The sequence below is a fragment of the Homo sapiens genome, chromosome 8, assembly GCF_000001405.40.
Source record: "Homo sapiens chromosome 8, GRCh38.p14 Primary Assembly".
In the NCBI taxonomy this organism is placed as follows: Eukaryota; Metazoa; Chordata; class Mammalia; order Primates; family Hominidae; genus Homo; species Homo sapiens.
This window is the reverse complement of record NC_000008.11, coordinates 77,376,484-77,439,456: the sequence shown is the minus strand read 5'-3', so window position 1 is coordinate 77,439,456 and position 62,973 is coordinate 77,376,484. Positions and strand designations below refer to the sequence as shown.

At 33.9% G+C, this 62,973-nt stretch overlaps 1 long non-coding RNA gene across 1 annotated transcript; it reads right to left on the bottom strand.

Moving 5' to 3' along the window:
- Window positions 1-18,099: 18,099 nt before the first annotated feature.
- LOC105375909 (uncharacterized) lies at window positions 18,100-40,385 on the bottom strand. Its single transcript, XR_001745963.2, has 3 exons — window positions 40,303-40,385; window positions 20,714-20,779; window positions 18,100-19,508 (listed from the first exon to the last, which is right to left on the bottom strand). It is a non-coding gene; the product is annotated as an uncharacterized LOC105375909 (long non-coding RNA).
- Between the last annotated feature and the right edge of the window lie 22,588 nt (window positions 40,386-62,973).

The window sequence follows — 62,973 nt, the reverse complement described above, 5'->3', positions numbered from 1 at the left end:
TATTTAAGTTAAATATACACCTGCCATACAACTCAGTTATTCTGTGCCTAGTTATTTACCCAAGATATAATGAAACTATCAACTATGCAAAGACTTGTGCTCAAATGTTCAGAGCATATTTATTACAACAGCCTGAAACTACACCTAAGGGGCCATTAACAGATGAATGGATAAAGAAACTGGTATTTTAATTCCACACTAATCCACAATAATACAGAATGAAATAGTGATACATGATATAATGTAAATAAATCTCAAGAGGTTATGTGGAAAAAATAAGCCATACAAAAAAGTACATACTATATGATTTTATTTATATAAAATTAAAAAAAAATCACATTAATCTCTAGTAACACAAAGCAGATCAGCGGTTGTATAGGCATAGTCAAAGGCATGGGAAGAAACATCAGGTAGGAATTATGAAATATCACAAGGAAACTCTTGGTTCAATGATGGTTTCACAGGTATATATACATATATATATATGTCAAAACTTACAAGTTTATACAACTGAACTCTATGCTGTTTATTGTATGTCACTTATACTGTCATACAACTGTTAAAAAATTGAGCAAGATAGGCCAATAGAGAAAATTAAGAGAGAAAAATGAAATGAGGAGAGTTCAGAGAGAGAAGATTTAAGAAATCAAGTCAATATATATTTGAGCACTATACAAACAAGAAGAGAATAAAGATAACTGTGAAGTTCATACTGAACTCCATCAAGTTTTAAAAGTTTAGAAACACTTACTTTTATTAAAAATGAACCAAATAAATGCATAATGGTTAAATCTCAAAGTTATTATAAGATAAAAGAGAACGAGGACAAAATGATATCCCCATAGACAACAAAATCACATCAGAAGAACACGCTTTTAAAACAGATTTTAGAACTTTTGCTCCGGAACGACTTCAGGAATACATTAGGAAAACCGAGGGAACCCACAGATCCTCTGAAGGAACTGGATTGCTCCTGCAGGACCTGGGAGACACACTGAATACTGTGCTGGTATCCATGGCTGAGAGACCGCAGATGGTTCACATCACAGGACTCTGTGCAGACTACCCCCAGTGCCAGCCTGGGGCCTGGTAGAGTTGCTGGGTGGCTACATTCAGAAGAGAGATAACAATCACTACAGCTTGACTCTCATGAATCCACATCCCTAGGAAAAGGGGGAGAGTAGTACATCAAGGGAACACCTCATGGGCCAAAAAATCTGAACAAAAGCCTTGAGCCCTTGACCTTCCCTCTGACAGAGCCTATCCAAATGAGAAGGAACCAGAAACCTAACTCTGGTAAAGTGATAAAACAAAGTTTTTTAACCTCCAGAACATCACATTAGCTCACCAGCAATGGGTAAAAACCAAAAAGAAATCCCTGATTAACCAGAGAAATAATTTAGAAGGTTAATTATTAAGCTAATCAAGGAGGCACCAGAGAAAAGTGAAGCCCAATTTAAGGAAATTTAAAAAACAAAATGATACAAGAAGTGAAGGGAGAAATCTTCAGTGAAATAGGTAGCATAAATAAAAAAACAATCAAAACTTCAGGAAACAATGGATGCACTTATATAAATGTAAAATGCTCTGGAAAATCTCACCAATAGAATTGAACAAGCAGAAGAATAAAATTCAGACCTCAAAGACAAGGTTTTTAAATTAACCCAATTAAACAAAGACAAAGAAAAAAGAATAAGAAAATATGAACAAAGCCTCCAAGAAGCCTAGTAGTATGTTAAAAGACCAAACCAAAGAATAATCAATGTTCCCGAGGAAGAAGAGAAATCTAAAAGTTTGAAAAACATATTTGGGAAATAATCAAGGAAAACTTCCCTAGCCTTGCTAGAGACCTAGATATCCAAATACAAGAAGCTCAAAAAATACCTGGGAAATTCATTGCAAAAAGATCATCACCTAGACACATTGTCATCAGGTTATCTAAAGTTAAGATGAAGGAAAGAATCCTAAGAGCTGTGAGGCAAAAGCAGCAGGTAACCTATTTAAAAAAAAACAAAACTGTCAGATTAACAGCAGATTTCTCAGAAGAAACCCTACAAGCTGAAAGGGATTGGGGCCCTATCTTCAACCTTCTCAAACAAAACAATTATCAGCCAAAAATTTTGTATCCAGAAAAATGAAGCTTTATAAATGAAGGAAAGATAGTCTTTTTCAGACAAACAAATGCTAAGAGAATTCCTCACTACCAAGCCAGCACTACAAGAACTGCTAAATGGAGCTCTAAATCTTGAAACAAATCCTAGAAACACATCTAAACAGAACCTCTTTAAAACATAAATCTCACAGGACCTATAAAACAAAAATCCAAAAAAAGAAAAGAAAAGGCCAAAGTATACAGGCAACAAATAGCAGCAGTAGCTATTCTTATATCAGAAAAAACAAACTTTAAAGTTACAATAGTTAAAAAGACAAAGCGGGACATTATATAATGATAAAAGGCTTTGTCCAACAGGAAAATATCACAATTCTAAATACATATGCACCTAACACTGGAGCTCCCAAATTTATAAAACAATTACTAATAGTCCTAAGAAATGAGATAAACACCACCACAATAATAGTGAGGGCCTCCAATACTCCACTGACAGCACTACGCAGGTCATCAAGACAGGAAGTCAACAAAGAACAATGGATTTAAACTATACCCTGGAACAAATGGACTTAACAGATATTTACAGAACATTCTACCCAACAACCACAGAATAAGCTTTCTATTTGACAGTGCATGGAAATTTCTCCAAGATAGATCCTATGACAGGCCACAAAACGAGCCTCAATAAATTTAACAAAATTGAAATTACATTGAGCACTCTCTTGGACCACAGTGGAATAAAACTGGAAACCAACTCAAAAAAATTTTTAAAAAAACTTCAAAATCATGCAAATACATGGAAATTAAATAACCTGCTCCTGAATGATCATTGGGTCAAAAATGAAATGAAGATTAAAATTTAAAAAATTTTTGAACTAAACAACAATAGTGACACAACCTATCAAAACCTCTGGGGTACAGCAAAGGTGGTGCTAAGAGGAAAGTTCGTAGCCCTAAATGCCTACATTAAAAAGACTGAAAGAGCACAAACAGACAATCTAAGGTCACACCTGAAGGAACAAGAGAAACAAGAACAAACAAAACCCAAACCCAGCAGAAGAAAGGAAATAACCAAAACCAGAGCAGAACTAATTGAAACTGAAATAAACAAACAAAACAATACAAAAGACAAATGAAACACAAAAAGCTGGTTCTTTGAAAAGATAAATAAAATTGATAGACCATTAGTAAGATTAACCAAGAAAAGAAGAGAGAAAATTTAAATAAGCTCAATTAGAAATGAAACGAGATATTACAATTGACACCACAGAAATACAAAAGATTACTCAAGGCTACTATGAACACCTTTATGTGCATAAGTTAAAAAACCAAGAGGAGATGGATAAATTCCTGGAAAGATACAACCCTCCTAGCTTAAGATAGGAAGAATTAGATACCCTGAGCAGACCAACCAATAACAAGCAGCTATATTGAAAAGGAAATTTAAAAATTACCAACAAACAAAGTCCAGGAGCAGAAGGATTCTCAGCAGAATTCTACCAGACATTTGAAAAAGAATTGGTACCAATGCTATTGACAGTATTCCACAAGATAGAGAAAGAGAGAACCCTCCCTAAATTATTCTATGAAGCTATTGCCCTAATACCCAAACCAGGAAAGGACACAACCAAATAAATAAATAAATAAATAACTACAGACCAATATCCCTGATGAACATAGATGCTAAAATCCTTAAGAAAATACTAGCTAACCGAATCCAACAACATATCAAAAAGGATAATTCACTATGATCAAGTGGGTTTCATACCAATGATGCAAGGATGGTTTGACATACATGAGTCAATAAATGTGATAGAACACATAAACAGAATTAATAACAAAAATCACACAACCATCTCAATAGATGATGAAGAAGCATTCGACAAAATCTAACATCTCTTTATGATTAAAACTCTCAGCAAAATTGGGATACAAGGGCCATACCTCAAAATAATAAAAGTCATCTATGACAAACCCATAACCAACATAATACTGAATGGGGAAAAGTTGAAAGCATTCCCTCTGAGAACTGGAACAAGGCAAGGATGCCCACTCTCACCACTCCTCTTCAACATGGTCCTGGAAGTCCTAGTCAGAGCAATCAGAAAAGAGAAACAAATAAAGGGCATCCAAATTGGTAAAGAGGAAGTTAAACTGTTGCTGTTTGCTGATGATATGATCATTTACCTAGAAAACCCTAAAGACTCCTCCAGAAAGCTCTTAGAACTGATAAAAAAAATTCAGCAAAGTTTCCAGATACAAATTTAGTGTACACAGATCAGTAGCTCTTTTATAAACCAACAGTAACCAAGCTGAGAATCAAAACAAGAACTCAACCCCTTTTACAATAGCTAAAAAAAAAAAAAAAACAAAACTTAGGAATATATCTAACCAATGAGCTGAAGGATCTCTACAAGGAAACTTACAACACACTGCTAAAAGAAATCATAGATGACACAAACAAATGGAAACACATCCCATGCTCATGGATGGGTAGAATCAATATTGTGAAAATCACCATACTGCCAAAAGCAATCTACAAATTCAATGCAAATTCCATCAAAACACCACCATAATTCTTCACAGTTAGAAAAAAAAATCCTAAAATTGATATGGAACCAAAAAACAGCCTACATAGCCAAAGCTAGACTAAGCAAAAAGAACAAATCTGGAGGCATCACATTACCCAACTTCAAACTATAATATAAAGCCATAGTCACCAAAACAGCATCGTACTGGTATAAAAATAGGCCCAGAAATCAATAGAAAACCCAGAAATAAACCCAAATACTTACTGATCTTCAATAAACCAACTGATCTTCAATAAAGCAAACAACTTTATTGCTCTTGATCTTCAATAAAGCAACTGATCTTCAATAAAGCAAACAAAAACATAAAGTGGGGAAAGAATACCCTATTCAACAACTGATGCCAGGGTAATTGGCAAGCCACATGTAGGAGATTAAAACTAGATCCTCATCTCTCATCTATACAAAAATCAACTCAAGATGGATCAAGGACTCAAATCTAAGACCTGAAATTACAAAAATTATAGAAGATAACATAGGAAAACCCTTCTAGACATTGGCTTAGGCAAGGATTTCATGACCAAGAATCCCAAAGCAAATGTTATAGAAACAAAGAGTAGGCCGGACGCAGTGGCTCATGCCTGTAATCCCAGCACTTTGGGAAGCTGAGGTGGGTGGATCACGAGGTCAGGAGATTGAGACCCTCCTGGCTAACACAGTGAAACTCCATCTCTACTAAAAATACAAAAAATTAGCTGGGCATGGTGGTGGGTGCCTGTAGTCCCAGCTACTCGGGAGGCTGAGACAGGAGAATGGCATGAACCTGGTGGGTGGAGCTTGCAGTGAGTTGAGATCGCGCCACTGCACTCCAGCCCGGGCACAGAGAAAGACTCGGTCTCAAAAATAAATAAATAAATAAAACAAAACAAACAAACAAAAAATAAAGAGTAATAGCTGGGACTTAATTAAACTAAAGAGCTTTTGCATGACTAAAGGAACAGTCCACAGAGTAAACAGACAACTCACAGAGTGGGAGAAAATCTTCACAATCTATACATCTGACAAAGGACTAATATCCAGAATCTACAATTAACTCACACAAATTACAAAGAAAGAAACAAACAATCCCATTATAAATGGGCTAAGGACATGAATAGACAATTCTCAAAAGAAGATATATAAATGGCCAAAAAACATTTTAAAAATGCTCTACATCACTAATGATCAGGGAAATGAGATTATGTCAAACGAAAAACCTTTTGCATAGAAAAGTAAACAATCAGCAGAGTGAAAAGACAGCCTATCATATGGGAGAAAATATTTACAAATCACACATCCAATAAGGGTTTAATAATCAGCAGAGTGAAAAGACAACCTATCACATGGGAGAAAATATTTACAATTCACATATCCAATAAGGGTTTAATATCCAAAATACATGAGAAACTCAAACAACTCATTATCAAGAATACACATAACACAATTTTAAAATGGGCAATGGGTCTGAATAGGCATTTCTCTAAGGAATGCATACAATGACCAACTGGTATATGACAAAGGAGCTTAATATCACTAGTCATCAGAAATATGCAAATTAAAACCACAACCTGATTTCACTATATCATCTTAATTATAATGGCTATTATAAAAATATGGAAAATAACAAATGTTGGTAAGGATGTGAAGAAAGGGAAACACTCATGCAATGCTGATGGGAATATATCTTGGTTCAGCTATTACGAAAAACAGTATAGAGATTCCTTGTAAATTAAAAGCAGAACTACCATAGGATCCAGCCATCACACTACTGGGTATATGTCCAAAGGAAATGAAATCAGCATCTTGAGGAAACATCTGCACTTCCATGTTTATTGCAGCACTATTCACAAGAGCCAAGATATGAAATCAACCTAAGTGTCCATGAATGAATGAATGAATGGATATTATACACAATAAAATATTATTCCACCTTAAAAAAGGCATTCTTGTCATTTGCAACAGCATGGATGAACCTGGAGGACATTACAGTAAGTGCAGTAATCCAGGCAGAAAAAGACAAATACCTCACGATCCCACTTATATGTGGAATCTAAAAAAGCTGTACACAGAAGTGAAGAGTAGAATGCTAGGTACTAGAGGCTGTCAGGGATTTGGGGATCCCCATATCAGGGATTTGGCAGGGGCACTGGTCAAAGGATACAAAATCTTAGTTAAATAGGAGGAATAATTTGAGATAACACTATGTTAATTAGTTCAAATGAGCAACTTCACAATGTATGTATGTCAAATCATGTTGTACATGATAAATATAACAATTTTTATATGAGAAAAAGACCACATTTATTGTACTATTGCCTCCATACTCATAAAATAATTGATTAAGTTATAATTATTCATGTCCAAAGTTAATTGGTAAAGTTAGTAAATAAATAAAAAATAAGAACAGTCATGGCCACTTAACAATGTTTCTATCAACTATGGGCCACATATACAACATGGTCCCATAAAATTATAATACTATATTTTTACTATACCTTTTCTATGTTTAAGTATGTTTAGATACACTTATAGTTAACATTGTGTTACAATTGTCGACTGTATTCAGTACAATAACATGCTGCACAAGTTTTTAGCCTAGGAGCAATAGGCTGTACCTGTAACATAGGTGTATAGGAGGCTATATCCCCTAGGTTTTTGTATGGCAATCTGTGATATCCACACAATGACAAAATCACATAACAATGCATTTCTCTCAGAATGTATAATGATTGTTAAGGGCCACGTGACTGTATCCATTAAATAAATAAATAAAACATCCTAAGAAGATACAATATTATAAATAATAAATAATTTGGTCTAAGAAATCTAATATTTAGGTGAAGGAAACAAAATTATAGCTGGACAAGAGGAATAAATTATTATGGAAAGAATTTATTTCCTCTTACAGAAGTATTTCTTAAAAAAACAAATTGATAAAAACAGAAGGGGAGGAACTACAGAGTCCTATGTGTCTAAAATTAATTCATAATAAAAATATCTTCCAAGAAAAATTCTACCCACAGGTGGAATTTATCCATATTCCACCAAATATTAAAAAACAAAACATAAAAATTATTTTAGAGAATAGGAACAAATAAAAATCTTCCCATTTACTTTTATGAAGACTTCAGATTTTGATAGCAATGCGTGGTAGGACAATTCAAGAAAATCAAATATAAATCAATATCTATTAGGCAAAACTCCTGAACAAAATATCAGTAAATTGAACCTAGTGATATATGAAAAGTTTGGCTTAACATTGATGTTATTAACTATATTATTTATTATTATTTTGAGACGGAATCTCACTCTGTCACCCAGGCTGGAATGCAGTGGTATGATCTCAGCTCACTGCAACCTCCACCTCCCAGGTTCAAGTGATTCTCCTGTCTCAGCATCCTGAGCTGGAATTACAGGCACACCGCACCCTGCCCGGCTAATTTTTGTATTTTTACTAGAGACAGGGTTTCACCATGTTGGCCATGCTGGTCTCGAACTCCTGACCTCATGTGATCCGCCTACCTTACCTCACAAAGTGATGGGATTACAGGCGTAAGCCACCACACCTGGCAGTTATTACTATATTAAAAAGAATAAAGACAGGCAACACAATCTTATCAGTAGACTATAAACAACCATTTAATAAAACTCAAAATGCATTTATGATACATTTATCAATTAAAAAGAAATAAAAAGCCATTAATATGATAAGTAGTAAAGACAGCCAGGGAAAAATTATAATCAATCAAATGCTTTGTATGTCAGTTTGAGATGAAATAGCAATGATTACAATTGCCTTAGGAGTTCTATCCAGTGCAATAAGGCAAGAAAAAGTAATAGAAATTATGAACATTGGGATGGAAAAGTAAAACTGCCATTATTTTTAAAAAGCATATGATTGTATAAAAATATCTGAATGAATTATCAGATAAATTACTGCAATTAATAAGAAAATTTCACTAGATAGCTCTATGTATACCAATGTAGAAAAATCAATTATATTCCTATGTAACTAGGAAAAAAAATGAGAATATTAAGGCAAAAACAATGCCATTTACATTCACATCAATAATCTATAATTAACAAGGAATAATTTTAACAAAAGATGCATAAAATTTCCACAGAGAAAACTAATAAATTAAGTGACTTAAGTAAACGTATAGCAATGTCTTTAGATTGGAAGTCTAAATTATTAAGATGTCAATTGTCATCAAATTCTATTTTAACTTAAATGATATTCCAATATAACTCCAGCGGATTTTAAAAACATATTGGCAAACTAGTTTCAATATGTATGTTAAAATTCAAAAGACCTAGAATCTATAACAGGAAGGCAATCTCAAAAGGTACAAACTGGACTATTTACACCTCCAGTTATGAAACTTATTTTTAAAATACAGCAGTTTATACATTGTGATATGGTACAAAGATAAAGAAATATTTCAACGGCAGGGAATACAGATTTCAGAACAGACACAAATATATACAGTAACCTGATTTATGACAAGGCCACTTCCACAATTCAGTGGGGAAAATGATTGTTTTTTCAATAAATGATGGTGGGTGAATTAAATAACCATATGGAAAAAATGGTCCTTGACCCTACATCACACCATATACAGAAATTAATTCCAGATGCATCATATCATAGAAATAAATGCAAAATCTAAAACAATTAAACTTAAAAAAGGAAAAAAAAATTTTTTGAACTTAATGTATTAAGCAGTATAACACCACTAATAACAAAAACATCTAATGACTGTTTTTGTACTTCATGAAAATTTAAAACTAAATAAGTTTATAAAATATACATTAAGAGGAGAAAATAAGCCACAGATTTAGTGAATATATTAGCAAAATATATATTCAGTGAATGATTCATTCTGGACTATATAAAAAGCCTTATAATTAAAAAGACCTAATAAAATTATGGGTAAAATACTGAAAAGCCACTTTTGAAAGAAGGATATTCAAATGCTAATAATCATATATGAAAAGATACTTTAAAATGTTAGTTATCAGTGAAATGGAAAGTGCGACCATAATGTGATATCACCATAGACTTAGCAGAATGGCAACCAGAATATCAAGTATTTCTGAGGCTGTGAAACAACTGAAACTGTCATAAATTTCTGCTAAGTATATAGATGAGTAGCTCACTTTGAAAAAGCTGGTATAGAGAGTATCTATTAAACATGTACTTATTTTATGATATAGCAATTTCACCCTTAGGTAAAATCTGAAAAGAAAGTAGTGTAAATGTTCATTTCATAAAGTTTTTATTCTTAATAGCATGAAACTGGAAGTAATAAAAATGTACCTCAAGAGTATAATGGATAAATATGTTTTGAAAATGACATAAATTATATTTCATTCTCCCTTTACTGCTCTTGAGTATCTCATTTATATAATGGGGTGGGGGAACTTATGTGCAGAACATAGATGAGTCTTATGGACACAATATTTAGGAAAAGAGGCTAGATCCAAAAGAGTGAATTGATATCTGTGCAGTTCAAGAACATAAATATATAGCGATAGAAATCAGAATTGTTATCTCAGGGGATGGGTTAATAGTGGCCTTCTGCAATATTGGAACTATTCTATACCTTGTTCTGGGTGGTGATTACAAAGTTTTATATACATATATATATATATATATAATATACACATACATACATAAAACTTTCATGTCTATAAAACTTTGTGTATCTATATAATTATACATATATATATGAAAAAATGTACTAGAATGGTCAAAGCACACAAATATTTACCAACAGAAAAAGAGAAATACCTTGTTGCATATTTTTGAAATGTGCTATGAACATAACTATTAATAAATGAGAGTTTTGTGTACATAAGAAGGTATGTACCCCAAAGATGCAAGGTTAAAAGTTGCAGAAGGATACTTGTACCACTTGTGATACACTTATATTAACTTACATACATACTTACAAAGAAAAAATATAAAGTACTAAAAGTGAACAACAGGATCAGACCTATGTTTTAGAAAGCTATTTTGTAGAAATTTAGAGAATGGATTGGATAAGAGAGATTACTAAAAGAGAACTAGGGAAGAGATACTGATCTGTTCTGGAAAAAAATTATGAGAAAATAATTGATAATTATTATTCCAAGAGACTGGAAAGAAAGAAAAGACTCATAGAATATTTCAGTCACAGATCAAAAGGATCTGTTAATCTATCTGAAATGAGAGAAAAAAAAAAACGAGTTGGTGTTTATTTATGAAGCATATATGTTTTATATGCCCAGCACTCTGCCAGGTGTTTTTCATATGCTATGGCATTTAATCCTGGTAATAGCATTGTGTGATACACATATTTATTTCTATTTTACAAATAGAAAAGAATAGAACTCTTGCAGGTTATTTAATTTGCCAAAGCTCAAATGGCAAGGAAATGGAGATGCCCTATTTGAAGCCAGGTGTGTTTGATTCCAAGGTCATACTCTTTTCATTTGAGAATGAATCCTAATACAATTCATAGTATTTGAACAGTTTGTTTTGGTGCATGGTGATACCATTAACTGAAAAGGGAAATTCAGATCAGTAGTATGTTCTATATAGTAGTATAGACTTGGTTGTTGAACATGCTTTAACTTTGCTAACATAACATCTGGTAAGAAGTTAAAAATAAGTTCTGTTCTTGTAAATTTGTTTAAGATTCTTATAGATGCTGCATAGTAGACCTGTGTCAGATGCATAGTTTCAAATATTTTCTCCCATTCTGTAGTTTGTCTTTTTACTCTGTTAATAGTTTCTTTTGCTTTGCAGAAACTCTTTAATATAATCCAATCCCAACTGTCAATTTTTGGTTTTGTTGCAATTGCTTTTGGTGTTTTTGTCAAAATCTTTGCCACTTCCTATGTCCAGAACGGTATTGCCTATGTTGTCTTGCAGGGGTTTTATAGTTTTGGGTTTTACATTTAAGTCTTTAATCTATATTGAGTTTATTTTTGTATATGGTTAAAGGAAGGGGTCCAATTTTAATCTTCTGTTACTAAAAGGTAAAAAAGTAACCAGTGCTAAAGAGGTTGCAGAGAAAAGGGAATGCTTATACACTGTTGTTGGGAGTGTAAATTAGTTCAACAGTTGTGGAAAACAGTGTGATGATTACTCAAATTGCTAAAGACAGAACTACTATTCGAGGCAGCAATCCCTTTACTGGGTATATACCCAGAGGAATGTTAATCATTATATCATAAAGACTCATGCACATGTATGTTCATCGCAACACTGCTCACAATAGCAAAACATGGAATCAATCTAAATGTCCATCAGTGGTAGACTGATGTATTAATTTGTTGTCACACTGCTATAAAGAACTATTTGAGACTAGTTAATTTATAAAGAAAAGAGGTTTAATTGATTCACAGTTCCACAGGCTTAACAGGAATTATGACTGGGAGGAGTCAAAAAACTTACAATCATGACGGAAGGCGAAGGGGAAGTAAGCATGTGTTACAGTGGTGGAACAGGAGAAAGAGAGAGAAAGAGCAAAGGCGGCTGTGCTGCACACATTTAAACAACCAGATCTTATGAGAACTAACTCACTATCACAAGAACAGATAGAGGGAAATCCACCACCATGAGCCAATCACCTCCCAACAGCTCCCTTCCCTGACAATTGGGGATTACAGTTCAACACGAGATTTGGGTGGGAACACAGAGCCAAACCATGTAATTCTGCCTTGGCCCCTCCCAAATCTCATGTCCTTCTCAAATTCCAAAAAAAAAAATCATACCTTCTCAACAGTCCCGCAAAGGCTTAACTCATTCCAGCATTAACTCAAAAGTTCAAGTCCAAAGTCTCATCTAAGACAAGGCAAATCCCTTCTGCCTATAAGCCTGTAAAATCCAAGGCAAGTGAATTACTTCCACGTTACAATGGAGGTACAGGCATTGGGTAAGTAATCCCATTCCAAAAGGGAGAAATCAGCCAAAACAAAGGGGCTACAGGCCCCATGCAAGTCCAAAACCCAGCAGAGCAGTTATTAAGTCTTCAAGCTCCAAAAATAATCTTCTTTGACTCGATGTCTCACATCACATCCAGGTCACGCTGATGCAAGGGGTGGGTTCCCAAGGCCTTGGGCAGTTCTTTTCCATGCCTCTGCATGATACGTTCCCCACAGCTGCTTTCATGGGCTGGCATTGAGTGCCTACTGCTTTTCCAGGCGCATGGGAAGCTGTTGGTCGATCTACCATTCTGGGGTCTGGAGGATGGTGGCTGTCTTTTCACAGCTCCACTAGGCAGTACATCAGTGTGGCTGCCCCACATTTCTCCTTTGTATTCCCCTAATAGAGGTTCTCCATGAGGGCTCTGCCCCTGCAGCACATTTCTGCCTGGACATTCTGGGGTTTCCATACATCCTCTGAAATGTATACGGATGATCACAAAGCTCAACTCTTCTCTTCTGTGCATTCACAGGACCAACACTGTGTGGAAGCCACCAAGGCTTAGGGCTTGCAACCTCTGAAGCAAGAGGCCCGAGATTTATCTCGGCCCCTTTTAGTACGGCTGGAGCTAGAGCGGCTGGGATGCAAGGCACCGTGTCTCAAAGCTGCACAGAGCAGCAGGGCCCTAGGCCTGGCCCATGAAACCGTATTTCCCAGCTGGTCCTCTGGGCCTGTGATGGGAGGGACTGCTGTGAAGTCTCTGAAATGCCCTGCAGGCATTTTTTCCATTGTTTTGACTGTTAACATTTGGCTCCTCTTTACACATGTACACATATGTAACTAACCTGCACATTGTGCACATGTACCCTAAAACTTAAAGTATAATTAAAAAAAAAAAAGAACAACAACAAAAAAAAACCGAAAAAAGAAAATTTCTGTAGCTGGCTTGAATTTCTCCACAGAAAATGGGTTTTTCTTCTCTACGACAAAATCAGGCTGCAAATTTCCCAAACTTTTATGCTCTGCTTAATTTGTAAATATAGGTTGCCTTTGCTAATGGTAATGAGCACAGAATTTTACGAACAGCCAGGCCACCTCTTCAACACTTTGCTACTTAGAAATTTCTTCCACCAGATATCCTAAATTATGTCTCTCAAGTTCAAAGTTCTACAGATCTTTAGGGCAGGGGCACAATGCCACCAGTCTCCCTGCTAAAGTGTAGCAAGAGTGACCTTTACTCCAGTTCCTAGTAAGTTCTTCCTCTGCATCTGAGACCACCTTAGCCTGAACTTCATTTTCCATATTACTATCAGCATTTTGGTCAAAACCATTCAAGAAGTCTCTAGAAAGTTTCAAACTTTCCTGCATCTTTCTGTCTTCTCCTGAGCCCTACCAAATTGTTCCAATCTCTACCTGTTACCCAGTTCCAAAGTTGCCTCCACATTTTCAGTTATCTTCATAGCAGAGCCCCACTTCCAGTACCAATTTTCTGTATTAGTCTGTTTTCACACCACATTTTGAATTCATAGAACTTAATGTCAGTGCATGAAATGAGAATTTAAGAAGAACTACCTGAGACCAGGTAATTTATGACATTAATTTAGTAATTAATTTCTTGGGGATCAAATGTTTACACATGATCTAATTGCAATCCTCCATTTTATAAATGAGATATAAGATTTAAATAACTGTGTGCCCTATTGAAAAATTACACAGATAGTTGTTGCTCTGTAAGTCTGAGTCCCTGTGTAACACTTGTAAGCAAAGTCCTATGCCAACATATGGAAAACTAGTGAATGACAATTATGTGCTAGGAAAAGGCATGCTCTGAACTATGTGTAAGAGGCGATTGTTGCTAACAAATACTATTTTTTTGTTGTTGTTTTCCTAATATAATCAAGAAAGTTGGAATATAAGACTAAGGCAGATGGGGATTATATTTTAAAAACTCATACTTAAAAATAATGAATTTCAGTGAAATTAAGAAAAATTTTGGAAAAAAGTGGATAATGGCTATTGTGAGCAATGTTGCAATGAACATGAGAGCACAAAGGTGCTCAACATCACTGATCATCAGGAAAATCCAAATCAAAACCACAGTGAGATATTACCGCACACCTGCTACCAAAAAATATAAAAGAACAAGTGTTGGCAAGAATGTAAAGGAATGGGGATCCTTGTGTGCTGTTGTTGAAAATGTAAAATGTTTCAGTTGCTAAGAAAAGCAGTATGAGTGGTCCTCAAACAATTAAGGGGAGAACAACCTTAAGATCCAGCAATTCCACTTCTGGGTATTTACCAAAATAATTGAAAACTGGATCTCAAAGAGATACTTGCACTCCCATGGTTCATTAAAATGAGTTTGATTGTATCTTAAAAATTAGTTTAAAAAGCAGAAGTCATACTTCCTAAAATTGATAACAAAGAATCTTGAAGACAGTGAAGAAGTTAATTGGATGAGAGTTTTAATGAATATTATTTTATGTCATGTCAATGAAATCACACGGAATAATAAGTTAATTCTAAAATTAAAAAATAAGTAATACACTTTATAAAAACCTCCATGGATTAAAGAAGGAATCACATCAGAATTTACAAAATATTTTGAACTGAATAGTAAAGATAAAACATGCAATAACTTGTACGATGTAGCAATAGTAATGATGAGAGATTGGTCTACCTGCATCTATCTGCTCTTGATCCTATGTATCAGAAAGTGGCAAACCACAGCTTATGCCGTTTCAGTCTCTGTTTTTGCATGATCCACAAGCTAAGAAGTTTTTTACAAACAAACATTTGTAATCATTTGGTAATAGAGAACACTAACTTTGAACCCCAGCTAATGAAAAGATCATCTCAAAAAACCTTCATTCTCATTAGTTGACCTGTCTTACAAAAAAAAATTGTACTCATGCATTATTGTTGTTGTTATATTTTGAGTGTCATCAATAAGAATATTGTCAAAATCTATTTCTCTTTTGTTATACAAGAACCTGCATAATATTCTTGACTTTGCTTCTTGGCCTATGAAGCCTAAAATATTTATAATTTGGCTTTTATTAAGTGTGCTGCTAACCCAAGAAAATGCAGTCTCCACCCCTCCAGAGTGTACAGTGTGATATTAATTACTAAATTTAACTTTGAAAGGTGTTCTTCTCAATATGACCCTCAAAGAAGTTCTCTAAGGTAAAGATAAGAAACTCTATACACTTTTCAATATTCTGAAAAGAATGCAAATGTATCTGACATTTTAAACTGATGTAAAATAACCATAATATCAAGGTTGTTTTTAATTGGAATTCTATAAATCAGTATACTTATGTTGGTTTATCATATCTTGACCAAAAGCTCTGGTGAATAATAGTGTTTTAACATAGGAAAAATATTTTGATTTAAACTAAATTCGTTTCAAGAAAAAGTATTGAACAAAATCTAATGAAAATGGATGAGAAACAAAGAAAAATATCATAGTGGGAAAGTGTTAAACTAAGAAATAATCTCATTGAGCTATGTTTTGGGAATTACAGATTAAAAAATAAATGTCGTAGCCAAATTGTACTGTAAATTTCCCCAAAGAAGGGTGTATTATGTGGCAAAATCTAAATTATCAAGTTTATACAGAATAGTTATACCAATTTCTCTGAGGATGAACTTTCTTATATGGACACTATCTCTCCAAGATAGGCTTAAAGCCTAGCATACAAGATTGATGTAATAAATGTAATCTGATTTTGAGATATGTTGATTAAAGAAAAATACCATTATCCCATTAGGCCACACTTTCATTTTATTCATTTTTTTCATTCATTTACCAATTATTAATTGAATACTATTATCTTTCAAGTAGGTACTATATACTAAGTGAACAAATCTGCATTTTGAAATCATAGAACTTAATGTCAGTGCACAAAATGAAAAATTTAAAAGCACATAAATTCTTACAGAATAATCTTGCAATATAAAATTTATAGATGAATTCTGCAAGTTAAAACAATAGCAAGAATCTACTAACCTTAATATATCTGAGTCTCACCACATGTCCTGGTGCTTTGCAGTTTGTTAATAATATTTGTTGTGAAATTTGAAAGTTATTAGTACATTTTGGCAAACAATTTTTCCCTGTTTATATATTGGCCATAAATATACCATAAAATTTCCCATGAAACTCCATGTACGTAAGATATAGGCAATGTGGAACTCTTCTCCAGTAGAAGTTCCACAGAGTATGTTTTCATTTAATGAAGACAGAGACAATAATCAAAAATTCATAACTCTAACTTTGTTCTAATTTGAGTTGTGGTAGAATGGATAAGTTTATGTGTTTATATGCTAATTTTATTTTGCTTTGTATAAATTTGATCAATGTATCAGAAAATAAATGTTAATCAAATACATCATTGACAAAAGACTTTAGGTTTCACGTAATCAGTACATCAAAAAGTTTTGCACTCCCTTAACACAGTCTCCAATAAGCAAGTAAAGTAATATTTCAAAGAGAATTATCAAATTATATTATTTCCGTGCTTAAGTCCAATGGCTTCTCATTGGAATTGGAATACAAAACGAACTCTTTTTCTCAAACGGTCCACAAGACTCAACCTGATTTGGCCTTTGTTTACTTCCCAAGCTACATCTCCAGCACCAGCCTCTCATTAAAGGCTGCAACCATTCAATCAAACTTTCCTAGAACATCAACTTCATCCCCATATAAAGAATTTGTACTTGCTTGTTCTGTCTAGAATATTCTTCCCCTAGAACTCTGAATGGTCAGCAAATTCTCATCACTTGGGTCCAATTGAACTATTTACTTTTCAGAGGGAAAATAAAGCACTTCCTCAACCTACTCTATTTTGTCATTTTTTGTCCTTCAAAGCAGGGGTCCCCAAACTTTTTGGCATCAGGAACCAGTTTCATGGAAGATAATTTTGGCGAGGGGGGTGGTTTGGGGATGAAACTGTTCTACCTCAGATCATCAGGCATTAGATTCTCATAAGAGGCGCACAACCTACATCCCTCGCATGCCCAGTTCACAATAGGGTTCCTGCTCTTATGAGAATCTAATGCTGCTGCTGATCTGACAGCAGGTGGAGCTCAGATGGTAATGCTCTCTTGCCCACTGCTCACCTCCTACTGTGTGGCCCGGTTCCTAACAGGATACGGGCCAGTAATGGACAGAAGGGTTTGGGGACTCCTGTTTCAAAGCCCTTTCTACCATCTCAAATAATCACATGAGCTAGCTTCTCCATTTCTATTTTTATCACTAGGATATAAATTCTATAAGAGAAATTGGTACTCCTTTTTTTAATCGCTGTTTTTCCAATGCCTATAACAGCCAGTGTTACCTAGTAGATACTTATAGTAGTTGTTAGCATTTTGAAGTCTATGATAATAATCAACTTACTGCTAACTGGACATAACTGTCTTTAAGAATTTGGGACTGAAAAATTTATTGATTTTGAAAAAAATCAAACTTACCTTAATGTGAAATTTTAATATTATCTAGTTGATATTTAAGACATTTTAAAAAATATTGATAGACTTAGATTTTATGGTTTTCACATTTAAGCTGAATATGCATTCATTAAAAATGTGTTCACATTCAACAGGTTGAAACACACTACCTAGAAACTTAGAGATTTGGCTCCTGATACAACTGGCCCTGCCTCTGCCTCAATACTATGTATCAAAGGAATTATTACTTCCCATGGTTATCTGATATCAAAATAGATGGTTTAATTCAAGTTCCTGTCACTTACCTTGGTTAAGTTGCCTTATCTTCTTGTGCTTCAATGTCTTCATTATCAAAATGGAAATTACTATATAAATTCTGTATTTTGTTTGAGTACCAAATGAAATAATATTTTATTAAGTGAAAGCACTTTATGAAATTGTCTGCTCCTTTACATTTTTGTTATTATGCTATCTGTTTTGTCCATTTAGCATCTGTTTTATTTCTTAATTATTAATTTCCTAAGTTGTTTTATTACTAATAGGTGAGAGTGTTTAATAGTTAACATTTTTAGACAAATCTTTTTATGGTAGAAATCTAAGTAAATGAGACATGCACTTTGAAGATTAAAAAAAGTTGATATGTGCAATGAATTTGCATTTGAAGTGACAGAATTTCCTCTAAATTAGATTATATATTTCATAATGGTGTATGATTATAGAGAACAATGTAGTGCTCCACCAAATCCCCTCTGTAGGGATCAGCATCCATCCTCCAGCTGCTAGGAATGTTCATAAATGGCTGACGTCTCCCATTTGAGACCCCTCACTGGGAATCATGCAAGATTATGACCCCTTTCAGGAGCCAAAGCCTGGCTGACATGGAGATATAATGGCTGTGTCTCTTTTCCTCAATTTGAGACATCTCCAGAGCTCCTCTAGGGATCAGTTGATGCTTTTGTGGCATCAAGATTGGAGTTAGCTGGACCCACCCCTCCCCAGTCCCACCTTCCTGTATTTCCCAAGAACACTCCCTACAGACCTACACACAACTCTCTATCTCAGAATCCAATTTAAGACAACTGTTTTTGCAAAGATACCATCATGGGTAATATACTTTAATCTGGTTTCAAAATACAATGTAATTATGTCATTTGGAAAAGAAAAACCGATAAAATGTTTACATACTAGTCACATGCAAATTTTGGTAGTATTTGTTTTGTGTAATCAGTACATGCGAAGGCTATATACAGTTTTTCTGGTTAGAGTGTTGTTGACTCGTGTGGCTGACATATCAGTTTTTCATATGCTTTATTTATTCAAAAGATGAGAAGACCTATGTGACCATGTTTCTTAATGAACATTCATGAGATTTTCTTAGATATTTCTTGTCATTTGTGCTAATAGTCCTTGGTCTACACTTGCAAATCTGTACAGAATCGACATGCTGAGGCTCGTATTTATTTTCCTATGGAAAGAAGAGAGGGATTTGAAAGTCATTTTTATAATTTCCAACATGTGATATTATGCATTTTATTTTTAAAAACAGGTATCTAAATATTTGTCAGGGATGTGAGACAATATCCCTCAAATAACTTCCAAACAAAAAAGAAATATTCATTCTAGCAGTACTCAGGATGACCCTTGAAGAAACATGTACTTTAAATCTTGAGAAGAAACTTCTTGTACTTTAAATCTGAATTATCATTAACATTTCCTTTAAATTAAATGAGACTCTCCAGTCAAGTTTAAGCTCTTTTTATATACACTTTTACTACACAACATGCTTTTCCCTTGCAAAATTCATCACATGTGGAAATACATAATTTTATATTGTATATATCTCTTTAGTTTGATGTAAGCTCCATAAGGAACAGAAATATTTTTGCCTGTTTAGTTTTCTGCTACATCCCTCTATGATCTTCAAAGGTATCTGCTATATAGAAAGGGTCAATAAATATTTGCAGATAGTCTTTTAGGAAGCCTAGCTGTTGCCAACATATATATCTGGTCTTTATTTGATTAGGATGCTATGATTTATCTGATAATGTCAACAACTCAGTAGCATATGTATTTCCTATATGTATTTAGATAAACAGATGCAATTATGTTTTTATGGTTATCAACTGTGGGACAAAAGTGTTGTGAATAAGCTACTTTTAAGAATGTATCTAATTCATCTGAATTTATAGAAAAATCTAATCTCCTCAAATACCATCAGAAAGAATCTTCCTGTTTTCTCAAACAAAGTAGAAGGCACTTACATTTAGCAGTTTATGCATGAAATGAATTATTTTATAATTATCAGGATCTATGGTATCTTCAGATGAATGTTAGACTCATCTGTCCTAAAAGCTTCTTAGTGTTTTAAGAGTATAATGAAAAGTAATGCTATGGGGAATTTATATAATGAATATATTTTGTAAAATTAAAGATTATCTTGTCAGTTGATTCCCTTAGATTTTTTTTCTGTAAAGTTATTTTGAGATTTAGTTTTCTAATTTTCCATCTCATAGACTCTACTACATACAACACTATAGTACATAGAATATAGGACAAAGAATAAACATTCTTCATTACTTATCAGACTGTCACAAGTCTTACTATAGCTTTATTAATATTTTTTAATTTGACCTCTATCTGTAAAGAAAGAAATATGAAATTATAACTCACAAGAAAAATTTCATGACGTGTTACTATTTCTTAGAGTAAGCCCAATATATTTGGCTGAAGCATATCCTGGGTGAGATGATTTAAAAAGAGAAAAAAAACGGATATATTAAAATGAAACAGAAACAGGAAATTGAAATAGAATGAATAAGGACTTCTATTTCTGGAAAAATTAGACTTATTAGATATGCCTGTTGGGACAACAATTAGAAGTTTGTCATACACTTGGTTTGAAGAATTGTCTCTGTCCATTTGAGTCAACAGTTACCCATGCCTAATCATGCAGGACACTGTATTAGATTCTGAGAATATACAGAGAGAAAAAAAACAATGGTCTCTTCCCTTGGGGAGCTAAATAACAATACGGATAATTGGTTTTAGTCATTGAGAGAGACTACCAAGACTAATGAAGAATATACCAGTTTTATTTTTTTTTCAAAATTCAATTAAATCTTATACATGCATACCCCAGAGATATTGTGGGTTTGGTCCAGACTATCACAAGAAAGCAAATGTTTCATAAAAGCAAGTCACATAAATGTTTTGATTTCCCAATGCTTATAAAAGTTGTTTACACTATACTTCAGTATATTAAGTGTACATACATTTATGTCTAATAAAACAGGAATGTATCACAATTTTAAAAATACTTGATTGCTAAAAATTGCTTATTTTCATCTCAGCCTTCAGTGAGTCTTAGTTGTTGTTTTTTTTTTTTTGTTTGTTTTTTGTTTTTTGTTTTTTTTTTTTTTTTGCTGGTAGCAGGCTTTGCCTCCAGGTTAATGGTTGCAGACTGATCAGAGAGGTGATTGTTGAAGGTTGGGGTGGCAGTGGCAATGACTTAAAATATGACGACAATGAAGTTTGCCACATCATTGAACTCTTCCTTTCATGAAAAGTCTATCTGTAGCTTATGATGCTGTCTGAGATCATTTTGCCCACAGTAGAACTTTTCTCAAAATTGAAGTCAATACTCTCAGATCTGCCTGATTTAGCAGCTAAATTTATGGAATATCCTAAATCCTTTGTTGTCATTTCAGCAATATTCACAGTGTCTTCACCAGGAGCGGATTTCATCTCAGAAACCACTTGCTTTTCTCAATCATGAGAAGCAAGTCCTCATTTGTTCAAATTTTATCATGAGATTACAGCAATTCAGTCATATCTTGCGGCTCCACTCCTAATTCTAGTTCTCTTGCTATTTCCAACACATTTGCAGTTGCTTTCTGTATTGAAGTTTTAAACCCATTAAAGTCATCCATGAGGGTTAGAATCAACTTCTTCCAAACTCTTGTTCATGTTGATATTTTGACTTCTTTTCATGAATCATAAATATCATTAATGGCATTTAGAGTGGTGAATACTTTCCTGAAGGTTTTCAATTGATTTTGCCCAGATCCATCAGATAAATTCCTATCTCTGGCAGCTATAGTCTCATGAAATGCAGTTCTTAAATAAGAAGAATTGAAAGTTTAAATTATTCCTTAATCCATAGACTGCAGAATGGATGTTGTATTAGCAGGCATGAAAACAACAGTATTCTCCTTGCACATTTCTATCACAGCTCTTGGGTGACCAGGTTTATTGTCAAGGAGCAGTAATATTTTGAAAAGAATGCTTGCTTGTTTTGAGATGGAGTCTCACTCTGTCACTCAGGCTGGAGTACAGTGGCACAATCTTGGCTCACTGCAACTTTCACCTCCCAGGTTCAAGCAATTCTCCTGCCTCAGCCTCCTGTGTAGCTGGGATTACAGGCGCATGCCACCATGCCCAGGTAATTTTTGTATTTTTAGTAGAGATGGAGTTTCACCATGTTGGCCAGGCTGGTCTCAAACTCTTGACCTCAAGTGGTCCACCAACTTTGGCTTCCCATGCTGGAATTACAGGCGTGAGCCACTGCACTTGGCCAGAATCTTTTTATTTTTATAAGCAGTAGTTCTCAAACATGGGCTTAAAATACATGCTGTAAATGCCCGTACTATCTAGTCAGGCTTTGTTGTTCCATTTCTAGAGCACAGACAGAGTAGAGTGAGCAAAATTCTTAAGAGCCTTAGGATTTTCAGATTGGTAAATTAGCATTGGCTTCCACTTAGAGTCCCCAGCTCATTAGCACCTTACAAGAGAATCAGTTTTGAAGCTAGCTATTAATTTCTCCTCTCTAGCTTTGAAAGTCCTAGATTGCATCTTCTTACAATATAAGACTGTTTTATCTACATTAAAAATCTGCTATGTAGTGTAGCCACCTTCGTCAATGATCTTAACTGGATTTCTGGATAGCTTCTGCCGCTTCTACATCAGCACTTGCTTCTGCCGCTTCTACATCAGCACTTGCTTCTTCACCTTTTACTTTTTTTTTTTTTTTGAGGCGGAGTCTCGCTCTTTCGCCCAGGCTGGAGTGCAGTGGCGCTGTCTTGGCTCACTGCAAACTCCGCCTCCCGGGTTCACGCCATTCTCCTGCCTCAGCCTCCCGAGTAGTTGGGACTACAGGCGCCCGCTACCACGCCCGGCTAATTTTTTTTTTTTTTGTATTTTTAGTAGAGCCGGGGTTTCACCGTGTTAGCCAGGATGGTCTCGATCTCCTGACCTCGTGATCCGCCCGCCTCGGCCTCCCAAAGTGCTGGGATTACAGGCGTGAGCCACCGCGCCCGGCCCACCTTTTACTTTTATGTTATGGAGACACCTTTCTGCCTTAAACTCATGAACCAATCTCTGCCAGTTTCACACTTTTCCTTCTGCAGCTTCCACATCTCTCAGCCTTCATAGAACTGAAGAGAGTAAGGACCTTGCTCTGGATTAGGCTTTAGCATAAGGGAATGTCGTGGCTGCTTGGATCTATCCAGACCACTCAAACTTTCTTTATATCAGTAATGAAGCTGTTTCACTCTTTTATTACTCATATGCTCACTGAAATATCACTTTTAATTTCATTGAAGAGCTTTTCTTTTGCATTCACAACTCAGCTACTTGACACAAGAGGCCTGGCTTTTGGGCAATCTCAGCTTTTGACATGTCTTCCTCACTAAGTGTAATTATTTCTAAATTTTGATTTAAAGTGAGAGATATTTGACTCTGTCTTTCAGTTGAACACTTGGGGTCTATTGTAGCATTATTAGTAGGCCTAATTTTAATAATATTGTGTCTCAGAAAATAGCCTGGAAAGGATAAGAGAGGGACAGGAAAAGCACTGATTGGTAGTGGTCACAACACCAACCACTAAACATTTGTTGACTAAGTCTTCCAACATACATGTATGTGGTTCCTGGTGCCCCCAAACAATTACAATAGTAACATCTAAGACTACTAATCAAAGATCACCATAACAGATTTAATAATAATAAAAAAATTGAAATACAGTGAAGATTACTCAAATGTGCCAGACACATGATTTGAGCACATGCTGTTGGAAAAATGGCACTGATAGGTTTGCTCAACCCAGCGTTGCCATAAAACTTCAATTTATTAAAAAATGCAATATCTTCAAAGCATAATAAAAATAAAGTATAATATAAAGAGATATGTCATAATATTGTAAAATTCAAACATAACAGAATTGGGTGAATGCTGGTCTTGAAGTTAGAAATCCTGGATTTAAAATTCTAACCTGAGGTTTATCAGCTATGTGACATTAGCAGAGTTGAATCATCTCTCTGAAACTTCAGTTCCGTTGTTAGATGCTGACATTAAGATTGTGTTATATGATGTATGAAAGTTTCCAATAGCATTTTGTTAAGACATATTACATACTTATGTTAATGTAGGTTCAATGTTGTATATTTAAAATGTTACCAATGATTCTAGAAATATAATAGATAAATGTTCAGAATAAATACAATAGATGAAAATAACATTCAGAAACCATCAGTTAAAAATGAGTCTAAATTGATTTTGCTCTTTGTAATTCTTAGGTTTATGATTCTGTTCTGAGGTATGATGATTCATCTTTTGTACTAATCTTTTCATTAAGGTTTTCTATGCTAAACAGTAAAAAAAAAATAGGTTGCTAAGTTCCTTATTAAAGATTTGATTTATAAAGAGAAGAAAGAGAAACTAGAGTCTTCAACCAAATGCACTAACCTCAAAAATAGAGCTGCTTCCGAGAGTTAAACCTCCCCAAGCCTTCTAACTCCAATTTATGATAGAATATACATATTATTGAATATGATATGAATAGCATCCTTAGTGGTTTTCTAGGGAATAGGATAACATTGCAAGATAACTTAAACTCACTAAGTTAACATGAAGATGGAATCTTAACTTGAATTTAGTTTTAACATAGGTTATATTTCTTTAAATGGCATATCGTTTATTATAGATCTTCATTTAATAACTATTCACATTGACATTTGGGTAGTTAAACATAACACAGCTTGAAAGTTTTTTTTTTTCTTCAAAGTCTTCATTCATGCATCTGAGTAAAATACAATCCAAGACCAAGTGAAAGGGGCAAAGTTTGAACAATAGTGCTTAAATAATTCAACCATTTGTCATTAGATGACAAATATCACACTTCATATGGAGACAGTAATTCATAGCTATCTCAGGAAATTATTAGGAAAAGCCTAAACCATAGAATTGCATGCTTAAAAAACATGAAGCACCTATCCTGATATACATATGTATATATGTATACACACACACTCACACACACATGCACACACACATATATATAATGAGACTAGTATGTATATCTGTAGCCTTCAATTTCTAAGTCTTCTCTTCCTGTACTATTGATGATTGGCCTAAAATGCAGACTCAGACTTAGAAAAGAATAGAGCAGTGTAGGGTAGGGAAATTAGATTGTAAGTAGAACCATGTTCAGAATAGAAAGCAGATGCATCCTCTGAGAAAAAACAAAAAGAATGTGAACTCTTGTCAGTAGCAAATTAATCACTTTCTTTTTTCTTACGGGGATTATGTTAAAACTAACTATACATAAAGTAGTTTGAAAAATACTAAATTTGTAGAGACTGCAAATTTGAAGGGAATAGTTCTAGGCAATCCCCCAAAAACAAATGTTTCTTTTCTCCACAGATATTAATAATATTTCACATATGATGCTGTTGAGCTTTGGAGGAAATCCTCTGTATTCTTGAGGGCCGGAGCCAGGCAATAATCCATGTGCTGTTGAAACTTACCACAAAAATCTTCCTTTGGTAGTTGCCGGGTACTACTTTATATCCATTTATCAAGGCACAAATAAGGGCAATATTCTCCAAATATATTAACCTGTTTAATCTTGTATCCATCATGTCCCAATACAGAGGATAATGGTGGAGTTGCTGTTATTAGAAAATTTGTAGCATCCTTTATCTGACAATAAAAATTGTCTAGGTTGAGAGTGTCTACCGATTATTGAGAACCACAACATGTCAGGCAGAGTGCATGCCCTCTACAGAATTGTCTGCCCTCTCCTAACAGCCCTAGAAGGAAGACATTATTATCTCCAAATTACAGATGAAAATGCTGAGTCTTAGAAGTAAAATAATTTGTTCAAGGTGGCAATAGTTTATAAGGATTCAAACTCAGGTCTGTTTGCCTCAGCAGTCCATCAAGAGGTGTTACTCAATTAGATGAGTGGTTACTCCATGGTTTTTAAAGAAAACAAATTGGTTTTTCCATATTTAAATTTTAAATATTTTTAATAAACCAAACTGAATTTTATGTGGAGATTACCATACATAGTGTTTACAAGTATGTACAGTAAAATATACTTTTTTTATCACCACATTTACAAATTGTAACTGTAGCATTATGATCTGCTTACTGGTATAATCTATAGCTGTTGAAATAATTTACATGGTCTGATATTAAGAATAGGTCCTGTATTACTATTGAAAAGAACACTTTGTTCATCTTTAGTCTACTTCCTATATAAGTAAGGTGTTCTGTTCATTTATCTGATGCGGTCAAATCCAACTAAGAACATTTGAGCCTACTTATCTAAAAGCTTCTTTTGTGCAGAGCAGCATTTCTCCTGAGCCCTGCCAAGCTCAATTTTGAGTGTTACAGTGTAATTTACATGGTCTGATATTTAAAAGGGGAAAAATAAATTAACTATGTGCTACCATTTGGCTAAAGAGGTTTTTATTTCAGAAAAAAATAAATATGTTTTGGATAAACAAATCTACATTAACAAGTGCTTTATCATACTACTCAGCAATTTTGTTCCCTCAAGGCCACTTATTAATTATAGGAAGAAAAATAATACACTACATTTTACCTAAGCAAAATTTATTTCTTGCATGAGCAAAAATTTACTTTAACCTAAAGCACAGAAAACATACATGAAATATTCACCAGAGGGTAAGAATTGCTTTGCATGTTACATTCTTGCTGCTTATCTGCTGAACTTCAATTCTCACATTCATACTAAGTTATGCGAAATGGAAATATAGAATCGTTTTCTAAAGACACTTTTATAATACTCAGATTTCATTCAATAGAACTCCTAATTAGAAGAATCCCCAGGTTAGTCAGAAAATCAGTATTCCAGTCCCAGATCCACCACTAGACTTGTAGTTCACAGACTTTCTCTATTTTCAATGTGACCTCCTGCAAGCCTAGGATATTGATATATATTCCTATTCTGTTTGGATAATCCAAACTAAAATTCCAATGGATATAGGAGGCTAACATGCAATAGAAATACAAGTTGGCATTTTTGTTTGATTTTTTTCCAGCCCTACTTCCTCCTTCTCTTCCTTTTGTGGCCATTTGTTACATACTACTATAAGTTCCCTTTAACAATGGGCTTAGTACCATGGCACATTTACTTCTCTAGAGTTATACAGTTGAGTTTAAAAGTAGCCTTAGGCTTCCAGACTCATCAGGGAAAAAACTAAAAGTTGTTCCATGCCAAATATTGTGTTCCCAAAGTGTCTCCTTTTTGCCACACCAGGCTAATGTGATTGTCTCACTAGCAAAAAGCATCTTGAAGGTCGGAGGGCAGTAGAGACTTCATGAATAGGAGAAATCCATTTATTCCAACAGAGGATATTTTATTTCAAAATTTTCTTTTTGTTTCTTGACACAATGCTTCCAAAGTGGGAAATTAGACCAGAAATCCTGACGAATTCGTGTTTGAGTGCATAGTTTGAGACTAAAAGTAAGTTTACCTAAAAACACCTTTAGAGAACAAACTAACCCAGCTGTGTAAGGTCATAAAGGAAGCACAACTCTATTTGAACTTCAAGGATATAAAGACCTACCTACTTGTTTTCTCCAAAATAATTAAGGCTGATGATTTGACACAATTATTCTGGGCTCTTAAATTTGTCTCTATGGCTCTTTCAGTTGAGTTCCTATTTTTTCCAAAATAGGTCATGCATCCACTGTTCCCTCAGAAGTATCTGGTCAGCATGGTGGAACAGGATGAGTCTCCCCTCTTAAAGTTTTTCCCATTTTAATATTCCAAATAAACAATCAGTATAAAGCCTGGCACACATTGAGTCCTCACTAAATGAGAAGCCATATATTTAATTATTATGCTATTTTGAATTCTCATTAGAGTCTCTCTTTTTCTAATAATTTCACCTTAGTTCAGGCTTCAGTAAGATATAGCCTCTCTTACAATATTTGATTATTTGATTACTCAAGTGTCATCAACATATTTATTGTCTCCACACTTGGATTTGCTATTGGGTATCACAAGACTTTCAAGTTTACATGGCAGTAAGCTGTGGAGAGTTCATTCATTCATATTTGTAGCTTCCAACATATATTTTGTAGAAATGAGACATCTGTGATGCTCTGGATAAAGGTGTTCAGTTATGTATGAGTTTGACCTTCACTTACATTTGAAGCATATGAATATTTACAGTGTTTGGAGGTCTCCTGCCCAGGTGGGGAGGTAATCAGATAATGTTCAATTAAGTGAATGATTGGATGAAATTGGGAACATTTCCAAGGTCATAAAAAAGGACACATCAGGCTCTAGAGTGAGGAGGAGAAAGCAAACTCAAACAAACAGAAACAAATTTCTCCATCAGCAGTTGGTATATTAGCAAATAAAAACATGACTTCAATTAGGTAGATGGGTAAGGCAACATGTCATAGCAACAATCTTTACTGTGAACTGTGATATTTAAGTCTAAAGCCTCTCTTGGGTCTGTATTTGTACTTGCTTTATTCTTTTAAACATGTTTTTCTTTAGAAAATTAAATTAATTGGTCTCTGAGTGTATACTTCCAAGTTCTTTTGAGATGTTGTCCAGTTAATTATGCTACATCAGCCTGGGCTCCCCTTTTACCTTAATTAAAATCAAGAATAGCCCAGATGTCTGGAAGTCACCACTAGTTTGAATCCACCTCTGCTAAGTGTTATTGGAATAAAGTGAAAGGAAGATGCCCAGATGGCATGACAGTGCAAGAGACACTAACTCAGCTTCATGATTCCAGGAAAGTAGAGAGATTTAGCGGCAACCATGATAAAGGATAGAATAATTTTAACATATAAATTGGATTAATTTAACTTTTCCAGGAGCAGAACAAACATGGGAGGGAGAGGATCTTTGGTGCCTATATTAGATAGCTCAATGACTCTCCCACTTCAGTCATTCCTGTAAGTGAAGCTGTCAATGTGATCAAGAGTCAAGAGGAAGGCCAAAAGAAAAGATCCAGGACAAATCTCAAAATTAAAAGAAGAGAAAGAATGTAAGGTGTCTGAAAGGAAAAGTGCAACTGTAGTTTGGACATGTATTCTACTAGCCTTGTATTCATTGTTATAAAGTTCCCAGAGTTTTTATCACAGCCCTTAAAATGTCCCCTTCTCCAGTCTTCAGAAAGCAGGCAAATCATAAAAAGATAATAGATTCCTGAACAAAAAATGTTCTCAGAACTGGAGAAAGCTGCGCCATCCAAGTGCTTTCACATTTTTGATAGCCAAGTCTCTTTTAATATAAAGAAAAAATGATAAAATCCATGAAAGATATAGCCTATACTGTCTAATATATATGTGTGTATATATAATTTAAGTATAATACATATAATTTATATAACACAATATATGATTTATATATTTAAATTTAACATATTTTTCATATATTTTTTATCTGACTGCCCACTAGGATATAACCTCCTTGAGGGCAGGAACTTTGTTGTTTTATTTGATGTTCCTGCATAGGGGTTAGATCAGCATTAGGCACATAGTAGGACCTAAATAAATAGTTGTTAAATGAATTTAACATTTTCAAATTCATTTTAACCTGGTTATCTTTGTCCAATAAATGCTCAACATATTGAGAATGTAAATTTCCTTAAGCACAACTTAGTAATGCTGCCTTCTCATCTTCCCTCAATAGTTTTACCAGTTTTTCACAATCCTGCTCAAAGTACTCCAAATCCCTATCTTACTAGTTTTATTAGAAGATTTTATTTCAAATGACATTCTCATTTTCCTGAGATGCCCTCAAGTTTTTCCTACATCCCTATCACCCACGCTTGCCTGTTCTCAAATGTAAAGGAGATCCCTCTAAGTATGTCTTTACATGTCATACATATCTGCTACATCTTTTAATATCTTGCTCTATCAATTACCTAGTTTATTTCTTGTATCATCCATGCCCACTGGCTCTTTATTTTCTGTATATCCTCAAGTTCAAGTCTACGTTGCATAAGGACCTAGTCTTCTCTCACCCCTTTTTGTATTGTATGCATTATGGAGTACAAAGTGTTGTTATAATATATGTATACAATGTGGAATGACTAAATCAATCTAATTAGCATATCTATTACCTCAAATATTTATCATTTTTGTGGTAAGAACATTTGAAATTTACTCTCTTAGCAATTTAGAAAGTGTAATACATTATAACTAACTATAGTCACCATGCCATGCAATAAATCTCAAAAGATTTTTGAGATCTCACACCTTTTAATTTACTACTATACTCTATCTGTCTTCCTTTTTTTCTCCCACCAAATACTCAAAACAAAATTGTCAGCACACTTATTTCAGAATTTTTTGCCATCTAGCATGTCTGGTTACCTCAATAAAGCTTCCATTTACCCAATCCATTTCTCCCACTCATAGATGCATTGTCTGAAATTATTCTCAAAAGATGCTAGGGGTCAGGCCAGCATTTCAGCATGTTTTACAGTGAAGAGAAACAGATTGGACCAGACACAGAGCTAAATTCATTCTCTTCATACGCTACTAATCTAACCTCTAAGAAAAGATGTCAGTGCCTACAATGGTTCAGGAAGATAACAATGAACGTGAACCCATGCAGTGGGGGAAATGGGCTTTATTATTACACCACTAGGCATAGTAAGGTGGGATGCACACTATATAATAGAGCATTCATTTGGTGCCATGCAAGCACAGAGTATGTGAGATAATAGTTCATTCTGGAATGGGTGAGGAGGCAGGCATAGGTGGGAGCTAAACTAAAAGTCAATTTCTAAGAATGATTGGGAAAAAGCCAGGTGAAGTGTTCAGGGAAAAGAGAAAGTAAGACTATTCCTTCTCTGCCATTACTATGATCATATATGCTTCCCTGCTAATGACTCTTCATAATCTCTCTATTACATCTAAGCAAATTGTAAATTCCTAAATCTAGTATAGAAGACTCCCCCAATTGTGGTTTCAACTTGCCTGTCTAGTCATTTAAATATTCTCTAGGAAATGATTTACCATTTTCTAGAGCAAAAAAACATGTACTTTCTCATCATTGTGATTTTGCTCTTTAGCCTTCTGTCCATGAAAAATACTCTGTCAAATATTTACCCATTTTGAAAACATAATTCCCAATTATTTCTTCTTTAATAACCATTCTGAAAGGAAGATGTCACTCGTTGTTTTATACATGATTTTCTTTTATGCTTAAGTAACATATTACATATTATCCAGTTTTGTGAACACCTTTTTCCATGAAATTTTCCCTACTAGTTTATGAGCACTTCATGGTGAAGAACCATATCTGAGTTATCTTTTGTGTTTCTCACAACCTATGAAAACAATATCTTTAAAATACTACCTTTTCAATAAATTGTGAACCAATATACAGCTTGATTAATAAATTTTCCTAAGAAATATAGATCTGGTCATTTTGTTTTAGTGAAGAAAGTAATTCAAAATTTTAGCCTTGTACTTCCATGATTTTATATAATTCTTAGTTATCTAATTAATTTAGCACATAGCATTACCCCAAAAACAAGCTGAAAAAGCTAGATTCACTACAAAGGCTAAGGGCTTGCAATGAATCTCCTATAATTATCTCATATGATTTTTGCAAACGAATACAAAATGTGCCAACATGGAAAATATCATGAATCACTCTAGAAAGCAAAGTCCCAAATTACTCAAGGTAAACACTCCTTTCTCTTGAAAGAGCTCCAAGTATTTGAAAAAGAGATGAAAAGGAAAAAATGTTCACTAAATTTATATTCCATTAGGTATATTGAGAAATAGGCTTTTTTTTTTTCTTTTTGAGACAAAGTCTCACTCTGTCACTGAAGCTGGAGTGCAGTGGCATGATCTCGACTCACTGCAACTTCCGCCTCCAAGGTTCAAGCAATTCTCCTGCCTCATCCTCCCAAGTAGCTGGGATTACAGGTTCATGCCACCACACCCAGCTAATTTTTGTATTTTTTAGTAGAGACAGGGTTTCACCATATTGGTCAGGCTGGTCTTGAACTCCTAATCTCAGGTGATCCACCCACCTCAGCATCCCAAATTGCTGAGATTACAGGCATGAGCCACTGTGCCCAGCCAAGAAATAGATTTTTATGGTCATAGTTGAGAAAAACTATTTAAAAGTTCGGAGAGGGGCGTATTGTATTTTTCAATCCTAGCCATTATTTCCTAGATAATGTTTAATCTATAAAATATACTAGCAACCCGGATTTATACTGTTTTCTTGATGACCTTTCATAAGCTCTTTTCATAAAGCCTATGAACTTCTAATAGTAGTAATGAGTTTATACACTTTACTTTTAGATTATTATAGTGGCATCAAAAGACCTCTGTTGGATATTGTATTTCCCCTAAATGCTGATTCGACAGTTTATTGCTCACCACTGGCCAGGCAGTAGGTTTCTCTTAAATGCTACACATCTAAAAGACAATAGGAGAGGTTATAGAATTTTCATGTTAGAAATATCACAATAGGCAGGTGTTTCCATTCATAAAGTATGTCTTGAACGAAAACTACCTTTTATCATCTGACTGCCCCATTTTGAAATTATTCTCTGTTGTTAATTAAAAGTGGCTACCATTTGATTAAACTCAAACATGTGTCACATATAGAAAGTATAGATGATGTTCATAGAAAGAAGTCAAATATATATGAAGCCAAATATATATTTAGATCTAAAACTCTCATTTCTGGGATCTGTTTCTTCACCCTGATAATTCGCCTGATTCTGGTCTCTGTTTTGTTTTTTTTATTTAACTCTTTTGGCAAAAAGCCTCCTAAGCCTGCAAACTCACAGTAGACAAATACACATGACTTAGTTTAGAGAAGGGAAAGTTTCAATTAACAAGGGGAAAATGTCTTTTTTGCGTAATTTAAATTATCATTATTATTATAGGATATGTACTAAAATACTTATTTTTCAAGGTGCTAATTAAATTGCCACAAATGCTAAGCCTTTAACTAGGTTATAAAAAAATATATGATGAAGTAGTTGTGATTTAAGAAACAATGATTCCATATAGGTATTTTCTGTTCAACTTTTTAACAAAAAGTGTTTTTCTTTCTTATTACACAGCCTGCAGTAATAAGTGAAATATAATCCTAATTAATTTTTCCTCCAGCTGTATATAAATCAATAGCTGCACCATCCCAAAGGAAACACACACTGCACGGTCCTCCAGGTTTCTAATGAATGCAAATGGAATGACCTTTTTCTGACAACTATGAATATTGTTTCACAATTTTACCATTAAAATCGCTGCTATCAGCATTTCATGCAGTAAACATGGAGACTACAATAGTTGTAAATAACTATTCATTACGGTAAGAAGGGGATGGAGAAAACTAAGCCTAAGTTATACAACTTTTTTTCTTTCTTTCTTTTTTTTTTTTTTTTTTTTGAGACAGAGGAGTCTCACTCTGTCGCCCAGGCTGGAAGCTAGAGTGCAGTGGCATGATCTCGGCTCACTGCAACCTCTGCTTCCCAGGTTCAAGTGATTCTCCTGCTTCAGCCTCCCAAGTAGCTGGGACTACAGGTGCGCACCACCACGCCCTGCCAATTTTTTGTATTTTTAGTAGAGACAGGGTTTCACTGTGTCAGCCAGGATGGTCTCGATCTCCTGACCTCGTGATCCGCCCGCCTCGGCCTCCCAAAGTGCTGGGATTACAGGAGTGAGCCACTGCACCAGGCCAGATTATACAGCTTTTAAGCCCCAATCCTGATTTTTGTATTTTCTTTTGCTAAAGAAATTCTATCTTAAATGTAACCAATCTCCATTTTGCTTCTTTCTTCCCTGGTCTAGAAGGAAACACATTACAATAATTCAACGTTTTAAATTAGGTCATTTAATTAAGAAGTTAAACTTGGAGACATTTTTGTAAATAAAGTAAAATCTCCCAATCAGTAATATTGTAAAGACTTAAATTACCAGGAGACTATGGTTATATTCCATCGGAAATGTATGTTTGGAAAATCCTCTTGTCAAGACACAATGCTGTTTGTTTAATTAGTATGTAGATGAATTTAGAAACTATGAAAACAGATAATGACATAAAGATGACACCCTATGGCACCTTGAAAAAAGGTAAGGAGTAATTAAATCACAATATTGTCTATCTTGTCTGAAGAATCAATTTGTTCTAAAATATAATATAATAAAACTACATGTATTTATGTGAAATTATGTTGTTTCCCACAAAACTTCATTATAGTCATGAAGATGTCTCATTAAGTAGAAGAAGTTAAATTCAAAATTTATAAGAAAAGAAGTTAAAAATGTTAAAACTAATTCTGCTGGTCATAGATCTATATACTGAAAACTCCCACTGGAGTTCACTAAAGCCAAGAATATAAAGTGAGCCAGTAGAATTCAAATGCTTTCATTAAGAATAGAACTCCCCAAATTCCAACAAGTTTTAAAAAGGAGTCACAACAAAAGTGTATTCCCTTCCTATAACATTCCAAAAAGTGGTCTTTCCATCCCCTGTTTTATAATTAATTTTTATGCTTTTGCAGAGACTACCATCACATAATTATTTGATATCCTAAACAGCTATTAGTGATATAAGTTTGTGTAAAATATATTGATGGAGAGATACTAATTTATTTTGGTAAGTATTTGTATTACTATTTTAATATAAAGTAAACTTTCTTATGCTAGGCCTGTCTTAAACCCAATTCAACAATTTACTGAAATCATTAAGAAAGCATTTCTACTACTGTTGTTTGGCAGTATCATGCATAGACAGCACTTTTTAGCTGCATTAAACAATCTCCACCTGATGACATCTCCTGAAGATGTCTATACTCTCACACCTGTAATGCTTGCATGTTCAAAATGAATCCCTGCTACATCTCACTCAATATTGATCTTGAAGGCATTTCTCCCAATCCTTTTCCCAGTGTGGTCACTGAACAGTATCAGAGTTCAATAGGAAGATCAGCTGCTCATCCACTTTTTGCTAAAGCAATTTGTATTATGGATTTATTTTAGCAGTCTACAGTGGCAGTTGCTGTTTTTACTATTTAAATGCTTTGATTATCTGACCTTGCTTACTTTATCTTTCTAAGTGCTATGCATGGGCTTTAAAATTGATCAATAAGTGGGGATTCCTCTACAGTGTTACGCTGAAATCAATCTCAATTCAGGCTTTTGTATTTTATGCTTATTATTTGATCTGTCTTAATTGTGTTTCTTATTCTCATAAGTTCAAAACATACTTCATTACGCAGGTAAGAATCTTCTATTAAAAAGCCACACAAGTTATGAAAATAACCTATATTATTTGATTCATTTTTTAATGTGAATAAGGAAATAATCAATTCCTAAATATTTTTTCAACCATTTTTGTTTTATTTAAAAATATGTATTCCATTAGGGCAAAAAACATATTTACGTATATGCAAGTAACTAATTTTGCAACACATCAATGTGCTCCATTAATTATAGTGCTGTGGAACTTCAACAACCACTGTCTTTACATATTGATTGTACATAAAGGTGCTGATAATACTTATTATACAATAAATTAAAGCTCTATGGATGGAAAATCACAGTACATTCTCAATAGTTGTATCTTGAAAATATGTACACAACCAACTACAAATGTATTAAGTATTCTAAAAATTATTCAATGAAATGAGAAGATATATCAGTTTCACACTTTTACTAATAAGAAAGAATATTTTACTCAATCTATCGTTTTCAATTAAATGAGCAGTAAATTACCAGCTGAAAATGCTTTGAATACTTTTTAAATTACATACAAATTTTAGAATCAAAATTCTACTTTAATTATCAATCTTAAATAAAAATAAACTCTTAAAATTACCTAAATCAAGTAAAAACATTATACAATATAAATTATCTTACTTAACTGTTAAAAATTATTGCTAAATTTGGTGTAATTTAATTGTATTTTATATCTTCTGGACTTGTGTAGTAATATGAAGCTGCTAGACTTTTCAAAGTCAGAAATATAAGATATTCAGAGAGATGAGCTTTTAAAAAGGAATTGATGTAATATTTTAAAACATTCCATTTTCAAACCTAATTTAACGTCTAACTATTTGTCACCAGCTCTTATATGAAATCTTTTCCACATACATAGGTATAAAAATCTGCCATTTGTTCTAGTGACCAAAAATGCAAAGTAGTAAAGAACTTGAGATAAATAAACATGATTATACACAAAATATTTGCAATATGTTTATCTGTGCAAATGCCACATACTTTGCTTAGGTAAATAAAATTTTCACTGAACTATAGAAATACCACATATGTTCAATATGTATATATTCACATTTTTATACTTTGAAATGTTGGCCAAAATGATTTAGTACTTAACAGTTTTCATTCCATACTAAATTATAGACTATTATAATCATAATTTTTCTCCTACTGCTCATATTAAATAAGATATAACATATAAATGCTTAAAAACAAAGCCAGCACAAAATAATTCATTTTGATGGTTACATGCATGAATTCGAAGTATAAAAATTAAGATTCTTAAGCAAGAAAAGAATGAGAAAAATATGAAGAAGTTTAATTACCAAATAGCTGCCATAATGATATTTCCAAAACTGTTATAACCAGATAGTTTCTTTTTACTATTTGTGGTAGAGTATCACTTGAGAAAAATCATTTCCCGGAAAGTTACACACCTCTGCAGAATACAGCCCTGGCGAGACATGTCCATACTTTTTTCCTCAAGTGGGTAAATGTTAAAGGAGAAGAATCCAAGTTTCATGATGCAGCAACACAAAGCTTGGAAGTGAAAATTATGTTGCAGCGGAGTCTTGAAAATATGACTGTAAAAGTTAATCAATAAAATGTCTATTCCTGTCTATTCACTGGAGGCCCCAGCTGCATAGCTTCACTCAATCGATACTACAAATTATTACGATTTCCAGGTTCCCACTGGACATTCAGAACAAATCTTTCAAGTGTAACAGGCTTATACTGAGTGTATGGTGTGTGTTCTCTACATTTAGTTCAAAAAGCGGAGGGAAAAATAAAACCTAAATCCGATGTGTTCTTCAAAATTCAACTTTATGGATTAAAAAACTTGAGGGTCACATTTTAATAACTAAAAAGTCTTCCTTTTGATTACCAATTATTTTTTACATGTTTCTTTTTAAACTTTTATATTTAGTTAAGAAATTACAGCCTAGTAATAGATGTTGGTGGTATAGAAACCTGGGTGTTTCTGAATGACTACTGCAAAGTCAATGAATGAAGGAAATTATTTTGAGGTAATTATTTGTCCAAAAAAATTCCTAAGATGCATTACCATTATTAGGAAGAAATGTGTAGAAACCTGCATATATTTTAAATTATAGTAGATCCCTTAAAATACAAATTCTACTTCTTATTTTTATGACTAATTCCAACACATTTTAAAAAATCATTTCAGTTTTTCTATTATTTTTTGCTTAAATAAAAAAACAAAATTTCATAAAAGTGTTTCTTGTATTTGAAAAAAAATGCCCCAGAGTGTTGTTTTCTATTGAGATCCTCTTATCTCTGCAGCAAAATTCTACTGTCATTGCAAACCCTAGAAACTACTCAAGTCTTTGACCATACCTTTGTGCTTTATACATAACACCCTGCATCACTTCGTCAAACTCCAGCCTTTGCCAAATAAGGGAGGATTGGTTGAGGGAAATAACTATAATGCTTTAACGTCTTATGATACCTGGCTTGTCTTTTTACTGACTGGTGAACACCACAGTGTCCGGCACTGCCCAATACCAAATCATTTGGTTAATTTGATCAATTTAATGCCACTTGCTTATTCAGAGGAGAAAAATAAACAAAAGGAAGTCATTTTTAGGCCAGAAAGGATTTGATTTTGTTTCACATTTACACTGTAACATATTTTTTCATGTCTAGATACACACGTCTCACATGTAGGCATATCCTACAACAATATGATATTAAGGCTATTTTTTAAAGGAAAAGTGATCTTGTTTCTCCAAAGAAATCATCATTTTGATTATGATCATTTTTCAGTCTATTTAACAATCAGTAACATTTTCTGATAACAGGGCATATTAATATTCATAATTTATGACTTTTGAGATATTCGTTAAACTGTTGCAAATAGAATTTAAAATACTGTTGTAATTCTACCCTTCTTAAATTGTAGCTGATATTTGTATACCTCACCAGTGCTTTCACATTGAAAAAGAATATCCTACTTAATTTCATACTCAAGCAGTACTGGAAAATAAAATAGATAAGTACAGATAAAGCACATACAGCTGAAGTTTGATCACTCAGTGTATTTTAACTGGATGAATCACAGCATGATTTTCTTATAAAATCAAATCCTAGAAGCAGGTCATTACATGCCAGTTTCCAGATCAAAAATAAAAATTTTTGTGAGTGTACTAAAAATGTGCCTTTATATTGACACCTAATTTTAAAAAGTGTCATTATTTTATAACATTAACTTAACATCAAACACTGTCATTAGCTTCAGATGTTTGTAATCATTTTTATATATTTCTTGTTCTCTATATCATAAGCATATAATTCCCCAGTATAATTTAGCTATTTTTAAAAATCATAATATTTATAACAGTAGTACATTACCTTAGTAATTCACTAAGAAACTTCGCCCGATATGCTTTTAATTCTTAATGTGAATTTCTACTTTTAATATTTGCTAAAGGTAGCTTTTTGTTATCTGAAGTAAGGCATCTGGCTAAAGGTACATGAAGAGCAAACAGTTTATCTGAGTGTTTATCTTTATTTAGAAGCATGTAAAGTGTCAATCTAGATTGTAGAATTATTTTAAATGCCTGTAATATTAAAAGTTTGTATTAAAAAACAGAAATAAATTGGTCAGATTTAAAAATATATTTCAACAGAGTTTCATAAATTATAAATCACAAGGTTACTTAAACATTCATAATATATTGAAATGATATTGATAGACAATATCAAGATATTCTGTAAGCCATGTAAGTTTAAAATTTGATTTCCAAAGATCAGTTAATAGCAAATGCGCATTTTAGTTCTGGCCTCCGGACTGTGTTCAAAGGTATGAGTGACAGGAGAAAAAAAAAGTTTAGTTATGTGTGCTTTTCCTGACTGTGATTACTCAATTTAACCAAAGTTCAATGAGCAAAGTGTAATTCTTGACAAATAGAGTAAAAGAGAAAGACAGAGTGGGGCCGATGTAGGTATTCATGTTGACTATGTTACTTTCATTATTATTTATAATAGCAGACTAAGAAAACCAAGAAAAGGACAGAAAGGATAGAAGATTTAATGACAACACTCAAAATGGAAATTCTCTAACATTTATTTGAAAAATAATAAAATTTAAAAGCATTGTATTAGGTATGATCATTACATAAATACCTAGATGATCAAAGCAGATATTCAATACTAGAAGATGTTTCACTAAGAATAGTTTCCATGAATGTTTCAAAATTAGCATAGATTTTTATTGCTTTCTTCACAGTTTCTTACATGCCTTAATGGTCTGACCAAAAAGTCTACTCTAAACGTCTCTCAGTTTAATAGTGTCTTGCTTAGAGCAGCTACTTTTACAAAAAAGAAAGCCAACAAGAGCCATATGTAACCTTTGGACTCCAAAAGGAGAAAGATGAGAATGCCATTGGCAGATAGGTGCTACAGAAACACAGTGTATTCTTTCTCTTGTACATCTACCTTGAACATTTCTTGACAGTTAATAACAAAGTTGACAACGACATCATTATTTAGAATCTGTAATAGAACTGTTACAATTTTTAACATGTGCCATTTTAGATAAGTCTGTATCATATTTTGGAGCCAATAATATATTATGCAAGCTAGCATATATACTCACAACTTTTGTAAGACAGAGAGAGTTAAACATTTAGCAACTAAAGTCAAAAGGACTGACTTGATCTCAGTATGTAAAGTAAAACTTTCTGAAATACTAAAAAACAACTCACTTGTAATCATTTTTTTTCTTCTTCAGAAGCAATAATCCCTTCTGTCACTGTCTTCAGCTCTGCCTGGGGTTTTCTACTGTTCTGTTCTTGGCGAACTGTTTCTGCTATTTGCTCAGTTAGCTGCTCTTGAGTAGCTTTCAAGCTGGATTCCATTAGAAGAAGTTTTTCATCTTGACTGGCAAGTTCTGGGGCTGAAAGATAAAACAAGAACATTGCTTTTTTAAAAAACCAAGCTAATGTGTCTTGTTTTCCTTTTGTTTTTAGTTTAAATGTAATGCAATGTAACTTTGAGAAAGATTTAAACAGATCCTTGTTGTCAAAATACAAGCTCAAGAGTTCAATTCTCAGATTCCTTTACTTAAAGCACAAGTAAATAAAAGTATGTATGAGTAACATAGGATGCATGTCAGTGATCTCAACTTTATAAAACATTTGAATTAAAAAACTATATGTCTTAATCAGACAATTTTCTGAGTTTTGAGACTTCTATTGCTGCATAAATGTACCACAAAATAACAACATTGATGTGCAGATTCTTCTTCTTTTCTTAGCATAAGATTCAGGTAACTATACACTCACATAGACTAAGACTGATACAATTATAAATTTTTCCAAAATAACTGTTCTCCACTGGTGTATTTTCCATATAACCTTTATGAAATTTAAGTACTTTTTCAAGGTCATCCAATAGATGGCACTCTTTCATTAGACCAACGCAGACCTGGGATGCTTCAAGCTCTCAAAAATAAGTGATTTAAGACAAAGACATTTTTCCTTTGTTCTCTGTTGACCATATTCCTAGAGAGATATATCTGTATATTTTGTTCAAATATTTCTCCTTTATAAAAGTGTTTATCACTTTATTTCTATGGCCTCAAATATATACCGTCAAATGTAAATGCTATCAGGCATTTTTTTTAATCATATGCTTTAATATATATTTATTCACATTGTCTTATACAGTCAATTGTTGGAGAGGTTTTGAAGTTAAATTGTGTATCTAGTCTATTGCATTAAATAAAATGATATTTTATGAAAATCATTAATTTCAACTCTACAATACAAAATGAAGAAAAAAATAAATACTTGTATGATTCTCAAATCAACAGAAATAGCAATATTGAAGGACATATTTTCAGAAAAAGCTCATCTTCCCTTTTAATGATTCTCATTTTATATCCCAAAAATAGTGTTTATGTTCAGCTTCAATAAAGTTGTTAACCAAGATATTATAGTCTTACATCAGAGGTTACTTTTATGGGCAGCCTCATAAAGAAGTAACTTTATATAAATATTCTGCATCTATCACTCATCTTTAAAGTTTACTGATGTCTCCCTTAAAAATTAGATCTAGATTTATCTGATTATCAGTTTCTCATGTATAGATGTTAAGCACAGAGCTTATTTTTCAATAAATATATGCTGCATATATATTTGCATTGTTTTCTTGCAAGTATTCAAAGTGACCAGTTTTGCCCCAGAAGAAATTAAAGCATCTACCATTTTTATAGTTTAAATCTGCTATATATTAACAGTTTAAATTTTTGCCTCAGGAAACCACAGAACTAACACAAACAGCTAAATATTTAACAAGGAAGAATGCATCATCCAGGGCTCATCTTTATTAAATTCTAAATACATCGGAATCTTACATGAATAAATGAATCAGACATCTTACAATTTCAACACATGCTGAAATGTAGAAATAATTCCAAGTCTGATCTTACAGATTTGCCTTCAAAGTTAAAAAAATATATTGTGGCCAGGCACGGTGACTCACGCCTGTAATCCCAGCACTTTGGGAAGCAGAGGTGGGTGGATCACAAAGTCAGGAGTTCAAGACCAGCCTGGCCAACATGGTGAAAGCCCATCTCTACTAAAAATACAAAAATTAGCCAGGTGTGGTGGCGGATGCCTGTAATCCCAGCTACTCAGGAGGCTGAGGCAGGAGAATTGCTTGAACCTGCGAGATGGAGGTTGTAGTGAGCCGAGATTGTGCCACTGTACTCCAGCATGGCGACAGAGTGAGACTCTGTCTACAAAAAAAAAAAAGAAAAAACTTTCAAATTTAAAAAATGTATAAAGGCACTAATGCCTTCTCTGCTCTTAACCAATAAGAAAATATAAGTAAATAAAGTAAATTCATATTTTATGGTCATATTGTTTTAGCATTTTTAATAGGGTTGCATAAACAAGTGCAATTTAAACACTTTTTCACCTTTCACAGTCTATATTTCTTATAAAAGAAGAAAACTACACTAAAACTTTTTGAATGAGTTTTGAAGGGAATTTTTAGACACTGAAACTGAGAGGTTAATGATCTTTAAGTTTAAAGAACCTTGAGCAATAATGCACCATACAAACCATTATGGACAGAAGAATGTTCCAGGAAGTTTAGTTTTTGAAGACTCTACTTGATACCAATAGACTGACTTCAAGATTACTTGAGATAACCTGTGGCACATACACAAAAAGATTTTTTATCAGCTACATATGATGTGAATTTTCTATGAAGTTTGCCATTTTGAAATGACTAAGAGATTTATGCACCACAGTTCCCCTAAGAGTCTACTCTAATTCATTACGTGTTGCTTAAAAAGGGGTAAATTATTTTAAGTTTACCTATACCTTGGACTTGAGCCTGAGTTGATCCCAAGCCAGAGGCGCTCACAGCTGCATGCTTTATTTACAATCCCTTTGTCAGACTTACAACTGCCCCAGGCTATAACATAGTGTACCTAATGTTCAAACTGGCAGGTAATCTTATGTCAAACATACTTCTTTGATTTAAAGTGATCAATAGATTCTTGTAAAGAGGTAATTTCTCTGATGTTTCCACCTTGCCTTTCTTACAGGTGATTCACACAAAAGCCTGCTTATATGATGTACGAACAATAAACAGAAAGCTATAATCATGTTTTTTCAGATGTTTCCGGTGCACAACGATTTTGGATCGATACACTGTGTAATACAATTATCTGCAATGATCTGGTTGTATTGAAAAAGAATTTGCAGGAGACCTCTAGGGGGTTTTATCCAGAAACACGTATCTGGCAACGTTGTGAATAGAGGAAGAAAAAATTAACGGGTTGACAAAGCTGTCTATTTTGCATCCAATGTTTTCATTAATATTTTATTTCACAAAAGTATTACACTACAAAGTTTAGTCAAACAATAGCTCGACAATAATAATAATATCCATGGCTTTATGCCATTTGTTTGTTATTAAAAAACCTTGAGAATCATATGCATATAAACTATAGAAATTCAATGTTGGGTGAATATTATGTACCACAAATTATAGGCAATATTGATTATTTATTTATGCTATGAAAAAATCCTCTTTTATCTAAGCTATATAAATACTGTTGTCTCTGAAATACTTTGACATCTCTTCAACTACTTTTATTTACTTTTTTACTAGAATGGTAAAATTCTAGACTGGATATGAGTTTGAACTGTTCAACCCGCTATACGATAAGCCTTTTCTTTCAAGCATTTTTTTTAATAAAATGAAGATTTGCAACATCAGGGAAAGAGCTAACATATGCAGTTCTGTATCCAAAAGACATTAAACACATTTTCTGCTAAGATCTTTGTGTGTGGAAACAACTCACAGTTTTGTTTTTATGGTTCTCCCAAAGATGCTGACTCTTTGCAGCATCTTCCTCAAAGCTTGAAAAGACCCGAATTTCCTATTTTGAGCCTTTAATCATATATCCCTAATGTGAAATTCTCTTTTGTAAGGCAAGCACAGATTCACATCCTAATTCACAATTTGAGCTACACTATCACCTCTCCCAGAGCCCTGCTCCATGCAGATTCTGCAAGTCTCCTTCTGGCTGCTCTAACGATGCCGATTGCTTGTCAGATGGTTTTTTCCCTGTGTATACTGGATACTTGCTTCAGTCTCTTGACCACACCATCAAGGTGCTTCACCTTACCCACTTTGATTTTGATGGCTTCGTGTGCCTGCAGAAGACCAGCTTCAGACTTTCTCAGAAAGTTGTGTTTTTTTGCATTTTGCCTATGAAGACAAAAAACATTCCAATAGCATCCTTCATGATGTACTTTTTGTATTGCATCCTTCTATTTTGAACTAACAGATACTACAGATTATACAGCCCTTCATTAGCACTGGGAGTATCCACATGTCTTCCAGGGTCAAAACCTTAAGGAGAATTTCTAAAGAAAAAAAAAAAAGTCAGTTGAAGAGAAGATTCACCATTAACCTAAACACAGTGTTAATCAACAAATAAAGGTTCAAAAGCAAAATAAAATATTTTCTATAATTCTTAGGGAATCAAAAAAAGGGACTGGTTGGATCAAAATGAATTCTTTTTATTGAAAATATAAAAGAGAATTGAATGAATACATAAACTGTGTTTAATCTCTTTGAATTAACACCTTTATACTCCTTTCATTCAATTCTAAAGCAAACTACGTAAATATGACACACAGGGAAATCCCTCCACCATAAAGAAAATTATGATATTCTCCTAATGACTTCTCCACACCACTTAAACTAATTAGCTTTATAAGAATACTATGTTTGTCACTTTCTTTTTCAATTTTATTATCTTTCTAAAACACCATCTCTCAATGTTAAATTTGAGTAAGGTGAGACATTAAATATAATCAAAGACCAAAATGATAAATGAAAGTGCTTCTCTAAAAGAAAACTCGCTCAACTTTGTTGGTGATGTTTTCATATCCATCAATATGGTATTCCTGACCTTTTTAAAAATTGGCTCCCTGCCACACCTTGACTCTCTATCATGCTTTATCAAGCTTCTTTTAATCTGAACATTTAGTGTTCTTTCATGTCTTAATTACAGCAAATTGCGGCACAGTTGGCACCATTTCTTGAAATTAATCCCAGAGTACTTTGTTTCTGTCAAGCAGTCAAAGCCTTGGAGAATAATAGTAAATGTTATTGCAGATCTAAATTTAAATGACTGTCTATGTATTTAACTTAAGCCTTTAATTATTCGTGCTGAACTGTTTTTGGTTAAAATGTTAAACACTATTAATTGAGAATGTAAAATTGCTTTAGACAACTTAAAAACTGCAGATATGTTTGACTATAATTTTATCACAACAATTTATATCAACATATTCTTCTCAGGTATGCAAAACTTAGTAAATGGCATGTATCTTCTTATGGATATGTATTTCGATGAGTTCTACTACCCTTGTCATTATTAACATAAGGTATGAACAGGCCTATTCAATTCCAAATGGCTTTTTGCTAACAAATTGTTAAAATGTAATCCAGACTCAAGAATGCCTTGGTATTACTATCATAAATTGCCTTTAAATAAGTCAGAGATAATGAAGTATTTCCACAGTTCTTATAAAAATAAGAATTAGAGGTTTTTGTTTGTGTGTTTTTCCACAGAAAACTTAAAGGTCCTAAACTCTCAATGGCCAGTTCTTTCATTCTCCTATTCTGAGCAGACTCTAGTAATATTCAGATTCAAAAAGAAAGAAAGCACTACTACTCTTTCTTTTTTTCTTCTTTTTTAAGAGATGGGGTCTCGCTCTGTTGCCCAGGCTGGAGTGCAGTGGCAGGATTATCTCGCACTGCTTACTATAACCTCAAACTACCAGCCTAAAGCGATCCTGTTACCTTTGACTGCCAAAGAGCTGGGATTGCAGGCATGAACCACCATGCTGGGCCAAGAAAGTACTGCTTTACAAAATAATATGAGTTTGAAAAGTCCAAATTAGTAGAATTCACCATTCACATCTTATGTATATATATTTAAAGGAATAGAAATTGGAAAACTTGGGGACAAAGATTGTAAACTTGAACAGATTTCAACTATTGGATCATGTTATTTTTTAAGAAGGCAAATCACTTTTTTGTTTGCATGAACAATAAAAATTATATACTTTTAAAAGTAGATATATATATATATACACACATGCATACATATATATATATACTTTGCAGTAAACCACATAGTTGGAACATATGTATCATCATCGTCCTCTCTGTGAACTCCTACCAAGATATGAGCTTTATGTAGACAAGGACATTGCCCTATTTATCCATCTGTGTGTTACTAGCATCTTGTTCAGAGTCCTATAGGTAGCACTTTCTATACAGTAAAGCTTTAGTGAACTGCATTGAGTAGATGTTGCTAATTTCACCTGTCAGATATGTGTCATTTTCCTTACTAGGAAAAATGTGCCATTTGCTTTGCCTCTGAAATACAAAGTAAATAAGGAAGGATTTACACTTACAGTTTTGGCAGATTTATCTTCGAGCCATCTACAGGCATAATTGGATAAATACTACAATTTTATTTAGTTTTAATTTATATCTAAACGAAACTTGATAGCATTTCTATAACCAACACTTACAGTATATATTGAATTTAGAGACAAACAACAAGAGAGATGAAGTCAAAAAATTTATGGTAAAATAGATATTCCTCAATAATTCAGAAAAAGATGTGCAAAGTAATGTTTCCAGCTCCCTTTCCTTTTCAACAGCTATGTGATTTTTGAATAGATATGTTTCCCCATTTTCTCACAATCTCAAGGGTGTAGCTGATCTTTCTGACTACAAAGTTTCTTAGCAGCTGTAAAGACCCTTTCAGGCTGTGTTATGTGATGTTCTAGATGAACAAGTTCCACTTTGTGGTTATGTTTGGTAGCTATTACATCCAAATGCAATGACTGCAAGGTGTCTTCTAGCTTTTTCAATTGCAAGAACAGCTTTCTCCCTCATGTATGCATCAGATATTAGCTGTTTTGGCTTTTTTCTTCTTCTGTGCTCTCTTCACATTCTTATAATTTTATCAGTTTGTACTGCATTTAAGGTCATGGCTAAAATAAGAAATTAATGTGCATGATACCAGATATATTCCATTCATTACATTATCTAAACATTATAGACCCACTTAGAATAAATAAACAAGCATGTCTTTCTCGTAGTACGCTTAATGTAAATGTGGAAACTGAGGGATATCAAAGTGAAACCAATTATCTCAGCCTGGGGTAATTTTACATATGCTGTTTTTACATCTTAGAAAATCAAGGAACTATCATATTCTTGCAACAAACCTAAAAGGAGGAGGACTTCCACACACTTGTTTCATATAACCAAGGCATTTCTTTCTTTCTTTCTTTCTTTTTTCTTTTGAGACAGGATCTCTCTCTGTTACCGAGGCTGGAAGTACAGCAGCGTGATCACAGCTCGCTACAACCTTGCCCTCCTGGGATCAAGTAATCCTACCAGCTTAGCCTCCTGAGTGGCTGGGACTACAGATGCATGCCACTTCCCTCGCTAAGTTTTTAATTTTTTGTAGAAATGGAGTCTCACTACATTGCCCAGGTTGACCTCAAACTCCTGGGCTCCAGTGATCCTCCTGCCTCAGCCTCCCAGACTGCTGGGATTATAGGTATGAGCCACCATGCCCAGCCTAAGCAAGAAATTTCTTCAGGTAAGAATTACTCCAGTGTGCTTAAGTAATTTAATTTCTTATTTTTATAATAAACTACCTGCTAGTTAATTAAATTAAAAAATCCTATTGCATTATACAAAATCACTTAATATGAATGATTTTATTTTTACCCCTAATGTAAGCTAACATTACTATCTCATTTTATGAACAAACTAAACTTTCAATCCTTCACTGTTTCTACTATCTCATGCTATTGCTTTTTAGCATTGTTATGGAAAGATTTGAGTTTTATGGTACACATTACTAGGTTAATAAACTAACATTTAAATTAAAAGTTTGAATTTATATTACAATAATCATAATATATATGATGACAGTGGTAATATTATACTCAATGTGAATCACACATTAGAACAAACTATGTCACTTAGTCCATTTTCTGTTGCTAAGAAAATGGACTAAGGTTCAACATCACAAATCAAAAAATCTAAAATTCAAAAGTTTTTGTGTGCAAATATGAAGCTCAAAGGAATAATTCCCGGAGCATTTTGGATTGCAGATTTTCAGATTTGGGCTGCTCAACTAGTAAGTATAATACAAAATTCTTAAATCAAAAAAAAATTCAATCATTTCAGACAAGGAATATTCAACCTGTATCATATACTGGATAATTTATAAATAAAAGAAATTTACGTAGCTCACAGTTCTGGAGGCTCGGAAGCCCAAGAGAATGGCACCAGCATCTGATGAGGGGCTTCTGTCAGCATCATAACATGGCAAAGGACATCACATGTCAAGAGGGCAAGAGCATGCGTGTCATTTCAGGTCTTTCTTCCTTATCTTACAAAGTCACTAATCCCCTCCCAAAGGCCCCACCTCCAAGCAACATATGAATTCGTGGACTGTTTCCAACACAAGAAATTTGGGGAACACTTTCAAACATATATCTAAATGAAACTATCTCTTAAGCTTTAGCATCGTGATTTGAACTCTTTATTGTTCTCAAGTCCACTTATTTTGAGTGAAAATCACAATATTTAGCAATGTGAAATGAGTCTCTCTCTCTCTCTCTCTCTCTTTTCTCTTTCCCTTTCTCTTTCTCTTTCTTGGTGTCGTATTTTTTCTGTTCCATCCAGAGAAGCCAATTACGCACAGTGAAGGATTTCCTCAGTACCAGAAATGCAATTATTATCAAATACTAGATAACATCATTAGTTACTAATGATTAATTAGACCATATTCTGTTGGAGTTGTTATAGAGTCGAGATAAGTAGAAGTGGAAATGTCCTCAATAGCAGAGAAAAATTCAAAGAGACCTGAAGAATTGGCACTACTACATTGTGAGCCATCAGCCTTGTGTATCAAAAAGTAGAATCAGGTAATCTACAGACAGGACAAAGATTATAAGGCAGAATCCTAGGATGGAGAAACACCAAAGATACAAGTTAAAATTAAAAGATAGGCCGGGCATGGTGGTTCATGCCTGTAATCCTAACACTTTGGGAGGCTGAGGTGGGCCACTTGCTTGAGCTCAGGAGTTCAAGACCAGCCTGGACAACATGGTGAGACTCCCGTCTCTACTAAAAGTGCAAAAATTAGCCAGGCATGGTGGCACATGCCTGTGGTCCCAGCTACGTGGGAGGGCTTAAGTGGGAAGATTGCTTGAGCCTGGGAGGTGGAGACTGCAGTGAGTCAAGATCCCGCCACAGCACAGCAGCCTGGGTGACAGAGTAAGACCCCATCTCAAAAAACAACAACAACAAAAAATTAAGAGATGCTGGATCATAGGCAGTGAACACCAAATATCATAAGGTACAGAGAAAATGAATTTTTTAAAAAATTCATTTTATAGAGAGCCCTATTTGAAACCTGTTGCTATTCAATGAATAATAAAATTAGAAAATTAGAATTTTGGCCAGTAATATCAATAGCTTAGCACATCATTATTAATTATTGAGATTCAGAAAATTCCCATTTGCAACTGTTACTTTGTACAATGTATTAGAATTAGGCCATTATTTTGTTGACACCAGGGACTGTCTTGTATGTTTTCTGTTCAATGGCCCTAGCCCTGCTCCTGGCATACAGTAGGTGCTCACAAATGCATACTGAATTGAACTAAGAACTTAAGCATCAATAATAATAATTATAGCGATACATTAAATACACATCAAATTCATAACTTTGGAGAAAAATATCCATACATAGAGTGTATTAAAAAAACTAATAAGTTCACTAAATTGGAATTTTTTGTAATAAATATTAAACAATAAATTACTCATAAATGTATGTTGGATTGAACTAAGAACTTAAGAAGCAATGATAATGATTATAGTGACACTTTAAATACACATCAAATTTATAAATTTGGAAAAAATATCCATAAGTAAAGTGTATTAAGAAAACTGATGAATTCACTAAGTTGGAATTTTATGTAATAAACATTTAGCAATAAATTACTTATAGTTTCCAAAACTGAAAAATGAGTACATAAAGTGAGTCACTATTTTACAGTTATAGTTTGTAGTGTTCTTTCTTACATATACAGTAAATTTTGTGAGAATAAATGGCTACCTTAATTCTGAGAAACAAATTAATTATGTATATATCACAAAGAATATAAAAGTCCTTTAAAAGCAAGCAAATGGAAAACCACATACCCAGCTTAGTTTAGATGTTCAAAACTTTCATTCTCCGTGTGCTTTCAAAAAAAAATTATGTTATTTATAATTCAGGCATAGGACTATCATCTTCAGCAATATTAATTCTCACTGGAATTTCTGAGTCATTTTAGTGGCTTTTGAAAAATCATATCATAAAGTACTCAAAATTCTATCTATGCCAAAAGTTAAAATATCCAGAGTTAAAAGAATCCAGAGCAGGATATGCAAACAGATTAAAGTTTCTATCAAAGTTTCACCACTTATTAACTGTGTAAACTTAGTTGAACCATTAATCCTTCCTGAGTCTCAGTTTGCTCCTATGTAAAATGGGAATATAATAGCTATCTCATAGAGATGTTGTAAGATACAAAACAAAAACACATTGGTTATATACCTGACACAGTAGGCACCTAATTAAAAAGATTAATATGATTAGAATGGGTTATGCTTTTTATCTTAAAAGTTTATTTAAATTTAAGCAATTCTGAAAATTACGAACAGCCACCATGTGTAAATACCACTATATATATATTCTTGATACATTATATCTGTACATATTTATAGGGTATGTGTGAAATTTTGTTACATGTATAGAAAGTGTGATTATCAAGTCATGTTGTTTAGACTATTCATCACCTGAAAATTTATCATTTCTATGTGTTAGGGACATTTCTTCTCTTCTAGCAATTTATTTATTTTTATTAATTTATTATTTTTTTTTTTTTGAGACAGACTCTCGCCCTGTCACCCAGGCTGGAGTGCAATGGTGTGATCTCAGCTCACTGCAAACTCCGCCTCCTAGGTTCTAGTAATTCTCCTGCCTCAGCCTCAACTCTAATAGAAACCAATTAATAAAGCCCATAATCTATTAAACATGTCTCAGAGTGTTTGAAGGGCACATGTTTATCTCTAAGCCCTGCATAGAGTGGGTAAGTTAGGCAGATATCTCAAGGGTAATCCACTAGCAACAGTTAAGAAGCAGCAGCTAGTTATTGGCATTTCCTTCCTTTGTGGGTATTCTCCTTTTTTTTTTTTTTTTTTTTTTTGTATTTTTAGTAGAGGTGGGTTTTCACTATGTTGGCCAGGCTGGTCTTGAACTCCTGACTTCAAGGGGATCCACTCGCCTTGGCCTCCCAAAGTTCTGGGATTACAGGCATGAGCCACCACACCCAGCCTTTTCTAGCTATTTAGAAAATACAATACACTGTTATTAACTATAGTCATGCTATTTGGCTATCAAACATTAGGACTTATTCCCTCCATCTCACTATATTTTTGTACCCATTAACCAACCTGTCTCTATCCCCCTCCCTAACCACATACACCTCCCACTCTCTCTTATGTATCATTCCACTGTCTACCTCCATGAAAGATCACTATATTTTTAAATCTCACTGTTTTTCAAAGATGACTTTTTCCTTATGTTTTGCAATCATGTGTTTAACTGTCTCTCTGCCTTAGTCCATTCAGGTTGCTATAACAAAATACCATAAACTGAGTAGTTTATAAAAGGCTTTTTTTCACAGTCCTAGAGGCTGGAAAGTCCAAGATCAAGGTGCTTGAAGATTTGGAGTTGGTGAGGGCTTACTTCTTAGTTCATAGAAGACCATCTTTTTGCTGTGTCCGCATCTGGCAGAAGAGGAAAGGAATCTCTCGGGAGCCTTTTTCACAACAGCACTCATTTCATTCATGAAGGCTTCGCCTTCATGTTCCAATCACCTCCCAAAGGTGTCACCTCCTAATACTATGACCTTAAGGGTTCGGATTTCAACATAAGAATTTTGGAGAGACACGAACATTCAGATCATTGCACTCCTTAACATGTTTTCTTATAATGATAAATCAAGTCCAGTCAAATCAATCTGTGGAATTTTTTTAAAAGTCTACTTTGTTAGATTAACAAGAAATAAATCAAAATTCAATTGTAATAATTATCTTTGATGGAATGGAGTTGTCATTATTATTTTGTAACTATTTTGAAATAGAAGATTCTGGTGCTTTCTCTCTGGTACTTGACAGATTTATCCTGGTAAGTACATGTTAACTCCACACTGATCTAATCTAGAGTTCCGAGGCTAAGGAGTAGATGTAAGCCAATAAAACTGTCAGGTCAGAATTTGGTTTTCAAGTCAGATGTAACAACGTAGAGGCTAGTGTACTCTCTAGAGAGAGAGAGAGGAAAGAATGAGAGAGATAAATATTATATGTGATATACATTTGAAGGGGTGTTGGAAGCTTTGAAGAGAATTTGGGATCAATGAGAAGGAAATACAGAAAAAAAAAAAAAAAGAAGAAGAAGGCAGAATACCCACAAAGGAAGGAAATGCCAGCAACTAGCTGTTCCTTCTTAACTGTGTCTTGTGGATTACCCTTGAGATATCTGCCTAACTTACCCTCTCTATGCAGGGCTTAGAGATAAACATGTGCCCTTCAAACACTCTGAGACATGTTTAATAGATTAGTTTATGGGCTTTGTTAATTGGTTTCTATTAAAGTTGAATCTGCTTATCTGACATGTGGAACTACGTGATGTATTCAGAGTGCTTAATAAGACTTGGTTTATGTAAGTGTCCATGAGTGTATTAGTGACAGACAGAAGGAGATGGGGCCAGAAGATAAACAGAAAAATAAATGTTAGTAATAGTAAATAAATTCAACTACTACTAGAGGACATTTCATTAAAAGCCCTTGACAAGACAAGCATACAGAACAATCAGCTTAAACTGGGAGGGTGAATAAATTTATTTTCTCTCTCTTTCCCCCAGGATGTAACAGTGGACATCTGTGGAAACACAGCTTGTGGGAACACTGGAGTCTAACCTATAAGTAGTGTTACTTCTGCTTGCTCCTCTAGGACACCTTAAGTGGACTTTGAGGAAATTTTGTGTAAGTAGTAGATACTACTCTAAATTAGTGTATTTTCTCACTTGCCAGGCACTATTTTAAGTGTAATTTTATTTATTTCACTTAGTTTAAGAAAATTAGCGTTCTGCGGGAGGAAGTTCTGTATATATGGTGGTAAGATAGTAATGATCAATTTAATCGTTCTTCAGAAAATTAGCCAATAAAATGTTGAAGATGTTACAAGTCACTGAAACGTCACTGGGAACATTTGTTGCTTGTAGCTGCCTCTTTCACAAAGAGAAGAAACTGGTGGTACCTGCTTTCAGTGAGAACCACTGATATGGTTTTGCTGTGTCCCCACCAAAATCTCATCTTGAATTGTAGCTCCCATAATTCCCATGTTTCATGGGAGGGACCCAATGGGAGGTAATTGAATCATAGGGGCGGGTCTTTCCCATGCTGTTCTCATGATAGTGAATAAGTCTCACAAGATCTAATGGATTGATAAAGGACAGTTCCCCTGCAGACATTATCTTGCCTGCTGTCATGTAAGACATGCCCTTTCTCCTTCATCTTCCACCATGCTTGTGAGGCATCCCCAGCCATGTGGAACTGTGAGTTCACTAAACCTTTTTTCCTTTATAAATTATCCAGTCTTGGATATGTCTTTATTAGTAGAGTGAGAACTGACTAATACAACCGTGAATGAGAATCTCGATGTCACCCAATTGTTTTAAACACTGCAAAAAAGAAGGTGCTTTGGGAAGGACAAACAGTAGCCCATATTTTCACCATAATGCCTTCCAATTTTAAACATGGCTGCAGCTTAATGCTGTCATTATTAAAAGCTTAAAATTTTAAATGGCTTTCAGGCCCTGTCTATTCCAAAAGTTCAACTTTTCCTATTACACACTAAATTCCCATTGTGCTTGTTTTCTTTTAGTTATTAGAGTGCCCTAAACTGCTTTTCTCCCATGTCAGGGCCTGGGTCAACATTATCCCTTTACCTTTGAATTCACTTCCTCCAACCTTACTTGCTACCACCACCTCAAACCTTGCTACTTCCTTCATTTTTCATCATCAACTTAAATTACACTTTCTCAAAAATCACCCCTTACTCCATCCACTAGACAAGGTAAGTTTCTTTTGACATACACCATCAGGGGTCCCATTCATTTTTATAAGATTTAGAGTAATTATAAATAAACACACATTTGTATCATTATTTGCCTACTGTCAGTTTCTCTAACCACAGTTTGGGTTCTCTGCACGAATTGGCAATTCTGTCATGGTCAGTATTGTATTCCCTGTGCCTAGCTTACTACCTGGCAAGAGCTTCCCGTCATGTGCCTAGTATATAGTAGACAAACAAAAGAATGAATAAATAAACTCCCACTGATAAAAACTACCATTTGAATAGTGTTAAGCTGATAAGCCTGTATATGATTCAACCATGATGTAAAAATGAAAGATTAAAGTTATTATTTTCCTTTCTCTTTAGAGAACTTCCTTTAGCCATTTTTTAAGGGTGACTTGGCTGGTGACAAATTCTTTTAGTTTTCCTTGGTCTCAGCATGTTCATTTATGAAGGATTTTTTTTGATTAAAAAAATTCAAGGTAAATAGTTTTATTTTCTTTTAAGCTCTTGAAAAATGATGTGTGCTTCTTTCTGAATCCATAGGTTCAGATGAGAAATCTGCTGTCACTCAAACTGTCATTCTCCTATGGGTGATGTCATTTATCTTCAGCTGCCCTGATGATTTATCTTTGAAAAGTTTGATTGTAATATGCGTTAGTGTTCATGTATTTGGGTTTATTCTGTTTGTGTTTTTCTCAGCATCTTTAATCCATAAGTCTATGTATTTAATGAAACTTGAAAAAATTTGTCATTATTTTTTGAATAATTTTCCATGCTATGCTTTTTTTAAAAATTGTATTTTGTATTTCAATAGTTTGGGGAAAACAGGTAGTGTTTGGTTGCATGAAAAAGTTCTTTAGCGGTGATTTCTGAGATTTTGGTTCACTTGTCACTTGAGCAGTGTACACTGTACCCAATGTGTAGTCTTTTATCCCTCATCCCCCTCCCACACTTGCCCGCCGAGTCCCCAAAGTTCATTAAATGATTCTTACGGTATGAATGATAATATGAGGAGCTTTGCATCCTTATCGCTTAGCTCCCACATGTAAGTAAGCACACACAATGTTTCGTTTTTCCATTCCTGAGTTACTTCACTTAGAATAATGGTCTCCAATTCCATCCAGGTTGCTGGAATAGAATGCCATTATTTTATTCCTTTTTATGGCTGAGTAGTATTCCATGGTGTGTGTGTATATATATATCTCACATTTTCTTTATCCACTTCTTAGTTGATGGGCATTTAGGCTGGTTCCATATGTTTGCAGTTGTGAATCATGCTGCTATAAACATGCATGTGCAAGTGTCTTTTTCATATAATGACTTTTCTTCCTCTGAGTAGATACCCAGTAGAGGGATTACTGAATCAAACAGTAGTTCTACTTTTAGTTCATTAAGGTATCTCAATACTGTTTTCCATAGTGGTTGTACTACCTTACATTCCCACCAGCAGTGTAAAAGTGTTCCCTTTTCACCACATCCATTCCAATATTTATTATTTTTTGATTTTTTTTGATTATGGCTATTCTTGCAGGAGTAAGGTGGTATCTCTTTGTGGTTTTGATTTGTATTTCCCTTATAATAAGTGATTTTGAGCATTTTTCATATGTTTGTTGGCCAATTACATACCTTCTTTTTTTTTTTGGAGAGAAAAGGGATTTTATTTATCTATTTTTAAATTCAATTACAACCTTTATTGCTTTCGGTATTTAACCTTATGTGAATCCTATTAAGACAATGATACATTTGCATTTGAGGTGTTTATGATTAAACTAAGTTTCCCTCTCCTTTTTCTTTATATATATATATTTTTTTTTTCTTTTTCCTCAGGGATCTAGAACTAGAAATACCATTTGACCCAGCCATCCCATTACTGAGTATATACCCAAAGGAATATAAATCATGCTGCTATAAAGACACATGCACACGTATGTTTATTGCAGCACTACTCACAATAGCAAAGACTTGGAACCAACACAAATGTCCAACAATGATAGACTAGATTAAGAAAATGTGGCACATATACACCATGGAATAGTATGCAGCCATAAAAAATGATGAGTTCATGTCCTTTGTAGGGACATGGAAGAAGCTAGAAACCATCATTCTCAGCAAACTATCGCAAGGACAAAAAACCAAACACCGTATGTTCTCACTCACAGGTAGGAATTGAACAATGAGAACACATGGACATAGGAAGGGGAACATCACACACCGGGACCTGTCGTGGGTGGGGGGAGGGGGGAGGGATAGCATTAGGTGATATACCTAATGTAAATGACGAGTTAATGAGTGCAGCACACCAACATGGCACATGTATACATATGTAACAAACCTGCACGTTGTGCACATGTACCCTAGAACTTAAAGTATAATAAAAAAATGTATACCTTCTTTTGAGAATTGTCTATCCATGTCCTTTGCCTACTATTTGATGGGATCGTATGTTTTTCTGGGTTTTTTTTTTTTTTTATTTGTTGTTGTTGTTTGTGGTTTGTTTGTTTGTTTTGGCTGATTTAAGTTCCTTGTAGATTCTGGATATTAGTCCTTTGCCAGATGCATTGTTTGTGAATATTTTCTCCCACTCTGTGGGTTTTCTGTTTACTCTGCTGATTGTTTCTTTTGCTGTGCAGAAGCTTTTTAGTTTAATTAGGTCCTATTTATCTTTGTTTTTGTTGCATTGGCTTTTGGATTCTTGGTCATGAACTCTTTGCCTAAACCAATGTCTAGAAGGGCTTTTCTGATGTTATCTTTCAGAATTGTTGTGGTTTCAGGTCTTAGATTTAAGCCTTTGCTGCATGTTCAGTTGATTTTTGTATAAGGTGAGAGGTGAGGATCAAGCTTCATTCTCCTACATGTGGCTTGCCAATTACCCAGTACCATTTGTTGAATAGGATGTCCTTCCCCCACTTTATGTTTTTGTTTGCTTTGTGAAACATCATTTGGATGTACGTATTTGGGTTTATTTCTGGGTTCTCTATTCTGTTTCATTGGTCTACGTGTCTATTTTTATACTAGTATCATGCTCTTTCGGTAACTATAGCCTTGTAGTACACACTATGCTTTTTAATCTTATCCTTCTTATAGTCTAATGAGATGGATATTAGATCTTTTGATTTGGGCCCACAGGTCTCTAATGCTCTGTTAGCCCTTTTTTTTTCCAGATTAGGTAATTTATATTGCCCCTATCATCAAGTTCATGATTCTTTCCTCTGTTATCTCCAATCTACTATTGAGATATACACACACACACACACACACACATATACACACACACATATATACACACACGTATATATGTGCGTGTATTTACCTATAAAATATAGGTGTATATATATTTTATATATATAAAATATATATATAATATATATATTTACATATATATTATTTATATTATACCTAATAATATATATATATATATATATATATATATATATTTACCTATACCAATTATCCAGGTCTGGGTGGAGATGAAAGTTCAGCTTTCCACTGGGCCTGCTGACACTACTTCTAATAAAGCAGAGCACAGAATTGCACCACCTCCTTACTGTTGGGCGAAGATGGAAGCTCAGCTCCCTGCTGATCCCCACAGGGAAAGTGGAGCCCCATGCCACCTCATTCTGCCTCATTGCTGACAGTGGGGCTGGAGATTCATCACTCTACTGGGCCTCACTTACACTGAGGAAGATGTGGCAGCAGCGTGTTTAATAGCACCACCTTGTAGTGCCTTATTCAGCCATATTTCTGTCTTATAGGTTGAAGTTCTGGTCCTTGCTTGGCCCCACTGAGAACAATTTGGTGGGGCAATCAGAACGCTGTCTGTTGCTGCCAAGTAGAGGATGGAAATGTCCATCTCCACTGATATCAGTGTTAGGGAGCAGCAGTGTTTCTACTGATATTGGCTGGATTAGGGTGTCAAAAAGTTTACTCTTGTACAAGGTCATCATTTTTCTGGTCTTTTGGTTGGAGGAAGCAAGTTTTTCTTGGGTCTTTTTTATCTGTTTCTTTAGGTGGTTCTAGGTTGTAGTCCTCTCCCATTCCGGATATATGAGAGGCAAAAAGAAAATTTGGGGAACTCGCCATTTTTTCATTCCTCAAGTGCCATGGTTTTTTGCCATCATTGTTTTCTTTTCATCATTCAGGGTCTTTCTACGTTTGCTTGTTGCATTATGTTCAGGTTTTTGAGTTATAAGGAAGAAGACTATGGAATAAATAGACTGTTTCATTTCAGTGTAAACCAAAAGTGTCCAAAAGTTATTTTAAACATATGTGTCTAAGTTCTTATATTATTATATTTTCTCATTAGAAAATTTGGTAACGTTATGTGATTAAGATCCAAGGAAAGTGGTTTTATTATGACTCAGTCCTAGATTCCTGGTCATAAATAAGGCCTAGGGAAAGAGATTTATTTCTAAGGAGAAAAAAGGAGTTTGAAAACTTACTTAATTTCTGACTTGCTTACATTTAAATTCATTATGTAATATACTTTAGTAATAATATATATTTTATGCAACACATATGCAGCCATACTTTACATATCATGTCCTAAGCGTTATTTTGTTCCAAAGACTAAGAGAAATAATAAAACAAACAAAAAATGGAAATTTAAATAAAATGATATAATTAGCAAATTATACATCATGTTAATAACTAGGAAAAACAGGTTACTAAGTACTTGAGGGAAACTCCAAATTGCTCAACTGTTGGGTGACATAAACAAAAAAACAATTTAATTAACCAGGATTGTATTTTTAAGTTGCTTCTATTTTAATAATATAGTATTCTGTGTCAGATAAGTCAATGTTGAAACCACAGTTACCATCTTCTGAACTGTCATGCTGGGTGGTAGGATATCACCATGCTTTATTAGCTTGTCAGCCTTACACAATTGCAATTTCCACACCCTCTGTAATAGTTTTTTGCTCCTATCAATTTTTAAGAGGCATCCCCTATTACTAAAAAAATTTCTATGTTCTTAGGAAAGAATTTTATTCTTTGTCTCTGCCTCTGTTTCTCTCTTTCTTTCTTTCTCTCTTTCTCTCTCTCTCCATCTATCTACCTATCTACCAACATATGCATATATTTCTGAGAAAAAGTAGATTATAAGTTTACCGATGAGGCAAGCTGGACCTAAGATTTTAATCATGGATATTAAAGAAAGACTGGTACTCTTAAATCCAAAATGTTTGTACCAAGCAGCTCAACAGCTCCATGACCCTTCCAGTGTTTGTCTGCTTTTTACAGAAACCTCTTTCTGAATGGAATTGGAACTGCTGAAGCAGTAAGTGAAGATGACTGTGATTGAGCAGGCCCAAGGAAATACTAGTTAATATCATATTATATCTACAATGAATAGCTATAATGTTATATAGTAACATTGCATATATGTGCATGCATATATTGTGTACATATCCTTACATATATTAATTACATATAAATCTATATCTCTCATATCTATATGTTATCTATGTCTATATCCATCTATTCCATATTCCTATATATACGACATATAGTGTGGCATTCTATATATTTTATATATATATATATTAGTTTAGAATGTGCCAGTAACCATCACTATAAATGACTTATATTCATAAGCAGCTTTTCTCTTTAATTTAGTGAATGGTAAAGGATCTGTGTATGTGTAAGCTTAAATTGGCAAACCAGTAGTTGTTGATGTTTTAAAAAATGAAAATCAATTTCAGAGATTTTATGTAGCAAATTAACTCTTTTTTAGCAAAAGTATTCTACATTGCACAATAAAAATAAGTTTGTGCTAGGAATCTACTTCATAAGTATTAATTCGTCCATTACCACTCATTAGCTGACTAACTCTAAGCAAGTTAGAAAATCTCCCTGAGTGTCACATTTCTTATTTGGAAATGTTTTCATGGGTATGTGATGGAATAAATTATCTCTACAGTCCTTTCTAGCTCTGAAGATTTTGAAAACATAACTTTAAACTTTGCATATTAATTATTTCTGAATACCAGAAATGAAGTATTAAGTCCATTAAAAGCAATCAGATATATATTTAGAAATGAAAAGAATGCATGTTTAACACTCACCTAGTAAATTTTACTTTTCTTGATGACACTATTATTTATAATAAACTTTCTTCCTTGGTCCTAGCCTTCTATGTCAGCCACAGCTGTGTCTTCTCTGAGCTCCCTCTGCTGGGATAGATGTCCTGCTGTTTTGCTTTGGGAGGTCTCAGATAGGCTCTTGCTAATACTTAAGACCTATCTCTCAAACTTCAGCCTTATCTATCTAATGAATGCCTGTTTGCCATCAGCTCAAAGTGCCCAGGGAGAATCAAATCTCTTGATCCTTGCTTTATGAACATCTACTTACTGGATCTCAGGGTCAGAGGCTCTGTGATGTAGCCACTCTGGTATTGTACTCTCCCCAGGAATCCAGGGTTCAAACGCTCCTGCGGCCACTAACTGCTATGGTGATAGATGGCTTCAAGCTGGTCTGACTGTTCCAGACCCCAGGTATATGAATTCCTGTAAGTCTGGACTTGCTACTTCACTGCTCTACAGCCGCAGCATCTCTTCTGCTCCTTCTGGGCAGCCTACCTTTAATTAGATGCTTCCCCAACACCTTATTTCACACCTTATTTAGGCCTCTTTATGCTCCTCCAGGCAAGGCCCAAGGAAAATTAGCTTATATCTAGTTCCATCTACAGCCCTTATTCCAATCTTATTCCTTCTTTCAAGGAGAACAGAAAATGTACAATACTGTGGCATTTTTCTCTCAATCAGGACAGGCATTTACGTCTATTGGTAAGATAATCAGGTGCTGCCTATTGTTCTTAGAAAGGAATCTGAAAGTACAGCTAATCCTAAAAGCATTTTAAAGTCTGAGAGCAGAATTTTAAATAAATTCTAGGAAATTATTGGATAATAGCCCTATAGAAAGAGTTGAATGTAATAAATTAAGATAGGAAAGAGGAAAGAAAAAGACAAATGAAAGACAGTTGTCTGCCTTAGACATGTCAGTTTTAGTTACCATACTCTGGATTTGACCACTAATTGAATCAGCTTTTTAAAAAAAATTCATTCTTCAAGTGTTAAAAATGTTACCTTTAAATATTATATTGGCATTTTGTTTGAGTTTGTCGTTTTAATCCAAGACTACCTATGTATATATTGCATCACCATAAACTATCACTATATCCCTAATTGAACAAATAAGTTTTATATATATATACATATATATATATATATATACACATATAACTAAATACTTAGTGTCAAACTATGGGACCTAACAGTTATTTCTGGTCTAGAAGAACTTCTGCCTTTTCTCATAAACATAAAACAAAGCAGAGGCGAACTGTTAAGACAGAATGCAAAGGAAAATAAAGCATAGGGGAGTCCTGAGGCTCCCCGAAATAAGACCTGGAGAATCAGTCATTTATTTGAAGTCATTTATTGAAGACAGACAGTAATGCAAGGCAGCTAAGAGTCATCAGCACACATTAGACACTCCATGACCATCAGTGAATAAATGTTAAATATCATCAAATAATATCTAAATGCTAAAATGTAGATGCTGGTACTAGAGTAATCAGATTCAGACAGGTAGCAGAACAAGTGCATCCATGCGATAAGACTCAGTCTTGATTCATATGCTTCTAGGTAATGTGCGTTAATATTTTATTTAATGTTTTTATAAATTGGCATTCATGGGTAAAATTGGGCTTGAATTCTCTTTATATTTTGGAAGAGAGCATAACAGATGAAGTATATCTTTTATGATTGTTTTGGTTTAATATTTTGCCGCCTTCATAAAAAAATTGAAAGATATCTTCATTCTATGTTTTAGATACTTTCACATAATTTTGGAATTAACCAATTCTTAATGAATTGCTGTTAGAAACAGTTCTTTTTTTAGCGTAGTTCTTTTTAAAAAATCTGTTTCCTTGATGATGTAAACCTGTTCGGATTACCTGTCTGTCTGTCGTTGCTTGTGGCGGGTTATATTTTCTTATATATTTCATCCAGGCTTCAAATATATTGGAATACAGTGGGAAAAAATAGTCTTATATGATTTAGTTAATAATCTCTATATCTATGATTTTTTTCTATTATCAGTGTGTATGTCATATGTCTGTATGTCATCAATTTTTCTTTTATTAGTTTAGAAAATGATTTACCTATTTCATTGTCTTGATATTTCCACAGAACAGATCATCAGGTAATTCATTAGGTCTATGAATTAATTTTTTTCTTGTTTATTGACATATGTCTACATTTTTCCAGTTTTTCTTATTTTAATTTTGTGATTTCTAATTTGTTGGGTTGGATTATTAATTTACTTATTTTCATTTTGTTCACTCATATGTGTTTCTTAGGCCATGAGGTTTCCTCCTCAAAAGCTTTAGCTTTATTCCCTAAATTCTGATAGAAAAAGTTCAATTATTTTGCACTTATTACTTATACACACACAATATACATATTATATGTGTATATGATATGTCATGTATTTTTATTAAATATATATATAAAATCTCAAAATGGACAAAATATATTAACAGACATTTCACCAAAGAGGACATACAAATGGCTAGCAAGTACAGGACAGGAAGTCATTTGGAAAACGC